This window comes from Cololabis saira, chromosome 3, assembly GCF_033807715.1.
Source record: "Cololabis saira isolate AMF1-May2022 chromosome 3, fColSai1.1, whole genome shotgun sequence".
Lineage (NCBI taxonomy): Eukaryota > Metazoa > Chordata > Actinopteri > Beloniformes > Belonidae > Cololabis > Cololabis saira.
This window is the reverse complement of record NC_084589.1, coordinates 45,218,678-45,290,766: the sequence shown is the minus strand read 5'-3', so window position 1 is coordinate 45,290,766 and position 72,089 is coordinate 45,218,678. Positions and strand designations below refer to the sequence as shown.

Genomic DNA, 72,089 nt, shown 5'->3' with positions numbered 1-72,089 from the left:
AAATGTGTGGAGGGTAATTGATGAATGCCAAACCAAACTTAACTCCTGGTTATTAAGAGACATCAGTTTATTAGGTCGTATCTTCTTAACCAAAATGGGAAGTCTCTCCAGATGTATTTATCCAGCAAACTCGTTGTCTATTCCCAATAACGTAATCAAAAAGATTAATCAGGTTAACTCTGATTTATATCTGGAGAAAGAAAAATAATTACATTAGGAAAACTGAACTGACCAAAGAATTCAAAGATGGAGGCCTGCAAGCTATAGATTATGATTTTATTAATGGAAACCTAAAATGAACTGGTTGAAATCTTTTCTACACAATAAGAGCTTTTGGTATCATATCCCCAGAGTCATTTTTAATAAACTGGGAGGCATTGAACTGTTACTAAGATGCGACTTTACCGTTCAAATTTCATGCTTTAGACTTAATCGTTTATTTTGTAGAAAAGATGCAGGTCACAGTGGCTCCGTGTAAGATGTGAGACGACTGGCAAAAAACACGATGGTTGAAGGATGCTCATATATGTGTTCATATGCAGGACTTGTAGTTAGATCATTATTTATGATGCGGAAGAAGCCTTTTCTAGAACAACAACTTTATTCTTCAACTGTCTCAAAACCAACGCAGTAACAAAAGAGTACAGTCACAGTGCCGCCTAATGGTCACACAGAGTAATGCACTTGTTTTCAAATATACTACATAGCTGAAGGGGAAGACCAAGGTTCAGGACAAACTTTAAACCTCACACATACAACCAAACAACCAACACTGGGAAGCACTTTTGACTTGTTAAAATCCTATCTTTTTGTCCCTTTTTGTAATTCCAGAACCCCCACAAGAAAATGTTTGTAAGGTGGAGGAGGACGGGGTTTTCAGTGACCAGCACCTGGATAACCTGGAGAGGAGCTGCAGCCCGGACCAGGAGGAACCAGGGCATCCACAGACTACAGAACTGAAGGAAGACTCCAGCGGTCAGGAGATGAAGCACAAGGACGTAGAGGTGGATGTCTCATTGGTCAATGTTGCTGATGTGAAAATTGAAAACGGTGAACCAGGACCAAACTGTGACCAGCTGCTGTTGCACACTTCTCCTGAAGCTCAAAACAAAGATGAGGAAGGAACTGAAAGTTTACGCTCAGACTCCAGTAAAACTGCAGATCCGGAGCCAATGAGACGACACGGTGACCACGAAGATGCTGCTGTCCCGTCAGACAGCAACTGTAAATCAAAGCTGACCAGGACCCACACAGGGAAGAAGGCGTTTTCTTGCAGCACTTGCAGGAAAGAGTTCAGTAAAAGTAGTAATTTAATGGATCACATGAAGATCCACACTGGCGAAAGGCCGTACCTGTGCAACACCTGCAACAAAACCTTTACTAGATCATCACATCTTAAAAGCCACATATACACGCACACGGGCGAGAAGCCCTACATCTGCAAAACATGTGGAAAAAGTTACACACAACGTTCCACCCTGGTGGTTCACTTGAGGATCCACACCGGTGAAAGGCCGTACCTGTGCAACACCTGCAGCAAAACCTTTGCTGATTTATCAAATCTTAAACGGCACATAACCACGCACACGGGCGAGAAGCCATATTTGTGCAAGACGTGCAACAAAGGTTTTAGCTGCAGAATTGATTTGCTGAGTCACATGAAAAATCACCCGGAGGAGAAGTCTGGTAACTCGTGACAAATGAAGCTCATGTTGTCGTCCTCCGGGGGCAGCTGTCCACTCCTGTCTGACCAACAGAAGAAGAACCCACAGAAATCCAACCACCACCTCCTGTGGCTTATGAGCCTAATCCCCTCCCCGCAAGGGTTGCAGGTTCAACCCGGATTTATGCTTCTCCGTCAACTTGACGCAGAGGGAACGATGTGGTTGTGTACTTTTTTTTTTTAAAGTTCTGCATTGAGTTTGTTTGAATCCCTGTTCCTTCTTAAAATTGTTATTTGTTGCTGTTGGTAACTTGCCGTCTCCACGGTGCAAATAAAGAGCTGTTAGTATTTGCTGAAGTTTCTTTAAACGTGACAGTTTATTTCGTTCATCTACAAAGCCTATCTCACACGCCCTTTTTCCCGTCTGTTTATTCTTCACTCACATTCTCTTTGTAAAGTTAATCTGCAGCTCTATGTTGTTAAACTCTCTCCATCTGCTCCGTTCAGAGGTTAGTCCAAGTTTGATATTTTTACGTGTTGAGTTTTTACAACGTTCCTTTGAAAAACATGAAGAAACGAGGACAAAAAAAGAAACGCAACCATCAACACGTCAGAAACAGAACAGCCAACCATCTGTCACCATTTTATAAACTTTAATATCTGCAGCATTAAACAAAAAACCTTGAAGATTTCAGAAGTCAGTGCAGTCAGATACGGTTTGCTTTTATTTCCCTTTTAAAATGTTTTTATTGATTTAGAAAACAAGAACATTTGGTTTAAAGATGAATGAGGAAATGAATGTGATGTGAGATACACATCACGATACTTGAGTCACGATACAATACGATATTGCAGTATTCAAATGTTGGGATATATTGTGATGTTATACATAGTTCGCTGAAAACTGTAAAAGGCTTTAAGCATTTTAAATCTGAGCTGCACGTACATCAGATTATCGTGATAATTCATGGGACAAACTAAGTAAAAACAATGTAATTCAAATGATCCATGCTGTGTTATTGTAACTATATAAGCTAAAGTTACAACATATTTGTGTATACGTTTTTCATATTTAAATAATATGAAATTACCTATTATTGAATCACATGTATACAATCAAGTTGTACTAGATTTACAACTCGTCTGACACATGATTTCTTCTAAAGCTGATGTTGAGATCCGTGTTGAAGCTGCAGATCTGCAGGTTGGAGAGCAGGAAGAAGAGGGAGGATCATCGGGATCAGATTCCAGGAAGAGGACAGACTTTGGATTTAACCCTTTTATATCAGACATCCGTTTAGGAGTAAATGTCTTTTTACCTCAACACATATTTAGTCAGAAATAATCATGAAAAATGTAATTAAATTTTCATTTTAGATGGATGAATTATTTTATTGTTTATAATTCTGGAATATTACACTCTCCATATGTAGAAAGAGCAGCAGTGCCCCCTGGTGGTGAGTTATAAAAGCTCAACATAAACCCAAGAGTGAACAATCTATCGTAATAATAATAAAAACACAAATAAAAAAAGACTTCAGTACATCAACAAGAGGAAAGTTGTCAGTGACGCAGATTATTGGTACAGCGTGATCAGTACAACCGGCATTTAGCTCAGAAAACAATGTGGAAAGAGAAATGTCGTCAAATGAAGTTGAAAAGTGGAGATGCACTTTTGTCCTTTATCCTCAACTTCCTCAATCACGTCATTTTGATCCAGTTTGTTATTTCACTGGTCTTGGCTTCATCAAATGACACATCCAGGGACAGAAGCCGTGCATAGGTGTTCATCCTGTCCAGGTGTTGGAAGGTGAAGTGAAGCCGAAGCCATCGCTTCATCCACTGATCTGTTGGCACGGTAGGAAAACTGATAGGAATCCACTGTGTCAGGAACCATGGAGTTGATGTGGGTTAAAAAAAGATGATCTGCTCTGTTGGTCTCTGGAGAAGGTTTCATGAAAATGTTTCTCCATGAACAAGGACTAAAAATAACGTAAAAGTTCAAGACAGACTAATTATCCACAATGCGCTGAACTAAACTAAGTTGGATATTTAAATGTTTTAATGTCTCAAAGACTTACCATGTGTATTATTTTGAAGCCCATTGCAATAAAGGTTTTTTAACAACATAAATGTTTTATGACAAGTAATAAAGTACACATGAATTCAAAAACATTTTTATTTTATATATTGATATTAACAATCAGAACTCTGAACTAAACTAAGTTGGATATTTAAAGGTTTTGATCTCTCAAATACTTACCATATGTATTATTTCGAGTCCCATTGCAATAAAGGTTTCTTAACAACATAAATGTTTTGTGACAAATAATAAAATACACAAGAATTAAAAAATATTTTTCCATTATTTATTGATATTAACAATCCTATAAATTGCTTCAGGACTCATTGTGTCGGAAAAAATAAAACTCTTTCTAAACCTTCTTGCTTGTGTTGTTTTCTCAGATGTAAATCACTTTGGATAAAAGCGTCTGCTAAATGACAGAAGTCGTAGTAAACCAGTGATGAAAAGAATGTTGTATGCATTTTGTTCTAATTACTTTCGTTGGTAAATGAAATACTTACTGTAACTGTGAGAAGGAACTATGTAGGTGTGGAGGGTAATGACGTGACAGATGAATTAGCAAAAAAGGCAGTACAGGAGGAAAGTATAGAAATCACTTTACAATAAGATTGTCAGAATACACTGAAATCATAAATAAGTCAACAAAAGAAATGTGTCAGAGGGCATGGGGAACTGAAAAGAAAGGGAGGTCTTATTTTGCTATACAGAGCTCAGTGGAAAAAGGAAAATGCACTTTTTACTGTAAAAGGAAAGACTGAGTTGTTATTTCCAGGTTGAGGCTTGGGCATTGTGGGCTGAGGAGTGGGCTGGCTCTGATTGGGAAACACCCGGATGGTAAATGTGAGTGTGGAGGCAGAGAAACAGTGAGACACATCCCCATCCAGTGCAAGAATGACTCTCTACAAAGGAGGAAGCTGTTCAGAGACCTGGGAGCAGCTGGAGAAACTATTTAATCTGCGTAATCTACTCAACCTGGATAACTGGACTAAAATGAAGAAACTGTTGGATTATCTGCACAGTATTGGACTATATAGGAAAATATAATACACTGACAGAGACTTGAATAATGGTCGGTAGAGGGCAGCAATACGACGTTGATGCGTCTAGTCTGCTTAACCCAAAGAAGAAGAAGAAGAAGAGAGGACGGTTCTGTTGTTTCCTTTCTTTTTCCTCTTCAACAATGTCTAAGGTGAATCATCTGAGAGAGTTTATCGGTCAGCGACTAACAGCAGCTGCTGTAGAAATATTGTCAGTGTTTGAAAAAAGCATCTTGGAGTATGAAGAAGAGCTCGACCGTCAGCGCAGACTGTTGGACCTCGCCTGGAAACCTGAAATCAGACTCCACAGAGTCGGTACGTAACCCTGGAAAGTTGAATGAATGAACACATGAGTATGACTCCTACAAGATCCCTTTGTTTCCAGTTAAAAGCCGTGGTGATGAAGCAAACCAACTAAATGGGAAACTCCCCAGCTCAAGCAGCTGCTGATGTGGGATTCGGAAACATCCCGAACTAACTTGTTGTTCTGTTTACTTGGTGCTGCCTTTCATGCTCCATTCACACTCTGGACCAGACTGATATTTCACACTTTATGAATGAATGAATGAATTAATTTTTATTTCGAACATGTATATAAAAAATAAACATTAACATCTTCATATTCACATATGTTGGAAAAAAGGAGTAGGAAGAAGTCTACACTTTTTCCTAGTTCCTACCCCTTTATAACTATGAATTTACATTATTGCTATTATTATATCTACACAATATCCATATAAATATAGTCTCTATAAATAAAATGTAAAACATGCCTATTACTATAAAATCTGTTGTCAAATATCTTGTCATTTCCATCTCTAAAGTTTCAGCAGAACGTGAAAATAAAAATGTCTGGAGGGTAATTAATGAATGCCAAACCAAACTTAACTCCTGGTTATTAAGAGACATCAGTTTATTAGGTTGTATCTTCTTAACCAAAATGGAAAGTCTCTCCAGATGTATTTATCCAGCAAACTCGTTGTCTATTCCCAATAACGTAATCAAAAAGATTAATCAGGTTAACTTTGATTATATCTGGAGAAAGAAAATTAATTGCATTAGGAAAACTGAACTGACCAAAGAATTCAAAGATGGAGGCCTGCAAGTTATAGATTTAGATTTTATTAATGGAAACCTAAAAAAGGAACTGGTCGAAATCTTTTCTACACAATAAGAGCTTTTGGTATCATATCCCCAGAGTAATTTTTTTTGTATAGATATCTTTATTGAGGGCATTAAAAAAAAGAAAAAAAGAAGATTTACAATAACAATATAATTATCAATATTTTCCCCCCTTTTTTTTTACTTTTCATAACATTAATTAAACCAAAATAAATAAATAATAAGATAAAAAAGAAAAAGAAGAAAAAGAAAAATAAATTAAAAAAAGGAATAAATAAATGAGTAAATAAAAATAAAAACAACAGCACACCCTCTCCCCTTCCCTCCGTCACATGGTCAATAAATTACATCATTCAAAATCATTTAACATATGTCTATTAATACTAGAACAAAAATGAATAATAAATATAATCAAGTCCTGTGTAAACACATTCATTAATACAGTATATGATTCAGATCATTTCAGTTCAGAGTCATTTTTAATAAACTGGGAGGCATTGAACTGTTACTAAGATGCAACTTTACCGTTCAAATTTCATGCTTTAGACTTAATCGTTTATTTTGTAGAAAAGATGCAGGTCACAGTGTGAGATGTGAGATGACACTGGCAAAAAACGTGATTGTTGGAGGATGTTCATATATGTGTTCATATGCTGTACTTGTAGTTAGATCATTATATATGACACGGAAGAAGCCATTTCTGGAACAACAACTTTATTCTACAACTGTCTCGATACCAACGCAGTAACAAGAGTACAGTCACAGTGCCGCCTAATGTTCACACAGAGTAATGCACTTGTTTTCAAATATACTACCGTATTTTCACGACCATTCGGCGCACCGTGTGAAAAGGCGCAGCCTCATTTTTGTGTCTCATTTTTAGATTTAAAACACACATACGGCGCAACGACCCAAAAGGCGGAGTCTACAGACACGGAGCTGCACACACGCGCGCCGCAAAACACACACGCCCGCTGCAAAACACACACACCCGCTGCAGAACACACACACAAGCACACAAGTGTGCTTATTTAAAAATAGAGCGGGAGCAAAACTTAGTTTGATTGTATTTTATTTCAGTTTTTACATTAATCAAACCCTTCAAAGTCCCATCTTTCCCCGGCGCGGATCCCGTCTTTCCCCGGCGCGGACCCCGTCTTTCCCCGGCGCGGATCCCGTCTTTCCCCGGCGCGGACCCCGTCTTTCCCCGGCGCGGACCCCGTCTTTCCCCGGCGCGGACCCCGTCTTTCCCCGGCGCGGATCCCGTCTTTCCCCGGGTGGCACGATTTCATGAAGCAAAAGCACCAAGACGGACCTCCATGAAGATGTTCAATTTTAATTTCTTCCGCCAGCGCTTCTGCTTTCAGTTTGAGGATGGTCTCATTCACGTCCGCAACTCACAGGTGCTTCACACGCCCCCTTCTCCCTTTACCGTTCTCATGGTGGCCGTCCGCCTTGCATTACCGTAATACAGGTAATAGATACGGCGCACCGTTTCATTGGGTGCGCAGCACATTTATAAAAGGAAAAAAGAATTTTATGTGCGCCTTATGGTCGGGAAAATACGGTACATAGATGAAGGGGAAGACCGAAGATTCAGGACAAAGTTTAAACCTCACAAAAGAAAGTCATACGGGCCCTGTCTTGGTCAGAGAAATTCCCCCACCCACCCTCTATTTCACCGCTTTGAGTTACTAAGACTGGCTGAGTTAAACAATTATCATAATGCTTGTCTTATGTTTCAAATTGTCAACAGGCTCAACCCTAGACTTAGTAGTCTTGTGCCAATCTCCAGTCCTCAGCACACGTACCAAACAAGAATCAAACCATTAGGGAAATGTCACCGATATGTGCGTGCCAGTATGAGTGTTGTTTGCAGGGGGCCGCAGATTTGGAATAGGATTGATGATGGCCTCAAGGTGTTGCGTTCTATCTCCAAGTTTAAAAGACAACTAAAAAAATAATCTTTTACTAACCTATATATAATTTAAAATGCTTCTTCATGGACTGCTGAGATGTATGTGTGTGACTGTATGTGTATGTAATGTTAAGTATGTATGTTAAGTGTTTTTTTTTTGTGTACTTGTATGCATTTGTCCATCACCATCTCTTTACGGATGGTAACTGCTTATACCATTGACTGTACCCTCACCCTTATATGAACTATGGGCCCCCACCTATAAGCTTTCCTAGCTTCCTTGGGGGACCCATTCACTCTACCCGTTTGATTCAATTGTATTATTATAATTATTATTCTGGTATTGTGAATAAACTCAAACTCAAACAAACTCAAATACAATAAACAATGGGAAGCACTTTTGACTTGTTAAAATCCAATCGTTTTGTCCCTTTTTGTAATTCCAGACCCCCCACAAGAAAATGTTTGTAAGGTGGAGGAGGACGGGGTTTTCAGTGACCAGCACCTGGATAACCTGGAGAGGAGCTGCAGCCCGGACCAGGAGGAACCAGGGCATGCACAGACTACAGAACTGGAGGAAGACTCCAGCGGTCAGGAGATGAAGCACGAGGACGTAGAGGTGGATGTCTCATTGGTCAATCTCGCTGATGTGAGAATTGAAAATGGTGAGCCAGGACCAAACTGTGGCCAGCTGGTGTTGCACACTTCTCCTGAAGCTCAAAACAAAGATGAGGAAGGGACTGAAAGTTTACGCTCAGACTCCAGTAAAACTGCAGATCAGGAGCCAATGAGACGACACGGTGACCACGAAGATGCTGCTGTCCCGTTAGACAGCAACTGTAAATCAAAGCTGACCAGGACCCACACGGGGAAGAAGGTGTTTTCTTGCAGCACTTGCAGGAAAGAGTTCAGTAAAAGTAGTATTTTAATGGATCACATGAAGATCCACACTGGCGAAAGGCCGTACTTGTGCAACACCTGCGGAAAATCGTTTAGAAAATTATCAACAATCGAAAAGCATAAAATGATCCACATGGGCGAGAAGCTCTATGTCTGCAAAACATGTGGAAAAAGTTACAGGCAAAATTCCAGCCTGGTGATTCACTCGAGGACCCACACCGGCGAAAGGCCATACCTGTGCAACACCTGCGGCAAAACTTTTACTTCATTATCACATCTTAAACGCCACATAACCACGCACACGAGCCAGAAGCCTTACATCTGCAAAACATGTGGAAAAAGTTACACAGAACGTTCCGGCCTGCTGGTTCACTCGAGGATCCACACTGGCGAAAAGCCGTACCTGTGCAACACCTGCGGCAACGCCTTTACTCAATCATCACTTCTTAAACGCCACATAACCACGCACACGGGCGAGAAGCCCTACATCTGCAAAACATGTGGAAAAAGTTACAGACTACGTTCCACCCTGGTGGTTCACTCGAGGACCCACACCGGCGAAAAGCCGTACCTGTGCAACACCTGCGGAAAAACCTTTACTGAATCATCAACTCTTAAACGGCACATAACCACGCACATGGGCGAGAAGCTATATTTGTGCAAGACGTGCAACAAAGGTTTTAGCCGCAGAATTCATTTGCTGAGTCACATGAAAAATCACCCGGAGGAGAAGTCTGGTGACTGGTGACAAATGAAGTTCATGTTGTCGTCCTCCCGGGGCAGCTGTCCACTCCTGTCTGACCCACAGAAGAAGAACCCGCAGAAGTCCAACCACCCCCTCCTGTGGCTGATGAGCCTAATCCCCTCCCCACAAGAGTTGCAGGTTCAACCTGGATTTATGCTTCTCCGTCAACTTGACACAGAGGGAACGATGTGGTTGTGTACTTTTTTTAAAGTTCTGCATTGAGGTTGTTTGAATCCCTGTTCCTTCTTAAAATCGTTATTTGTTGCTGTTGGTAACTTGCCGTCTCCACGGTGTAAATAAAAAGCTGTTAGTATTTGCTGAAGTTTCTTTAAATGTGACCGTTTATTTCGTTCATCTACAAAGCCTCTCTCACACGTCAATACACACAATATCGATATTGCGGTATCCAAATTTTACGACATATTGTGATGTTATACATAGTTTGCTGAAAACTGTAAAAGGCTTTATGCATTTTAAAATCTGAGCTGCGTGTACATCAGATTATCATGATAATTCATGGGACAAACTAAATCAAAACAATGTAATTCACATGATCCATGCTGTGTTATTGTAACTATACAAGCTACAGTTACAAAATATTTGTGTACGTTTTTCACATTATTTACATAATATGAAATTAACAATATTATTTAGTCACATGTATAAAATCAAGTTGTACTAGATTTACAACTCGTCTGACTCATTATTTATTATAAAGCTGATGTTGAGATCCGTGTTGAAGCTGCAGATCTGCAGGTTGGAGAGCAGGAAGAAGAGGGAGGATCATCGGGATCAGATTCCAGGAAGAGGACACACTTTGGATTTAACCCTTTTATATCAGACATCCGTTTAGAAGTAAATGTCTTTTTACCTCAACTCATATTTAGTCAGAAATAATCATGAAAATCTAATTACGTTTTCATTTTAGATGGATGAATCATTTTATTGTTTATAATTCTGGAATATTACACTCTCCATATGTAGAAAGAGCAGCAGTGCCCCCTGGTGGTGAGTTATAAAAGCTCAACATAAACCCAAGAGTGAACAATCTATCATAATAATAATTATTATTATTGTAGGAGCCGAATTCATTAGTATTGAGCACTGGATTGGGTGATGGGTTTAATGAATGAAGGCACCTCAGTGGCTCCTTGTCGTAGGAGTGTCTCTGTGGGTGGTCTTTGGGCGTCTACAAATAAGGCTTCTCTTCCGCTCGCACCTGCAGGCTGGCTGGCTTATGGAGGTGGGGTGAGCTGGGAGAGAGCATACTTTGTTGACCGCACAACGCACTACGCACAACGCACTACGCATTTTGTATCTTAATATCAACTCACACTAATTGATTGCTCATTCTTCAAGCTATTTTGCACATATTTATTACAAGTATTTGATTGTATTGTGATAATTGATGCACCGAAATAGTAAACCCCTTTTTTAAACTTGAGCTTATTGTTTGGACAGTGATTATTATATTAATGTGCGCGTCGGACAGTTTTAGTATCTCCCATGCTTAGCCTGCCGGTTGATTGATCAATTGGGGTCATTATCAGCCACTATATAGTCAACAAAGTATACTTGAAGCGTTGATCCACGGAAAGTTCGAGTTGGCGTCCTATTCCTGTGTTTGCAGCGCTTCAAACCAAGAAACGAACGCGCGCGGGCGCGCGCGTCAGCAGCATTAAGGTTTCATTCATTCATTCACAGTCATTCACACGTCCTCTCCTTTTTGATTCATTCATTCACTGTCGCATTCACATGTCCTCTCCTTTGATTCATTCATAACCTGTCTGTGTGGCTGCGGCAGAGCGCACATAGCCGAAACACAGCTGTGGCACGCAAGCCATTCATACAAATACGCACATTGATTATGCGCGCGGGCGCATACACACATTCATTACGCATAAAGGCGCATGTACGCTATTGTTCCCCGTTAGGACAAGCTGCTTTAGCCTATGGCGCCGGTTATAGGCTATTGGTTTGTTATTTTCTGTGCATGTACGGGTTCGGCCCGCATTTAAAAGGCTCTGGTTGGGTCGGCCCGGGAGTGCCGTCTCACACATGAGATATATAGGCACATAAATACCCATCGTTTCATGTTGAAGACATAGGGTTGCATTGATAGTCTAGATTTTGGTTAGGCAGTTTAGGTGGGAACAATAGCTTTGAGATACGCACGCACACACACACACGCACACACACGCACACACACGCACACTTACTCTGGCTGTGTATGCTGTTTTTTGACTTGGGTGTGAATGTTTTTTGTTGGTCTCCAGAATTTTCTCCTCATGGCTATTCTGCCCCATTTGGCTTTGTTTGGATTTTGAATTTGACTTTAAACATTTTAATGCAAAATGAGTTCAAGTTCAAGGCCTGCTTCTAATGTTGATACAAATGAGCAGAAAAGACAATCGATGCTCACTGCCAAAGCATTGGCAAACAAAATTGAATATCTTCAAAAAGAGAGAAAATCTAAGGTTAACAAGATTGAAGCACTTTTAAAAGAACTTAATGGGCTTATGAATAATGTTGATAATGCTCAGTCTGTTACACTCCATCTTCACACTGTGTCTGCACTGTATGATGAAGCAAGAGAACTTCATGATTCTGTCATTTCATTGCTCCATACAGAGGAACGTGAAAGACAAAATGCTTGGTTTGCAAAAGTGCACAAAAACAAAGTTGCTCTCATTGAAAATGCAAACACATGGCTCTCAGAAGTAAATAGCCAAATGCAAGGTGCACTGCAGTTACATGAGGATGTTATCTCTGCCTCATCTCAGTCACATATACCTCTGGTTGAAATACTTGCAGTGAATAATGATATTGATGTTTGTGTTTCAGAACAGAGTCCTGAGGTGGGAACCTCTGTTGCTTTTGACGACGTTAACCCCGATGACAGTATTTCTAATGTTGCAGTTGAGTCATCAAAGAAAAGGAGCACTGCAGGAAGTAGGTGTAGGTCCATTACCTCATCTACTGCATCTGCACGTGTTATTGCAGAAGCAGAAATGGCAGCATTACTAGCTCGTCAGCATCTTCTAAAGGAGAAACATGCTCTTGAAGAAGAAGAAGTGCAGCTTAAGAAGAAGAAAGAGAAGTTGGACCTGGATATGGAGATAGCAGCATCAGCAGCTAAAATAAGCTACTTGAAAGTCTCGAGCACCTCGCAAGTGTCTGTATCTAGCGGGGCAGATGGGATGAATTCCTACCTTGAAAAGAGGACACAAAAGGTTCCTCGTGCGCTGGATGCTGATGCTGAGACCTTTTTCCCTGTGTCAGTGAGGCAGTCATCTCAGCCTGCCTCAACAGGTTTACCACAGTCACGTTCACATCTTGTGGATGCTCGGCCTAAGCAGCCACGTCCATCTTTCCTTGACCCTCAGTCTAAGAAGAATGTGGGGCTGCTGTCTCAATCTGCTTTAGACCATCTGCACCAGAGGCCCAGACTTGAGGTGCTACAAAGTGTAGCCTATGAAGATCATCCTCAGTCGCAGCAGCTGCAGTCAGCTCAGTCAGACCAGCATGCTCCTGTAGAGCAGGGAGGTTCTGATCATGGTCAGCTGATTTCTGTCTTGGAGAGGCAAAACCAGATCACCTCTTTGCTGGCTGAACAACAGTCATTATTCTTTCTTCCTAGGCGCGACATTCAGGTCTTTCATGGTGATCCCTTGGAGTATCAAACCTTCATTAGAGCTTTTGAACACAGCATCGAAGAGAAGACTCACAGTGCCAAAGATTGTCTCTATTATCTTGAGCAGTATACTAAGGGGCAGCCCAGAGACATGGTTCGAAGCTGTCAGCACATGTCCGCAGAAAGTGGCTATGCTAAAGCTAAGTCCTTACTGCAACAGCACTTTGGCGACCCACTGAAGATCACGTCTGCGTATATGGACAAGGTCTTCTTGTGGCCAGCGATTAAGTCGGAGGACGTCGCTGCTCTTCAGTCTTACAGCTTCTTGTTGCGATTCTGCTGCAACACTCTTGAAGAGTTTGAGTCCACACACGAGCTGGATGTCCCCGCTAATATGCAGGCTGTCATTAAGAAGCTGCCATATAAGCTCAGGGACAAGTGGAGAGATGCTGCCTGCAGTTTGCAGGAGAAGAACCACCGTAGAGCCACCTTTCGTGACATAGTTACGTTTATTGAAAGGCAGGTGAAGATCGCCAGCGATCCACTCTTTGGGGACTTACAGGATTCTTCCCCTGCAGTATCGAGAAAGGAAGCGAGGCCCACTAAACCTCAGTCCTTTTCTAGGCCCCAGGGAAGTAGCTTTGCGACCACTGTTGCTTCAGTCAACAGTAGTAATGACACCATAAAGAAGGAGAACAGTCCACCTGTTGGAGTTTGCTTGCTTTGTGGAGCTGGACATACCCTGGACATGTGCTCTCTATTGGCAAAGAGGTCACACAGTGATAAGATGTCCTTCTTAAAAGAGAAAGGGGTGTGCTTTGGCTGTATGTGCATTGGGCACAGAAGCAAAGATTGCTGCAAGCGCCTGGTGTGCAGGGTGTGCAGCTTGAAACATCCTACTTTGTTGCACATTTACTCCAAAGACAGGGAAGGGTCTGCCAAAGGGCAAACGGGAACAGCAGATGGAAGTGCGTTGGTCAAGGTGCAGTCCAGTGGTCTTACTGGGGCCGGAGAGAGTGACTGCACTCTTGCCATACTTCCCGTTCGGGTGAAGTCCAAAAAGGGTCATGCTACAGTGGTCACATATGCTTTCCTTGATCCTGGGAGCTCGGCTTCATTTTGCACAGAAGGGCTTATGAACCAACTGAACCTCTCAGGAAGAAGGTCTGACATTCTCCTAAGGACAATGGGTCAGGAGAAGGTCGTGAGCAGTCACATTGTGAGGGACTTGGAGGTAGCTGGGCTGGACACAGATTGTTTCTGTGAGCTACCTGAACTGTTCACGCAGAATTGCATGCCTGTCCACCAAGGCAACATCCCTAGGCAGGAAGATCTGCGGAATTGGCCGCACCTTGAACACATTGACATAACAGCGATCAACTCAGGGGTAGATCTTCTTATTGGAACCAATGTTCCAAGGGCTCTAGAGCCATGGGAGGTGGTCAGGAGTGTGGGTTGTGGTCCTTATGCCATTCGAACCATGTTGGGTTGGACGGTGAATGGTCCTCTTCGAGGTGACTGCACTAACAACACCGCTTGCATCAGTCATGATGTAACAGTCAATCGGATTTCAGTTGCAAGACTTGAACTGCTGTGGGAGCAGCAGACGAAGGCAGACTTTCCTGAATGCATTCAGGATGAGCATCTCGGGCTGTCGAGGGAAGATCTTGAAGTTAAAACGGTGTCTGTGAACGTGATTCAGGCCAATAAGCGGACAGATGTGGTCATGCAGTTCATTAGTCACTTCTCGTCTCGGTTCCGTCTGAGAAAGATGGTTGGTTGGTTGCTCAGGATTAAGAGGCTGTTGTTGGAGATGGCTCAGAAGCGGAGGCTTCTTGTCTTGTCTGGTCTGGAGGAAGAGAAGCTGCAAGAGGAGATGCAGACTGTCAGAGCTCAAGCTGCGAAGGGTTACCTTTCGGTTGAAGAGCTTGACAACGCAGAAACTGCCATCATTGGCTTTTGCCAAGAGAAGAGGTTTCCTGAACAAATGACTGGCTTGCGGAAAGGAGAAGGCGTGAAGAAAACCAGTCATTTGTACCGGCTCAATCCTATTCTTGAGGGTGGTATTCTAAGGGTTGGTGGCAGGCTTGGGAGAGCAGCCATGCCAGAGGAGGCAAAACATCCAGCTATCTTGGCCAGGGACTTTCACGTTTCCGACCTCCTTCTGCGTCATATTCATCAGGTGACAGGGCATGGTGGACGTAACCACATGCTGTCGGTACTACGTCAGAGATATTGGATCCCAGGCGCCAGCGTTGCTATTAGGAAGGCTCTGTCTAAGTGTGTTATCTGTCGTACTTGCATGCAGTACCAGGACATCAACGGATGGCAGATCTCCCTCTTGACAGGGTTTCACCTGACAAGCCTCCGTTCACTCGAGCTGGAGTCGATTGCTTTGGGCCTTTTGAGGTCTCGCTTGGAGAGCTCATGCTCTATGATCCCTTTTTGCTTGGAGCTCTGGAGCTCTTTAAACCCCCTCTCTTTATTTAGATTTTTTGCAGATGGAGAGGAGAGGATGAAGAATGAAGAGTCCATTGATTATTATTAATTTGTATTGATTTTTTGAATGATTGTAACTTTAAGGTTAATCGAGCTCCTACATAGTTATGCATGTGTAATTAATGCCCAGGCTTAATTAGGGGCCGGAATGTAGGAGCCGAATTCATTAGTATTGAGCACTGGATTGGGTGATGGGTTTAATGAATGAAGGCACCTCAGTGGCTCCTTGTCGTAGGAGTGTCTCTGTGGGTGGTCTTTGGGCGTCTACAAATAAGGCTTCTCTTCCGCTCGCACCTGCAGGCTGGCTGGCTTATGGAGGTGGGGTGAGCTGGGAGAGAGCATACTTTGTTGACCGCACAACGCACTACGCACAACGCACTACGCATTTTGTATCTTAATATCAACTCACACTAATTGATTGCTCATTCTTCAAGCTATTTTGCACATATTTATTACAAGTATTTGATTGTATTGTGATAATTGATGATTAATGTGCGCGTCGGACAGTTTTAGTATCTCCCATGCTTAGCCTGCCGGTTGATTGATCAATTGGGGTCATTATCAGCCACTATAATTATAATAATGATAATAAAAACACAAATAAAAAAAGACTTTAGTGCATCAACAAGAGGAAAGTTGTCAGTGATGCATTTATTGGTACAGCGTGATCAGTACAGCATTTAGCTCAGAAAACAATGTGGAAAGAGAAATGTCATCAAATGAAGTTGAAAAGTGGAGATGCACTTTTGTCCTTTATCCTCAACTTCCTCAAACACGTCATTTTGATCCAGTTTGTTATTTCACTGGTCTTGGCTTCATCAAATGACACATCCAGGGACAGAAGCCGTGCATAGGTGTTCATCCTGTCCAGGTGTTGGAAGGTGAAGTGAAGCCGAAGCCATCGCTTCATCCACTGATCTGTTGGCACGGTAGGAAAACTGATAGGAATCCACTGTGTCAGGAACCATGGAGTTGATGTGGGTTAAAAAAAGATGATCTGCTCTGTTGGTCTCTGGAGAAGGTTTAATGAAAATGTCTCTCCATGAATAAGGACTAAAAATAACGTAAAAGTTCAAGACAGACCTGAGCCCAGTGCAGGGCCCTCCCTGGGTTGGCAGAGGGGAGCAATGTCCAGGACTGTCTAGGTAGGAGCACTGGGTGATGAAATGGGTAAAAAATCGGGGATAAAAAAAAATATATATATAATAAAAAACACAGACTAATTATCCACAATATTTAACCAGTAACAATGAAGTCATTAATGATATGAATGAGGTGGTTAATCATTTTAACAGGTATTTTGTGAGTTTTGGACCAAAGCTGGCAGAAAAATGTGTGATCCTGGATCAGCTGATGGATGGAAGGAAACATTAATAAGTAGAAATCCAGATTTAATGTTTCTCACAGCTGTGGAGGAGAGAGAAATCATAGATATTGTAAGTAAATGTAAAAACAAGGTGTCAACTGACTGTGGTGATATGACAATAGTCAAAAAGGTTATTGATGGATTGTTAACTGACATACAGCTGTAATCAGTCGCTCAGAACTGGGACATTTCCAAAAAAAAATGAAAACTGCAAAAGTCATCCCACTGTACAGAACTGGAGACAGACACCAATTCACTAATTACAGGCCTGATTCTTTACTCCCAACATTTTCTAAGATCTTAGAAAAAGTATTTATTTACAGGTTGGACAAATTAATGCCAATCAAAAGGCCACGCCCCTAATTACGCATTAAACTTCTTGCTTTATATAATTCCAACCTGCCACAATACGAGGAAAAAGAGGCTTCAAACCCCTGCAGAAAACCTGTGGGTGATTCATGCAGGAATGAACCGTCATTCTGAGTTTGGGGGTTAGTTTGGGATCTTTATTCCCTCTAGTGGTTAAATGTTGGAAACTGCAGCTTTAAATGTGTCTTGTATATCTATATATTTCACACCAAAATCAGTTTGATAGTTTGATCAGTTTGATATTTAAATGTTTTAATGTCTCAAAGACTTACCATGTGTATTATTTTGAAGCCCATTGCAATAAAAGTTTCTTAACAACATAAATGTTTTATGACAAATAAAGAACACATGAATTTAAAAATATTTTTCTTTTATTCATTGATATTAACAATCAGAAGCTTATCATATAAATTGCGTCAGCTCTCATTGTGTTGGAAAAAATAAAACTCTGTCTAAACCTTCTTGCTTGTGTTGTTTTCTCAGATGTAAATCACTTTGGATAAAAGCGTCTGCTAAATGACAGAAGTCGTAGTAAACCAGTGATGAAAAGAATGTTGTATGCATTTTGTTCTAAATACTTTTGTTGGTAAATGAAATACTTACTGTAACTGCGAGAAGGAACTATGTCATTTGTTCAGACTCCACTGCAGCCCTTCAGAGTTTGACTTCAAAGAAAACAATAAGAGAAGATCTAGTGTTGGAAATATTAATGGTATTGTGGAGGTTATGCAGAACTGGAATTACTGTGCAGTTTTGTTGGGTTCCTGCCCACATGGGTGTTGATGGCAATGAGAAAGCAGACAATATTGCTAAAAGAGCATTGAAATTGAGTAGTGAGGTAATTATGGAAATTCCTTTTGGTAAAGGTGAAGCAAAATCGTGAATTAGAAAGGCAGTGAGGGATTCATGGCAGAAGGTGTGGGACAACGGTGTAAAAGGGAGACATTTTTATAACATACAGAAGTCAATTAACGTGAAGGTTTTCAAAGGAAAGTGTAGGAGAGAGGAAGTCATCATTTCTAGATTAAGATTAGGTCATACTAGTTTAAAATCAACTCTGTATTTAATGTCAAAGTCCGTGTGTGATAAATGTGATGAGTGTGATGTCACAGAGAATGTAGAGCATGTGATTCTTAAATGTGGCAAGTATGAGGTAGAAAGGAACGCTTTAAGAGACAGGATGTACGAGCTGGGACGGGAATGGAGTTTAGTAGGTTATTAGGGAGGAGTGAGGTGATGAGGGATTGTTATAAGGAAATCCTTGTCTTTCTTAAAGATGCAGGGATAGATAATAAGATTTAAATGTGGTTATCTTATTTTATTTAGGTATTTCCTTTTCCCCCCCTTTAAATTAGACTGTAACATGGTGTAATAATGATCCTGATGTTACACACTCCGGTACAGCAGGTGGCGGTAGAACCTAATAACGTTGGTTGTGATCCGCCATTAAACCTAGAGAAGAAGAAGGAGAGGACGGTTCTGTTGTTTCCTTTCTTTTCCTCTTCAACAATGTCTAAGGTGAATCATCTGACAGAGTTTATCGGTCAGCGACTAACAGCAGCTGCTGTAGAAATATTGTCAGTGTTTGAAAAAAGCATCTTGGAGTATGAAGAAGAGCTCGACCGTCAGCGCAGACTGTTGGACCTCGCCTGGAAACCTGAAATCAGACTCCACAGAGTCGGTACGTAACCCTGGAAAGTTGAATGAATGAACACATGACTCCTACAAGATCCCTTTGTTTCCAGTTAAAAGCCGTGGTGATGAAGCAAACCAACTAAATGGGAAACTCCCCAGCTCAAGCAGCTGCTGATGTGGGATTCGGAAACATCCCGAACTAACTTGTTGTTCTGTTTACTTGGTGCTGCCTTTCATGCTCCATTCACACTCTGGACCAGACTCATATTTCACACTTTACACTCAATCCTTTATTTAGTAGAAAAAAATATAGATCACCGTTTTTTTAGATTCATTAATTCAGCACAGTATAAAAACAGAACAAGTAACATACAAATGTAAAAGAGAGATTGGTAATGTGCTAGGCTGAGGCAAAAAGCCCAAGGGGCTTATACGAGGCCTCTACCTGTAAAATACAGCAAAATATTGTACAAAGATTTAAAATATGCAGAATACATGATTGCAGTCTAAAAACAAAGACAAAGCAAATAAACAGCAGCATGAATAGAATACATGGTATCTACATGATTAAAGAAAAAAATAACAAATCTAGAAATATCATGAGGTAATCTGATCAATTAAATGTGTCCTGAGGTTAAGTTTAAAATGATTGAATGAAGTAGAGGTAGACGAGATTGCTGTAGGTGTTCCATAACTGTATCTGATGGAGAACTGACACAAACCAGTACGGAACTTCAGGAGATTTAAATGATTAGCCTGTCTTGTATTAAAATGGTGCATATCACTGTTGAACTGAAAACAATCTTTACATGGCAAAGAAAATGAAACTGGCAGGAACAATACTTTGAAAATAAAATTGCAGTTTTGATATGTATTTAATCCATCGTAGGAACAAAGGGTACTGGAAATGTAACGCAAGTTTATTGAAATGCCAGGCCTTTCATGATGGAATAGAAATCTTAATCTCAGATGTAAAGTGTGATGAATCGATAATATCTTATATTGCTAAATGGGAATTCTTAAAATTTAAAATTCGAGAATTTGCTATTAGTTTTGGAAAATCATGTAACAGAAGTAACAAATTATCAGAAATTATTAAAGAAGTAAACTACTACTGCAATAAAACTTCACAGACTGATGAGGATAAACAAAAATTACAAATTTAGCAAATTAAGCTTGATGAAATCTATCTCAGGAGAGCCGAAGGTTCTTATATAAGATCAAGAGCAAAATGGATAGAGGAAGGAGAAAAAAGCACAAAGAAGACGGGAAAGAAATTCAATCAAATCACTGGTGATTAAAGATCAAACTGTCCCAGATCCAGCTGTGATTGCCAGAGAAATAATTTCCTTCTACAGTAAGTTTTATTCCTCATCTTTCTCTAGAGATGATGCTGACAACTTTTTTAACTATATCAAAGATCTTATTCCAACTATAGAAATAGAGTTTGCAGATTTACGTGATGCTGATATTTCTTCTGTTGAACTTGACCAGTTAACAGTTTGTCTTTGGACAAATCCCCAGGGAGTGATGGTTTTACTGCACATCTTTATAAACATTTCTGGGATTTATTAAAGAACCATTCTCTCTTATGTTAAAAGAAGCAACTAATAATATCACATTTCCCTCTAGTATGAAACAAGGAATAATAACTGTGATTCCAAAACTGGGTAAAAACCCAAAAGTGTTAGAAAATCTTAGACCGATCACCTTATTGAACAATGATTACAAAATTGTAACCCTCATTTATGATAACAGATTAAAAAAGCATTTGCACAAAATCACAAGTGACTCCCAATCTGGCTTCATGAGGGGTAGATCCATTCACAACAATATTCGCTTAATCCTCGATCTTCTACACTATAATAATTTAATAGAAGATGATGATTTTATTTTGATTTCTATAAAGCGTTTGATTCGATTGAGCACCCATTCATTTTTCAGTGTTTAAAATGAATTGGATTTGGTGATAAATTCCTAAATATCTTTGAATCCCTTCATCAAAATTCAAATAGCTGTATATCTTTACCAGAAGACACATCACCTCGATTTACAATTAAACGAGGAGTAAAACAAGGCTGTCCTATTTCTCCATTTTTCTTCATAATAGCTACAGAAATGCTCTCTATCCTTATCAAACATTCCAATATTGCACCTTTAGAGGTACTTGGAATACATGTAATCATTAGCCAGTTAGCAGATGACACTACTATCTTCACGAAACAATTATCTGAAGTCCCAAAAATATTGCATAATATTGATATTTTCTCCAAAGCCTCAGGGCTGAAATTTAATTTGAACAAATGTGAGTTAATGCCAATTCACCATAGTTACTTATCAGAGGCATACAACATCCCTATAAAATCTGTTGTCAAATATCTTGGCATTTCCATCTCTAAAGATTCAGCAGAACGTGAAAATAAAAATGTCTGGAGGGTATTTAATGAATGACAGAACAAACTTAACTCCTGGTTATTAAGAGACATCAGTTTATTAGGTCGTATCTTCTTAACCAAAATGGAAAGTCTCTCCAGATGTATTTATCCAGCAAACTCGTTGTCTATTCCCAATAACGTAATCAAAAAGATTAATCAGGTTAACTTTGATTATATCTAGAGAAAGAAAATTAATCACATTAGGAAAACTGAACTGACCAAAGAATTCAAAGATGGAGGCCTGCAAGCTATAGATTTAGATTTTATTAATGGAAACCTAAAATGAACTGGTTGAAATCTTTTCTACACAATAAGAGCTTTTGGTATCATATCCCCAGAGTCATTTTTAATAAACTGGGAGGCATTGAACTGTTAATAAGATGCGACTTTACCGTTCAATTTTCATGCTTTAGACTTAATCGTTTATTTTGTAGAAAAGATGCAGGTCACAGTGGCTCCGTGTAAGATGTGAGAGGACTCTGGCAAAAAACACGGTGGTTGGAGGATGTTCATGTAGGAGTTCATATGCAGGACTCGTAGTTAGATCATTATTTATGACGCGGAAGAAACCATTTTCTAGAACAACAACTTTATTCTTCAACTGTCTCGATACCAACGCAGTAACACAAGAGTACAGTCACAGTGCCGCCTAATGGTCACACAGAGTAATGCACTTGTTTTCAAATATACTACATAGATGAAGGGGAAGACCGAATGTTCAGGACAAAGTTTAAACCTCACAAATACAACCAAACAATCAACACTGGGAAGGACTTTTGACTTGTTATAATCCTATCTTTTTGTCCCTTTTTGTAATTCCAGAACTCCCACAAGAAAATGTTTGTAAGGTGGAGGAGGACGGGGTTTTCAGTGACCAGCACCTGGATAACCTGGAGAGGAGCTGCAGCCCGGACCAGGAGGAACCAGGGCATCCACAGACTACAGAACTGGAGGAAGACTCCAGCGGTCAGGAGATGAAGCACGAGGACGTAGAGGTGGATGTCTCATTGGTCAATGTCGCTGATGTGAAAGTTGAAAATGATGAACCAGGACAAAACTGTGGCCAGCTGCTGTTGCACACTTCTCCTGAAGCTCAAAACAAAGATTAGGAAGGGACTGAAAGTTTACGCTCAGACTCCAGTAAAACTGCAGATCCGGAGCCAATGAGACGACACGGTGACCACGAAGATGCTGCTGTCCCGTCAGACAGCAACTGTAAATCAAAGCTGACCAGGACCCACACGGGGAAGAAGGTATTTTCTTGCAGCACTTGCAGGAAAGAGTTCAGTAAAAGTAGTAATTTAATGGATCACATGAAGATCCACACTGGCGAAAGGCCGTACCTGTGCAACATCTGCGGCAACACCTTTATTAATTTATCACATCTTAAAAGCCACATAACCACGCACACGGGCGAGAAGCCCTACATCTGCAAAACATGTGGAAAAGGTTACAGGCAACATTCCCACCTGGTGGTTCACTCGAGGACCCACACGGGCGAGAAGCCCTACATCTGCAAAACATGTGGAAAGAGTTACAAGCAACGTTCCCACCTGGTGATTCACTCCAGGACCCACACTGGCGAAAGGCCGTACCTGTGCAACACGTGCGGAAAAACCTTTACTAATTTACCGGTTCTTAACCGCCACATAACCACGCACACGGGCGAGAAGCCCTACATCTGCAAAACATGTGGAAAGAGTTACAGGCAACGTACCAGCCTGGTGGTTCACTCGAGGACCCACACTGGTGAAAGGCCGTTCGTGTGCAACACCTGCAGCAAAACCTTTACTAAATTATCAGATCTTAAGCGCCACATAACCACACACACGGGCAAGAAGCGGTATTTGTGCAAGACGTGCAACAAAGGTTTTAGCTGCAGAATTTATTTGCTGAGTCACATGAAAAATCACCCGGAGGAGAAGTCTGGTGACTCGTGACAAATGAAGCTCATGTTGTCGTCCTCCGGGGGCAGCTGTCCACTCCTGTCTGACCCACAGAAGAAGAACCCGCAGAAGTCCAACCACCACCTCCTGTGGCTGATGAGCCTAATCCCCTCCCCACAAGGGTTGCAGGTTCAACCCGGATTTATGCTTCTCCGTCAACTTGACGCAGAGGGAACGATGTGGTCGTGTACTTTTTTTTAAAGTTCTGCATTGAGTTTGTTTGAATCCCTGTTCATTCTTAAAATTGTATTATTTGTTGCTGTTGGTAACTTGTCGTCTCCACGGTGCAAATAAAGAGCTGCTAGTATTTGCTGAAGTTTCTTTAAACGTGACAGTTTATTTCGTTCATATACAAAGCCTCTCTCACACGTCCTTTTTCCCGTCTGTTTCTTCTTCACTCACATTCTCTTTGTAAAGTTAATCTGCAGCTCCATGTTGTTAAACTCTCTCCATCTACTCCGTTCAGAGGTTATATATTGTGATGTTATACATAGTTCGGTGAAAATTGTAAAAGGCTTTATACATTTTAAAATCTGAGCTGCACGTACATCAGATTATCGTGATAATTCATGGGACAAACTAAGTCAAAACAATGTAATTCAAATGATCCATGCTGTTATTGTAACTATAAGTTACAACATATTTTTGTACGTTTTTTCATATTATTTAAATAATATGAAATTAACAATATTATTTAATCACATGTATAAAATCAAGGTGTACTATATTTACAACTCGTCTGACACGTGATTTATTATAAAGCTGATGTTGAGATCCGTGTTGAAGCTGCAGATCTGCAGGTTGGAGAGCAGGAAGAAGAGGGAGGATCATCGGGATCAGATTCCAGGAAGAGGACAGACTTTGGATTTAACCCTTTTATATCAGACATCCGTTTAGGAGTAAATGTCTTTTTACCTCAACTCATATTTAGTCAGAAATAATCATGAAAATGTAATTAAGTTTTCATTTTAGATTGATGACTTATATTGTTTATAATTCTGGAATATTACACTCCATATGTAGAAAGAGCAGCAGCGCCCCCTGGTGGTGAGTTATAAAAGCTCAACATAAACCCAAGAGTGAACAATCTGTCTTAATAATAATAAAAACACAAATAAAAAAAGACTTCAGTGCATCAACAAGAGGAAAGTTGTCAATGAGGCAGATTATTGGTACAGCGTGATCAGTACAACCAGCATTTAGTTCAGAAAACAATGTGGAAAGAGAAATGTCATCAAATGAAGTTGAAAAATGGAGATGCACTTTTGTCCTTTATCCTCAACTTCCTCAATCACGTCATTTTGATCCAGTTTGTTATTTCACTGGTCTTGGCTTCATCCTGTCCAGGTGTTGGAAGGTGAAGTGAAGCCGAAGCCATCGCTTCATCCACTGATCTGTTGGCACGGTAGGAAAACTGATAGGAATCCACTGTGTCAGGAACCATGGAGTTGATGTGGGTTAAAAAAAGATGATCTGCTCTGTTGGTCTCTGGAGAAGGTTTAATGAAAATGTTTCTCCATGAATAAGGACTAAAAATAACGTAAAAGTTCAAGACAGACTAATTATCCACAATATTTAACCAATAACGATGAAGTCATTAATGACATGAATGAGGTGGTTAATAATTTTAACAGGTATTTTGTGAGTGTTGGACCAAAGCTGGCAGAAAAATGTGTGATCCTGGATCAGCTGATGGATGGAAGGAAACATTAATAAGTAGAAATCCAGATTCAATGTTTCTTACAGCTGTGGAGGAGAGAGAAATCATAGATATTGTAAGTAAATGTAAAAACAAGGTGTCAACTGACTGTGGTGATATGACAATAGTCAAAAAGGTTATTGATGGATTGTTAACTGACATACAGCTGTAATCAGTCGCTCAGAACTGGGACATTTAAAAAAAAAAAGAAAACTACAAATGTCATCCCACTGTACAGAACTGGAGACAGACACCAATTCACTAATTACAGGCCTGATTCTTTACTCCCAACATTTTCTAAGATCCTAGAAAAAGTATTTATTTACAGGTTGGACAAATTAATGCCAATCAAAAGGCCACGCCCCTAATTACGCATTAAACTTCTTGCTTTATATAATTCCAACCTGCCACAATACGAGGAAAAAGAGGCTTCAAACCCCGGCAGAAAACCTGTGGGTGATTCATGCATGAATGAACCGTCATTCTGAGTTTGGGGGTTAGTTTGGGATCTTTATTCCCTCTAGTGGTAAAATGTTGGAAACTGCAGCTTTAAATGTGTCTTGTATATCTATATATTTCACACCAAAATCAGTTTGATTGTTTGATATTTAAATATTTTAATGTCTCAAAGACTTACCATGTGTATTATTTTGAAGCCCATTGCAATAAAAGTTTCTTAACAACATAAATGTTTTATGACAAATAATAAAGAACACATGAATTAAAAAATATTTTTATTTTATATATTGATATTAACAATCAGAAGCTTATCATATAAATTGTGTCAGCTCTCATTGTGTCGGAAAAAATAAAACTCTTTCTAAACCTTCTTGCTTGTGTTGTTTTCTCAGATGTAAATCACTTTGGATAAAAGCGTCTGCTAAATGACAGAAGTCGTAGTAAACCAGTGATGAAAAGAATGTTGTATGCATTTTGTTCTAATTACTTTCGTTGGTAAATGAAATACTTACTGTAACTGCGAGAAGGAACTATGTCATTTGTTCAGACTCCACTGCAGCCCTTCAGAGTTTGACTTCAAATAAAACAACAAGAGAAGATCTAGTGTTGGAAATATTAATGGTATTGTGGAGGTTATGCAGAACTGGAATTACTGTGCAGTTTTGTTGGGTTCCTGCCCACATGGGTGTTGATCGCAATGAGAAAGCAGACAATATTGCTAAAAGAGCATTGAAATTGAGTAGTGAGGTAATTATGGAAATTCCTTTTGGTAAAGGTGAAGCAAAATCATGAATTAGAAAGGCAGTGAGGGATTCATGGCAGAAGGTGTGGGACAACGGTGTAAAAGGGAGACATTTTTATAACATACAGAAGTCAATTAACGTGAAGGTTTTCAAAGGAAAGTGTAGGAGAGAGGAAGTCATCATTTCTAGATTAAGATTAGGTCATACTAGTTTAAAATCAACTCTGTATTTAATGTCAAAGTCCGTGTCTGATAAATGTGATGAGTGTGATGTCACAGAGAATGTAGAGCATGTGATTCTTAAATGTGGCAAGTATGAGGTAGAAAGGAACGCTTTAAGAGACAGGATGTACGAGCTGGGACGGGAATGGAGTTTAGTAGGTTATTAGGGAGGAGTGAGGTGATGAGGGATTGTTATAAGGAAATCCTTGTCTTTCTTAAAGATGCAGGGATAGATAATAAGATTTAAATGTGGTTATCTTATTTTATTTAGGTATTTCCTTTTTTCCCCCTTTAAATTAGACTGTAACCTGGTGTAATAATGATCCTGATGTTACACACTCCGGTACAGCAGGTGGCGGTAGAACCTAATAACGTTGGTTGTGATCCGCCATTAAACCTAGAGAAGAAGAAGGAGAGGACGGTTCTGTTGTTTCCTTTCTTTTTCCTCTTCAACAATGTCTAAGGTGAATCATCTGAGAGAGTTTATCGGTCAGCGACTAACAGCAGCTGCTGTAGAAATATTGTCAGTGTTTGAAAAAAGCATCTTGGAGTATGAAGAAGAGCTCGACCGTCAGCGCAGACTGTTGGACCTCGCCTGGAAACCTGAAATCAGACTCCACAGAGTCGGTACGTAACCCTGGAAAGTTGAATGAATGAACACATGAGTATGACTCCTACAAGATCCCTTTGTTTCCAGTTAAAAGCCGTGGTGATGAAGCAAACCAACTAAATGGGAAACTCCCCAGCTCAAGCAGCTGCTGATGTGGGATTCGGAAACATCCCGAACTAACTTGTTGTTCTGTTTACTTGGTGCTGCCTTTCATGCTCCATTCAGACTCTGGACCAGACTCATATTTCACACTTTACACTTAATCCTTTATTCTGTAGAAAAGATGCAGATCACACTGGCTCCGTGTAGATTTCTTTTTTTTAGAGCAAATCCACATTGGAAGAAGTATATCAAAATTAACTGTGTCAAAAGCTTTGGATAAATCAAGAAAGATTCCCAAAGTGTATTCATTATTATTGATTGCAGTGTGAATTTTATCAACTAATTGAAGTAAAGCCATTTCTGTAGAAGGATTTTTCCTAAATCCATATTGGTGTTTATACAGTACAAATGTTTCATCATTCTGTTATAGACCCATTTCTCCAGGATCTTTGAGAAACATGTGAGAACAGAAATGGGCCGGTAGTTTCTAAATACACTATGGTCTCCAGATTTGTAAACAGGGACTACTTTGGTGATTTTGAGGTCATTGGGTATTATTCCAGTTTCTAGAGATTTGGTGAAAATATGGCGCCTAATGGTCACACAGAGTAATGCACTTGTTTTCAAATATACTACATAGATGAAGGGGAAGACCGAAGGTTCAGGACAAAGTTTAAACCTCACAAATACAACCAAACAATCAACACTGGGAAGCACTTTTGACTTGTTAAAATCCTATCTTTTTGTCCCTTTTTGTAATTCCAGACCCCCCACAAGAAAATGTTTGTAAGGTGGAGGAGGACGGGGTTTTCAGTGACCAGCACCTGGATAACCTGGAGAGGAGCTGCAGCCCGGACCAGGAGGAACCAGGGCATCCACAGACTACAGAACTGGAGGAAGACTCCAGCGGTCAGGAGATGAAGCACGAGGACGTAGAGGTGGATGTCTCATTGGTCAATGTCGCTGATGTGAAAGTTGAAAATGGTGAACCAGGACCAAACTGTGGCCAGCTGCTGTTGCACACTTCTCCTGAAGCTCAAAACAAAGATGAGGAAGGGACTGAAAGTTTACGCTCAGACTCCAGTAAAACTGCAGATCCGGAGCCAATGAGACGACACGGTGACCACGAAGATGCTGCTGTCCCGTCAGACAGCAACTGTAAATCAAAGCTGACCAGGACCCACACGGGGAAGAAGGTATTTTCTTGCAGCACTTGCAGGAAAGAGTTCAGTAAAAGTAGTATTTTAATGGATCACATGAAGATCCACACTGGTGAAAGGCCGTACCCGTGCAACACCTGCGGAAAAACCTTTACTGAATCATCAGCTCTTAAACGGCACATAACCACACACACAAACATTATTTTTGGAAGATTCTAGGTTTCAAAGTCGATAGACTGTAATAATTTACCTTGTTGACTAATTAAGAAACATTTTGAGTGGATTTCTTTCCCTCAAAACACTCAGAAACACAGCCATGAAACCTTTTACATAATGTTACACAGAGAACAACCTGCCATCAAGACATTTATGAAAATATCTATATTTTTCCGTTTTGCAGGTTTCTACTGAGGAAATGCCTCCAGAAGATTCTGGTGTTACAAAGTCTTCCTCCACAATTGAAGATTTGGAACAGGTATATATTGATACTTTTAATAAACATTGTACATTATCTGACTATGAAATACTATTTTCTGAATGAATAGCAGCGGGGTGCTAAAAAGATTACAGTAGGTTTTAATCTTAACTCGCACACTGTGCTCGTAAATTATTTCTTCCAGTTTGCACATTTCCATTTTTAGTGGCAAGTGAAATACTCGCTCTGTAGAGCCCTGCAGTAACGTCACATTGGACTACCAAAACAGCCAAATCACTGATCATTCAAAAAGGTGTATTTGAAAACAGGGTTTTGTTTCTGTAAATCATATTTGTTTGTATCTGTAACCGTAGTTTTGTAAACTTGTACATAGTAGTAGCTATTAAATATTTAGCTGTATGAAAGTGAGCTTGCAAGTGTCTGAATGCACAGACTTGTAAAACGGAGTTTCCACACATGTAGAAGTTTACGAAACTAAGCTTACAGATAAATGCTTGTACTTAAATGTACAAGTTTGCAAAACTATAGTTACATGTACAAACATAAATGCACAGCTTTACAAAACTATGGTTACAGATACAAAACCCTGTTTTCAAGCACTCCTTTCTGAATGATACAATATTCCATAAAAAAGGTGCAACCAAATCATGTGCTGGTGCAACCAACTTTCTCAGTTGTCGCACCAGTGGACAAGTTAGTCTGGAGCCTGTGCAAGACATTTTTCACCTTCTAAAGCTGTATTTCCACACTTATTTTTATCCTGTCACTTAATGGAAATGAACAAATGAACACAGGCAGACCACAGTGTTAATTTTGAACACATCTGCTCTTGTTCTCTATCTTAGATGGACACGGAGAATCAGTTCTGCAGTCCAACTGAAATGGAGACAGTTGTCAACAGTGAGAGGGTAAGTTGAATGTAATGTAGACATTTGATGGACATTTGTTTGTTTTTTTTAATACTTTTAAGATAAATACATATGATTCTGAAATGTCTTGCTGCTCAAACTGTCTGGTAACAATAAATGTTACAATAAAAACATTCCAACAGTGTCAGAAACATAGCCTGGTGTGTGCAACTGTCTCCCCCTTGGACAAGTGTCTCCAGTGTGTGGGACCTGTGTCCTCCCTCAAGTGGCTTGGCTATAAATGCAGAGGTGAGATATTAAATTAATTAGCACTGTCTGGTGAAAGGTAGTAGGTGTATGTGCTGTGTTCTGTGGTACGATTAACCCCTCTATTAACACCTATGGAGAATGATCCTGGTACAGCATAGGCTACTGTACCTACTATTGTTTCAGTTTAACTATGGTGTCTTTATCAAATTGAAGACAGCTACCTTACTTTATTAGAGTGAGATTGGTTGCAGTCTGTGTCATATATGTCATCTAATTCAGATTACATAAAGATGTTTCATTCTGCCTTATTGGCACTGACCAGTTCTGCGAGGGTCGTACTGTAGGTTTTCCTCAATCCACCTTGTTCTCCACTTGGATGTGCGAACATTTACATCAATAAGTGTCAGTGAGTCGGTGAAGTGCTCAAACTCAGTCTTTCACTTTGTTTTTTAAATCAGTCACATATGCATCAAAAGTCTCTGATATTCCTTTCACTTGAATAAAGAACAGGTGCCTCAAATACCTCACATTTTTCCTTGGCTCACAATGTTGGCGGAAAAGTTCTTTCAATTGGCTCTTTTCACTGAATCAGACTTTTCGTCGATTCCGCTGGCGACAAGAAACCGCTCAAATCTCTGGATCCAGACTCTCCAATATTCTGCTAGATTTCCTACAGTCACAGTGCCGCCTAATGGTCACACAGAGTAATGCACTTGTTTTCAAATATACTACATAGATGAAGGGGAAGACCAAAGGTTCAGGACAAACTTTAAACCTCACAAATACAACCAAACAATCAACACTGGGAAGCACTTTTGACTTGTTAAAATCCTATCCTTTTGTCCCTTTTTTTAATTCCAGAACTCCCACAACAAAATGTTTGTAAGGTGGAGGAGGACAGGGTTTCCAGTGACCAGCACCTGGATAACCTGGAGAGGAGCTGCAGCCTGGACCAGGAGGAACCAGGGCATCCACAGACTACAGAACTGGAGGAAGACTCCAGCGGTCAGGAGATGAAGCACGAGGACGTAGAGGTGGATGTCTCATTGGTCAATGTTGCTGATGTGAAAGTTGAAAATGGTGAACCAGGACCAAACTGTGACCAGCTGCTGTTGCACACTTCTCCTGAAGCTCAAAACAAAGATGAGGAAGGAACTGAAAGTTTACGCTCAGACTCCAGTAAAACTGCAGATCCAGAGCCAATGAGACGACACGGTGACCACGAAGATGCTGCTGTCCCGTCAGACAGCAACTGTAAATCAAAGCTGACCAGGACCCACACGGGGAAGAAGGTATTTTCTTGCAGCACTTGCAGGAAAGAGTTCAGTAAAAATAGTACTTTAGTGGATCACATGAAGATCCACACTGGCGAAAGGCCGTACCTGTGCAACACCTGCGGAAAAACCTTTACTAAATCATCAGCTCTTAAACGGCACATAATCACGCACACGGGCGAGAAGCCCTACATCTGCAAAACATGTGGAAAAAGTTACACAGAACGTTCCAACCTGGTGATTCACTCGAGGAACCACACCGGCGAAAAGCCGTACCTGTGCAACACCTGCGGAAAAACCTTTACTAAATCATCAGCTCTTAAACGGCACATAACCATGCACACGGGCGAGAAGCCCGCGTGCGTGTACATCTGCAAAACGTGTGGAAAAAGTTACAGAGAACGTTCCAGACTGGTGATTCACTCAAGGATCCACACGGGCGAGAAGCCCTAGATTTGCAAAACCTGTGGAAAAAGTTACACAGAACGTTCCAGCCTGGCGATTCACTCAAGGACCCACACCGGCGAAAGGCCGTACCTGTGCAACACCTGCAACAAAACCTTTACTAAATCATCAGCTCTTAAAAGCCACAAAATCACGCACACGGGCGAGAAGCCCTACATCTGCAAAACATGTGGAAAAAGTTACAGAGAACGTTCCAAACTGGGGATTCACTCAAGGATCCACACGGGCGAGAAGCCCTACATTTGCAAAACATGTGGAAAGAGTTACAGGCTACGTTCCACCCTGGTGGTTCACTCGAGGACCCACACCGGCGAAAGGCCGTACCTGTGCAACACCTGCGGAAAAACCTTTACTAAATCATCACATCTTAACCGCCACATAACCACGCACACGGCTGAGAAGCTATATTTGTGCAAGACGTGCAACAAAGGTTTTAGCCGCAAAATTGATTTCCTGAGTCACATGAAAAATCACCCGGAGGAGAAGTCTGGTGACTCGTGACAAATGAAGCTCATGTCGTCGTCCTCCGGGGGCAGCTGTCCACTCCTGTCTGACCCACAGAAGAAGAACCCGCAGAAGTCCAACTACCAACTCCTGTGGCTGATGAGCCTAATCCCCTCCCCACAAGGTTTGCAGGTTCAATACAGATTTATGCTTCTCCGTCAACTTGACGCAGAGGGAACGATGTGGTTGTGTACTTTTTTTTAAAGTTCTGCATTGAGTTTGTTTGAATCCCTGTTCCTCCTTAAAATCGTATTATTTGTTGCTGTTGGTAACTTGCCGTCTCCACGGTGCAAATAAAGAGCTGTTAGTACTTGCTGAAGTTTCTTTAAATGTTTATTTCGTTCATCTACAATGCTTCTCTCACACGTCCTTTTTCCCATCTGTTTATTCTTCATTCACATTCTCTTTGTAAAGTTAATCTGCACTAACCTCTGAGCGGAGTAGATGGAGAGAGTTTAACAACATGGAGCATGTAGTTAAACTCTCTCCAGCTACTCCGTTCACAGGTTAGTCCAAGTTTGATATTTTTACGTGTTGAGTTTTTACAACGTTCCTCTGAAAAACAGGAAGAATCTTCAGAGAAACGAGGACAAAAGAAGAAACGCAACCATCGACACGTCAGAAACAGAACAGCCAACCATCTGTCACCATTTTATAAACTTTAATGTCTGCAGCATTAAACAAAAAACCTTGAAGATTTCAGAAGTCAGTGCAGTCAGATACGGTTTGCTTTTATTTCCCTTTTAAAATGTTTTTATTGATTTAGAAAACAAGAACATTTGGTATAAAGGTAAATGAGGAAATGAGTGTGATGTGAGATAAACATCGCGATACTTCAGTCACGATACAATACGATATTGCAGTATCCAAATTTTGCGATATATATATATATATATATATATATATATATATATATATATATATATATATATTGTGATGTTATACACAGTTCGCTGAAAACTGTAAAAGGGTTTAAGCATTTTAAATCTGAGCTGCGCGTACATCAGATTACCGTGATAATTCATGGGACAAACTAAGTCAAAACAATGTAATTCAAATGATCCATGCTGTTATTGTAACTATATAAGCTAAAGTTACAACATATCTGTGTACGTTTTTCATATTATTTAAATAATATGAAATTAACAATATTATTTAGTCACATGTATAAAATCAAGTTGTACTAGATTTACAACTCGTCTGAGACATGATTTATTCTAAAGCTGATGTTGAGAGCCGTGTTGAAGCTGCAGATCTGCAGGTTGGAGAGCAGGAAGAAGAGGGAGGATCATCGGGATCAGATTCCAGGAAGAGGACACACTTTGGATTTAACCCTTTTATATCAGACATCCGTTTAGGAGTAAATGTCTTTTTACCTCAACTCATATTTAGTCAGAAATAATCATGAAAATGTAATTAAGTTTTCATTTTTGATGGATGACTTATTATATTGTTTATAATTCTGGAATATTACACTCTCCATATGTGGAAAGAGCAGCAGTGCCCCCTGGTGATGAGTTATAAAAGCTCAACATAAACCCAAGAGTGAACAATCTAATAATAATAAAAACACAATTAAAAAAAGACTTCAGTGCATCAACAAGAGGAAAGTTGTCAGTGACGCAGATTATTGGTACAGCGTGATCAGTACAACCAGCATTTAGCTCAGAAAACAATGTGGAAAGAGAAATGTCATCAAATGAAGTTGAAAAGTGGAGATGCACTTTTGTCCTTTATCCTCAACTTCCTCAATCACGTCATTTTGATCCAGTTTGTTATTTCACTGGTCTTGGCTTCATCAAATGACACATCCAGGGACAGAAGCCGTGCGTAGGTGTTCATCCTGTCCAGGTGTTGGAAGGTGAAGTGAAGCCGAAGCCATCGCTTCATCCACTGATCTGTTGGCACGGTAGGAAAACTGATAGGAATCCACTGTGTCAGGAACCATGGAGTTGATGTGGGTTAAAAAAAGATGATCTGCTCTGTTGGTCTTTGGAGAAGGTTTAATGAAAATGTTTCTGGAGACAGACACCAATTCACTAATTACAGGCCTGATTCTTTACTCCCAACATTTTCTAAGATCTTAAAAAAAGTATTTATTTACAGGTTGGACAAATTAATGCCAATCAAAAGACCACGCCCCTAATTACGCTTTAAACTTCTTGCTTTATATAATTCCAACCTGCCACAATACGAGGAAAAAGAGGCTTCAAACCCCTGCAGAAAACCTGTGGGTGATTCATGCATGAATGAACCGTCATTCTGAGTTTGGGGGTTAGTTTGGGATCTTTATTCCCTCTAGTGGTTAAAAGTTGGAAACTGCAGCTTTAAATGAGTCTTGTATATCTATATATTTCACACCAAAATCAGTTTGATAATTTGATAGTTTGATCAGTTTGATATTTAAATGTTTTGATGTCTCAAAGACTTGCCATGTGTATTATTTTGAAGCCCATTGCAATAAAAGTTTCCTAAAAGCATAAACGCTTTATGACAAAAAAATATTTTTCTTTTATATATTGATATTAACAATCAGAAGCTTATCATATAAATTGTGTCAGCTCTCGTTGTGTCGGAAAAAATAAAACTCTTTCTAAACCTTCTTGCTTGTGTTGTTTTCTCAGATGTAAATCACTTTGGATAAAAGCGTCTGCTAAATGACAGAAGTCGTAGTAAACCTGTGATGAAAAAAATGTATGTATTTTGTTCTAATTACTTTTGTTGGTAAATGAAATACTGACTGTAACTGCGAGACGGAACTATATAGGTGTGGAGGGTAATGAGGTGGCAGATGAATTAGCAAAAAAGGCAGTACAGGAGGAAAGTATAGAAATCACTTTACAATAAGATTGTCAGAATACACTGAAATCATAAATAAGTCAACAAAAGAAGTGTGGCAGAGGGCATGGGGAACTGAAAAGAAAGGGAGGTCTTATTTTGCTATACAGAGCTCAGTGGAAAAAGGAAAATGCACTTTTAACTGTAAAAGGAAAGACTGAGTTGTTATTTCCAGGTTGAGGCTTGGGCATTGTGGGCTGAGGAGTGGGCTGGCTCTGATTGGGAAACACCCGGATGGTAAATGTGAGGGTGGAGGCAGAGAAACAGTGAGACACATCCTCATCCAGTGAGAATGACTCTCTACAAAGGAGGAAGCTGTTCAGAGACCTGGGAGCAGCTGGAGAAACTGTATTTAATCTGCGTAATCTACTCAACCTGGATAACTGGACTAACATGAAGAAACTGTTGGATTATCTGCACAGTATTGGTCTATATAGGAAAATATAATACACTGACAGAGACTTGAATAATGGTCGGTAGAGGGCAGTAATACGCCGTTGATGCGTCTAGTCTGCTTAACCCAAAGAAGAAGAACCGTGAGCTCTACCGGAACTCCAGATTGTAACACCCGGCGGAAGGTCGGAAGTTTGGAGCGAACGGAACACGTGAGCAGTGATTCCTTTGAGGAGGACGGTTCTGTTGTTTCCTTTCTTTTTCCTCTTCAACAATGTCTAAGGTGAATCATCTGAGAGAGTTTATCGGTCAGCGACTAACAGCAGCTGCTGTAGAAATATTGTCAGTGTTTGAAAAAAGCATCTTGGAGTATGAAGAAGAGCTCGACCGTCAGCGCAGACTGTTGGACCTCGCCTGGAAACCTGAAATCAGACTCCACAGAGTCGGTACGTAACCCTGGAAAGTTGAATGAATGAACACATGAGTGTGACTCCTACAAGATCCCTTTGTTTCCAGTTAAAAGCCGTGGTGATGAAGCAAACCAACTAAATGGGAAACTCCCCAGCTCAAGCAGCTGCTGATGTGGGATTCGGAAACATCCCGAACTAATTTGTTGTTCTGTTTACTTGGTGCTGCCTTTCATGCTCCATTCAGACTCTGGACCAGACTGATATTTCACACTTTACACTTAATCCTTTATTCTGTAGAAAAGATGCAGATCACCATTTTTTTTATTCATTTATTCAGCACAGTTTAAAAAACAGAACAAGTAACATACAAATGTAAAGAGAGATTGGTAATGTGCTAGGCTGAGGCAAAAAGCCCAAGGGGCTTATACGAGGCCTCTACCTGTAAAATACAGCAAAAGATTGTACAAAGATTTAAAATATGCAGAATACATGATTGCAGTCTAAAAACAAAGACAAAGCAAATAAACAGCAGCATGAATAGAATACATGGTATCTACATGATTAAAGAAAAAAATAACAAATCTAGAAATATCATTAGGTAATCTGATCAATTAAATGTGTCCTGAGTTTACGTTTAAAATGATTGAATGAAGTAGAGGTAGACGAGATTGCTGTAGGTGTTCCATAACTGTATCTGATGGAGAACTGACACAAACCAGTACGGAACTTCAGGAGATTTAAATGATTAGCCTGTCTTGTATTAAAATGGTGCATATCACTGTTGAACTGAAAACAATCTTTACATGACAAAGAAAATGAAAGTGGAAGGAACAATATTTTGAAAATAAAATTGCAGGTTTGATATGTATTTAATCCATCGTAGGAACAAAGGTTACTGGAAATTTAACGCAAGTTTATTGAAATGCCAGGCCTTTCATGATGGAATCTAAATCATAATCTCAGATGTAAAGTGTGATGAATCAATAATATCTTATGTTGCTAAATGGAAATTCTTAAAATTTTAAATTCGAGAATTTGCTATTAGTTTTGGAAAATCACGTAACAGAAGTAACAAATTATCAGAAATTATTAAAGAAATAAACTCATATTGCAATACAATTTTACAGACTGATGAGGATAAACAAAAATTACAAATTTTGAAAATTAAGCTTGATGAAATCTATCTCAGGAGAGCCGAAGGTTCTTATATAAGATCAAGAGCAAAATGGATAGAGGAAGGAGAAAAAAGCACATCATACTTTTGTCGATTAGAAAAAAGAAAACAGGAAAGAAATTCAATCAAATCACTGGTGATTAAAGATCAAACTGTCACAGATCCAGCTGTGATTGCCAGAGAAATAGTTTCCTTCTACAGTAAGTTTTATTCCTCATCTTTCTCTAGAGATGATGCTGACAACTTTTTTAACTATATCAAAGATCTTATTCCAACTATAGAAAAAGAGTTTGCAGATTTATGTGATGCTGATATTTCTTCTGTTGAACTTGACCAGTTAACAGTTTGTCTTTGGACAAATCCCCAGGGAGTGATGGTCTTACTGCAACTTTTTATAAACATTTCTGGGATTTATTAAAGAACCATTCTCTCCTCTCTTCCTCCCACCAGAAAATGTTTGTAAGGTGGAGGAGGACGGGGTTTTCAGTGACCAGCACCTGGATAACCTGGAGAGGAGCTGCAGCCCGGACCAGGAGGAACCAGGGCATCCACAGACTCCAGAACTGGAGGAAGACTCCAGCGGTCAGGAGATGAAGCACGAGGACGTAGAGGTGGATGTCTCATTGGTCAATGTCGCTGATGTAAAAGTTGAAAATGATGAACCAGGACCAAACTGTGGCCAGCTGCTGTTGCACACTTCTCCTGAAGCTCAAAACAAAGATGAGGAAGGAACTGAAAGTTTACGCTCAGACTCCAGTAAAACTGCAGATCCGGAGCCAATGAGACGACACGGTGACCACGAAGATGCTGCTGTCCCGTCAGACAGCAACTGTAAATCAAAGATGACCAGGACCCACACGAGGAAGAAGGTATTTTCTTGCAGCACTTGCAGGAAAGAGTTCAGTAAAAGTAGTAATTTAGTGGATCACATGAAGATCCACACTGGTGAAAGGCCGTACCTGTGCAGCACCTGCGGAAAAAGCTTTACTGAATCATCAGCTCTTAAACGGCACATAACCACGCACACACACATTATTTTGGGAAGATTCTAGGTTTCAAAGTCGATAGACTGTAATAATTTTCCTTGTTGACCAGTTAAGAAACTTTTTGATTGGATTTCTTTCCCTCAAAACACTCAGAAACACAGCCATGAAACCTTTTGCATAATGTTACAAAGGGAACAACCTGCCATCAAGACATTTATGAAAATATCTATATTTTTCCGTTTTGCAGGTTTCTACTGAGGAAATGCCTCCAGAAGATTCTCGTGTTACAAAGTCTTCCTCCACAATTGAAGATTTGGAACAGGTATATATTGATAATTTTAATAAACATTGTACATTATCTGAGTATGAAATACTATTTTCTGAATGAATAGCAGCGGGGTGCAAAAAACATTACTGTAGGTTTTAATCTTAACTCGCACACTGTGCTCGTAAATTATTTCTTCCAGTTTGCACATTTCCATTTTTAGGAGCAAGTGAAATACTCGCTCTGTAGAGCCCTGCAGTAACGTCACATTGGACGACCAAAACAGCCAAATCACTGACCAAGTGCAACACTATTAAAATATGCTCCGTTATCTCCATAGTAAAGCAATACCAGAATAATATGGAATATATCATATATATATATATATATATATATATATATATATCTCATCCAAAAAGGTGTACTTGAAAACAGGGTTTTGTTTCTGCAAATCAGGGGTATTCAACTAGATTCGGCCGGGGGCCACATCTGCAAAAGGACTGTATGGAGAGGGCCGCACAATTTGAAAATGTGGGGGTTTTCAAAATGTATTTTGCACTCAAAGACGAAGACTTATGTATACATTTGTATTATACATTTGAATATATCTAGTTTACATATGAATTATGTATTAATTGTCTCCAGATTTAGTCATTGTGAATGTTAAATATAATATTCAGATAAAGAAATATTATTTTAAATGCAAGTTCATTTTGAAACCATGCATTGTGCAAACGTAATGAAATTGATATTGACCTACTTTTAATAAAACACGCCGTAATGAAAAAGCACCACTTTCCACCAAGATTTCCTTATTTGAATATTATATTAAGCATTGAGCACAACCATTTTAGTCCATAGTAGCCAGTTATAAAAATATTATTTAAAAAAAATATATATATATATATTTTTTTTCTTCAACAAACACCCCCTTTTTTGGAAATATGACCAGGGGCCACATAAAAGCTCCTGGCGGGCCGCATGTGGCCCGCGGGCCGCCAATTGAATATCCCTGCTGTAAATCATATTTGTTTGTATCTGTAACCATAGTTTTGTAAACTTGTACATAGTAGTAGCTATTAAATATTTAGCTGTATGAAAGTGAGCTTGCAAGTGTCTGAATGCACAGACTTGTAAAACGGAGTTTGCACACATGTAGAAGTTTACGAAACTAAGCTTACAGATAAATGCTTGTACTTAAATGTATAAGTTTGCAAAACTATAGTTACAGGTACAAACATAAATGCACAGCTTTACAAAACTATGGTTACAGATACAAAACCCTGTTTTCAAGCACTCCTTTCTGAATGATACAATATTACATAAAAAGGCTGCAACCAAATCATGTGCTGGTGCAACCAACTTTCCCAGTCGGTCGCACCAGTGGACAAGTTAGTCTGGAGCCTGTGCAAGATATTTTAAACAGACCTTCTAAAGCTGTATTTCCACACTTATTTTTATCCTGTCACTTAAAGCGATACTATGTAACTTTTCCACCTTAATATCATATTTCCAGAGTCATTGTGATGGTACATCAACTTCCAACAGGTTTAATGAACCTCTGTCATGGTCTGAGGGGTCTGTATCGCCTTCACTGGCACTATGTAACTTTGAGGAGCATGGTAGGAACCATGCCACACTAAAAAACTACAAATCTTTACGGCTTTGACTGCTTTACGGCATACGTCACTTCGCCCTCCTTCCCGATTGGCAGTCGAGACGAAAATGGGCGGGGCGTGGAGCGCAGAGCTCAGCAGAAGCTGGTAAGCCGTTGCTGTGTTGTGGCTGCAGCAGCTCCACACAACAGACGTGGGGAAAAGATCCTAATGGTTTAACTTTTCACCGCTTTCCTGCTCGGAGGCAGAACCATGGACGCGAAGTATCTGAGATAACAGAGTGAAAGAGTCGTCGGCTCGCTTGGATCGCGGCTGTAATGACCAAACACCTTCCACACAGTAAACCACAAACACTCACACAGACCGGGTCGGATCAAAACACGGGTTTTATTCCCCACTTCTCCAGCTAAACGTTGTTGCTGGCCAGCTCTCTGCGGTGCAATTAACCCCAATCTTCAGATAAAACTAGTTTGTTGAGGAAAAAATATTAACTCTTATTTGTAGCTGCAGAGGAAAAAAAAAATCTCACGAGGAAAACAAAAATGTTGCTCACGCCTCGGAGCCTCTTCAACATAATATAGCAGTCAAAAGAAAAGAGAAGAGGGATACATAACTTGTACTGTATGTTGTACTATTTCAAATTTATTGAAACACATGGCGAGTCAAACATTTACCAAAGCAGCTGCCAAACACTCCTAAACAAGGTAGCCGGAGACGTGGGTTCTGCAGAACTGCGGCAGTAAATCCTTTTAAAGAGTGGCGCTCCGACGAGGAGCTCCATTCTTCAGTAGGGATTTCATATGGATCTAAACCGTTAATAATCATTATTTTCTCCATATACTGCTCCCTGGCTTCCTTGTTTAAGGTATCCCGGTAAATTCCAGTTCCTTTCCAGCAGTTTAACATCTTTTTTTTGCGTTCCATCTGTTCACTTGGTGAAACAGAAAAGTCCGTCCCGTCTTCATTTACTATCAAAACAAATGCACGTGACGGGACAGGATCTTTCCGGCAGTACGCGCTGGCGCTCATGGGAAACGTAGTGTTCTTTCTGGTAAAGCATTTTGTCCAAAAGATGGCGCCAAACTCAACAAAAGCTGAAAGTTCCGTTGTGCTGCTTTAATGGAAATGAACACAGGCAGTCCACGGTGTTAATTTTGAACACATCTGCTCTTGTTCCTACGACGGAGTATTAGGGCCAAACAAAAAAACAAAAAAAGGAAATTACGAGAATAAAGTCATAATGTAATGAGAATAAAGTCGTAAAATTATGAGCATAAAGTCATAATATTACGAGAATAAAGTCGTAATATTACGAGAATAAAGTTGTAATAAATTATAAATATATAAATATAGCTTCACAAGATGCTCAATATTCCTTCCTGTTAGAGTTCTCATAAATTACCACTTTATTTTCATAATATTATGACTTTATTCTCATAAATTACCACTTTATTCATTACGACTTTATTCTCGTAATGTCCCAACTTTATTCTCGGAATTTTACAACTTTATTCTCGGAATTTTACAACTTTATTCTCGTAATATTACGACTTTATTCTCATAATATTACGACTTTATTCTCATAATATTACGACTTTATTCTATTACGACTTTATTCTCGCAACATTACGACTTTATTCTCGTAATGTTACGACTTTATTCTCGTAATTTTACGACTTTATTCTCGTAATTTTACGACTTTATTCTCGTAATTTTACGACTTTATTCTCGTAATATTACGACTTTATTCTCGTAATATTACGACTTTATTCTCGTAATATTACGACTTTATTCTCGTAATATTATGACTTTATTCTATTACGACTTTATTCTCATTATATTACGACTTTATTCTTGTAATTTCCAAATTTTTTTTGTCTTAGTTTGGCCCTAATACTCCGTCGTATGTTCCCTATCTTAGATGGACACGGAGAATCAGTTCTGCAGTCCAACTGAAATGGAGACAGTTGTCAACAGTGAGAGGGTAAGTTGAATGTAATGTAGACATTTGATGGAAATTCGTTTTTTTTTTTTTTTTATACTTTTAAGATAAATACATATGATTCTGAAATGTCTTGCTGCTCAAACTGTCTGGTAACAATAAATGTTACAATAAAACAATTCCAACAGTGTCAGAAACATAGCCTGGTGTGTGCAACTGTCTCCCCCTTGGACAAGTGTCTCCAGTGTGTGGGACCTGTGTCCTCCCTCAAGTAGCTTGGCTATAAATGCAGAGGTGAGATATTAAATGAATTGGCACTGTCTGGTGAAAGGTAGTAGGTGTATGTGCTGTGTTCTGTGGTACGATTAACCCCTCTATTAACACCTATGGAGAATGATCCTGGTACAGCATAGGCTACTGTACCTACTATTGTTTCAGTTTAACTATGGTGTCATTATGAAATTGAAGACAGCTACCTTACTTTATTAGAGTGAGATTGATTGCAGTGCGTGTCATATATGTCATCTAATTCAGATTACATAAAGATGTTTCATTCTGCCTTATTGGTACTGACCAGTTCTGCGAGGGTCATACTGTAGGTTTTCCTCAATCCACCTTGTTCTCCACTTGGATGTGCGAACATTTACATCAATAAGTGTCAGTGAGTCGGTGAGGTGCTCAAACTCAGTCTTTCACTTTGTTTTTTAAATCAGTCACATATGCAGGGGTGATAGCGCTCCGGCGTCACGCCGGATTTCCGGCATACCGAGGTGTTTGCGAGAAAAAAATAAATAAAATCAGGTTTGCCGTTCGCGTAGTGCTGGGCGGTATACCGGTTCATACCGAATACGGGTGTTTATTTTTTTTTTATGATATGAATTTTTCATATACCATAATACCGGTGAGTAGCGTACACAACGTTGGGAGCGCCGCGCGGCGGAACGTAGCGCCGCTGGACACTGTTTGTGAGGGGACTGTTTAGCGAGTGAGCAGTGAGCAGAGCCGGCAGGGAAAAGTCAACAGTGCTGCGTGTCCGCGTGTAACCTAAATCTACCATGGCCTCTTGTTAGCGCTCGGCCAAGTGAGGCTTTATAAATATATGGGCTTTATAAATGTATTAAATATATGAGCGCGGAGTTGGCGAGGAGCTGCGCGCGGCGAGGAGTACGAGCCGGGCGCTGTGAAGTCTGATTTATGGTTCCGCGTTAAATCGACGCAGAACTTTCGCCGTAGGGTGCGCCGTATTTCGCGTAACCCACGGCGTAGGGCCTGCGTTGGTGTAACGCGGAACCATAAATCAGCTTTAAACCACACCTGCAGCCCATCAGCTCATCAGGAGGTTAAAACAGCGGGGATACTAGTTGTTCATTGCTGGTTCGTTTTGTTAACTCTGAGAGTTTTATTGGTTTGTTTGTTAGCTTGCTGGTGTTTTTTTTCTCTCTGGGATTCTTGAGTTATTTATGCAGAAGTTCTGATTTCCCTGTGAGCAGTACTCGAGTTGAGGGGGGATGAGGGGTGATGTGATGGCACCCCCCCCCCCGAAATAAAAACGGTCCAAATCATCCCCCCTGTAAAACTGCCATCCCTCCTTTCCATCCCTTATGTCATTTCATCAATGAATGTGGTTTTACTGCTATTTCAACATTTCAACAAAGACGTGACGCTTACTTTTTTTGTCCGATGGAACTTTTTACCTAATAATAAACATAAAAATGAATAAAAAATATAACATGTATGTCTGATACGTTCCTTCTACATGTGCCCACTCTTATTTTATTTAAGCATGTTGGTTATTGGTCATTTTCTACCATCTGAAGTGTGAAAACATCATGTGGGGTGACCGTCCGGCCTTGACTTCTGTTTGGACAACTGGTTTTAAATCACATTAAAACAATTTAAAAATAATGCTTGCCCTATTGGGCATACTTTCAAACTTGTTTTAGATTTATTGACAAAGTTATGGAACATTTGTACACACATTTCAATCATAATACACAAACTAATCTTGTCCGAATATGTTCATTGTCTGAATTATCATCTGGGGTGACCATGAAAAAAATACAATTGAGGGACTTTTATATTGACAATCATCTCAAAGAGGATGTTGCATCAGTCAGTTACTCCATGAGGGTCCCAGAGAGACAACCTGCAGGTCAGTAGTCTCTCTCTCCTTTACAAATAAATCCTCTTTCTAACTGCTGCAGTGTATACGTCACATTTTGATATCATGTGGGGTGACCACCCTAAAACTGTAAATAATTCGTTTTATTTGCAAATCTATATTTTGAAGGTAAATTTGTTAGTGATATGTGGTGAGAAGTAGCTAGCTTAGATCATATAGCTAACTGTTAGCCTGTTATATTAGATTAAACTTGAAAGCATCATGTGGGGTGACCACCTGTCATGTGGGGTAACCAACAAATGGCAATTCTGTATCAAATTCAAAATTGAATGTCTATCAGTTTTGGTTCAAATATAAATTATTGGTATAGCATGCATAAGTGGATACACCTTGTACACATTTTAAATCAGTTTTATGAATTTTAGAGTAAGTAAGAGGGTGACACTGCCATTATAGATAGAATGTATTTAAAAATGGTTTTCAAAAAATGAAAGGAAACATGTGTCTATCTTTCTTGAACAGTTAATTTAATTACTGATACTTATTAAAATATACATTTTGTTATGGAAATCTATTAAATTTGAGATAAATTACGGTCGCCCCAAATGACTTTTTTAAGGTCGTTGCCCTATGTAGGTTTAAAAACACTAAATGTGTAAAATGTAGATGTAGGTTTAAAAACACTAAAATACCTTTTTGAAGTTTTCACATACATGTATGTGTACACTACATTTCAAATGTTTGGAAAATGGCCAAAAATATCTTTATTTTAAGTATTTTAAAAATGGGCTACTCGAAGGCCTTATACGTCATTGACCCACAAGCAAAAAAATCTTGTTCCACTGGCAGATTTTTCTACTTATTTCAAGTGAAAATCTACTTGAAACAGACTGATTTATTGCTTGTGGAGTTGAAAAATGCATGAGAACAGGACCTTGAAAAAAATCACATATTAAATCACAATCGTAATATTGAGGAAAAAAATCGCAATTAGATTATTTTCAAAAATCGTTCAGCCCTACATTAGAATCATAAGTGCCGCCACCTCATTGTAAACGGCATCATTTTGTGAGGCCATGCAAACCTGTATTTATACTAGTGTGGACATTAATGTTTTTCTACAATATTTCCTCCTCATGACAGTAAAATAGGCCATTCTAAGCCAATTTACTGCAGCAATTCCTTTCCAAATCATTAGAAAATGTGGTTAACACCCAGTTGTGCATGAAAAAAAAAAAAACGTGATATACCGTGAAACCGATATAATTTTGAAAAATACCGTGATATACATTTTTGGTCATACCGCCCAGCACTACGTTCGCGTAGATCCGAGAGACGCTTTCACTCAAAACCACACCAGTAGCCATACTTAAGCCAATCGGTAATAGTGTAGGGGGTGGTCCTGGGTTTTGGCCAATCGGATTGATTCTAGCCTCGCGTCACCAGGCTCCAGGCTGTTAACCGAAATACCAAAATCACCAAAATAAGGCATATCTACAAAAATATGGAAAATCTACAAAAGTCATCAGAATATTCAATTTAATGAACTATTTATCAAAATGTTGTCCCAGGGAATCACACCCTTGGCCTATGTTGTTCAATTGTCTCATTCTGTTTTCTATGGGCTGCATGTGGTGAGCTTGAACAACAGGACCATGGGTCAATTTACACCAGACTTACACTTTATGGGCCTGATTTACTAAAGGTTTGCATGCGTAAAAACGTGTGCAAACTTGACAGCACCCGCAAACCAATGCGCAAGCTGATCTACTAACAGCGTGCAAAGAGGACTGCGCCTCTCAAATGCACAAAATAGCACACGATATTCATTTAGTACTTTTGCCCTGATGAATAATCAATATGGGGCGTAACCGCCAGAAAGCGCTAAATACTGGGAGGGGAAAATGCAAATAGGTCCATTTACCACACGCAATGAGATTTACCAAGCCTGAAAGTTTTTGCGGGGATTGTGATGCGTCTGTATTTAATACGTTCGAAAGGAAGGTGCTAATCTGCCCAGCATCTCCACATGCAAAAGGAGAAATATTTTATTTGAATGTTAAATCGAGTATTATTCAGCAAAAGGTTGCCACAGGAGGCACATTCATTTTTTTATTTGTGATAATAAATAAATCACGTGTTTTCATGGAGAAAAAAGTGTTTCTTATTGTGCGCCTATACTTGTTCTGCAGTTGTCATACCCTGGTGTTGTGCTGTATTCAGCACCCCTGCCGTGAAAAAAAAACCCCTCGTCTGACAAAAATTATATTCTCATTCTGTGTCAAGTTCTGTTTAGCGTCCAGTTTTGTGTTAATGATTCATGTTTAAATGCGCTCATGGATTCCACAATAGTCATACTTTCCCACAATCCCAGTCACAGATAACAAAAATCGGGTAAATGGTTATTGATGTCATTAATTAATAGCCTGCTTACTGTTGCCTTCCATAATATTTGTCAATATATATATTATAAACTCCTTAGTATGTGTTTGTGTGAGTGTGTATATATAAATATATTGAAGTGTCAGTGTGTAGTTTTTTTTCTTGGTCTACTTATCATTGAATATACGAGGGGGTGCTTTTCACGGCAGGGGTGCTGAATACGGCACAACAATTTGCCTCTTCCACTAATATCTCTAACTCCAACTCGTCAAATTTTATTTTGCGCTTGCGACTTTATCCTGCTTTCCATCCAGACTCTCCATGGTGCAAAGTTTGCGCTCGCAAACCGTAAGACACGCAACACCTCATTTAAATACTGAGGTTTGCACCTGTTATCAATTGCTTAGCAAATCTTAGTTGATCACCCACAAAACACACAACAACAGCATGTGCAAACTTTTTCAGTGCACACGCAATTTAGTACTCTTTATTTAGGATCTTAGTAAATCGGGCCCTAAGAGGACAAAAAATGACAATTGTGTTGATCGGGGCATATATCTTGGCTTAGGGGCTCGCTTACCTCCCAGGGAAAAAAAGTTCAGGCTCAGGATTTTTTTTTACTATCACCCCTACATATACAACAGTCTCTGATTTTCCTTGCACTTGAATAAAGAACAGGTGCCTCAAATACGTCACATTTTTCCTTGGCTCACAATGTTGGCAGAAATGTTCTTTCAATGTATCTGTCATCTACGTCTTCATCAAAGTCAAAAGTGTTGTATACCTTTAATTGCTTCATCCCCGGCCACATGTAGGAACGTGGCTCTTTTCACTGAATCAGACTTTTCGTCGATTCCACTGGCGACAAGAAACAGTTCAGATCTCTGGATCCAGACTCCAATTTTTCTGCTAGATTTCCTACAGTCACAGTGCCGCCTAATGGTCACACAGAGTAATGCATTTGTTTTCAAATATACTACATAGCTGAAGGGGAAGACAGAAGGTTCAGGACAAACTTTAAACCTCACAAATACAACTAAACAATCAACACTGGGAAACACTTTTGACTTGTTAAAAATCCTATCTTTTTGTCCCTTTTTGTAATTCCAGACCTCCCACAAGAAAATGTTTGTAAGGTGGAGGAGGATGGGGTTTTCAGTGACCAGCACCTGGATAACCTGGAGAGGAGCTGCAGCCCGGACCAGGAGGAACCAGGGCATCCACAGACTACAGAACTGGAGGAAGACTCCAGCAGTCAGGAGATGAAGCACGAGGACGTAGAGGTGGATGTTCCATTGGTCAATGTCGCTGATGTGAAAGTTGAAAATGATGAACCAGGACCAAACTGTGGCAAGCTGCTGTTGCACACTTCTCCTGAAGCTCAAAACAAAGATGAGGAAGGGACTGAAAGTTTACACTCAGACTCCAGTAAAACTGCAGATCCGGAGCCAATGAGACGACACGGTGACCACGAAGATGCTGCTTTCCCGTCAGACAGCAACTGTAAATCAAAGCTGATCAGGACCCACACGAGGAAGAAGGTGTTTTCTTGCAGAACTTGCAGGAAAGAGTTTAGTAAACGTAGTATTTTAATGGATCACAAGAAGATCCACACTGGCGAAAGGCCGTACCTGTGCAACACCTGCAACAACGCCTTTACTTATTTATCACATCTTAAACGCCACATAACCACACACACAGGCGAGAAGCCCTACATCTGCAAAACATGTGGAAAAGGTTTCACGCAACGTTCCAACCTGGTGATTCACTCGAGGACCCACACTGGCGAAAGGCCGTACCCGTGCAACACCTGCAGCAAAACCTTTACTAAATTATCAGATCTTAAACGCCACATAACCACGCACACGAGCGAGAAGCCCTACATCTGCAAAACATGTGGAAAGAATTACAGGCAAGTTTCCCACCTGGTGGTTCACTCGAGGAGCCACACGGGCGAGAAGCCCTACATCTGCAAAACATGTGGAAAGAGTTACACGCAAAATTGCAACCTGGTGATTCACTCGAGGATCCACACCGGTGAAAGGCCGTACCTGTGCAACACCTGCAGCAGAACCTTTACGAGATTATCAGATCTTAAAAGCCACATAACCACGCACACGGGCGAGAAGCGATATTTGTGCAAGACGTGCAACAAAGGTTTTAGCCGCAGAATTGGTTTGCTGAGTCACATGAAAAATCACCCGGAGGAGAAGTCTGGTGACTCGTGACAAATGAAGCTCATGTTGTGGTCCTCCGGGGGCAGCTGTCCACTCCTGTCTGACCCACAGAAGAAGAACCTGCAGAAGTCCAACCACCACCTCCTGTGGCTGATGAGCCTAATCCCCTCCCCACAAGGGTTGCAGGTTCAACCTGGATTTATGCTTCTCCGTCAACTTGACGCAGAGGGAACGATGTGGTTGTGTACTTTTTTTAAAGTTCTGCATTGAGTTTGTTTGAATCCCTGTTCCTTCTTAAAATTGTATTATTTGTTGCTGTTTGTAACTTGCCGTCTCCACGGTGCAAATAAAGAGCTGTTAGTATGTGCTGAAGTTTCTTTAAACGTGACAGTTTATTTCGTTCATCTACAAAGCCTCTCTCACACGTTCTTTTTCCCGTCTGTTTCTTCTTCACTCACATTCTCTTTGTAAAGTTAATCTGCAGCTCCATGTTGTTAAACTCTCTCCATCTACTCCGTTCAGAGTTTAGTCCAAGTTTGATATATTTACATGTTCAGTTTTTACAACATTCCTCTGAAAAACATGAAGAAACTTCAGAGAAACAAGGACAAAAGAAGAAACGCAACCATCAACACGTCAGAAACAGAACAGCCAACCATCTATCACCATTTTATAAACTTTGATGTCTGCAGCATTAAACAAAAAATCTTGAAGATTTCAGAAGTCAGTGCAGTCAGATACGGTTTGCTTTTATTTCCCCTTTAAAATGTTTTTATTGATTTAGAAAACAAGAACATTTGGTTTAAAGATGAATGAGGAGATGAGTGTGATGTGGGAAACGCATTACGACACTTGAGTCCCGATACAATACGATATTGCAGTATTCAAATTTTGCGATATATTGTGATGTTATACATAGTTCGCTGAAAACTGTAAAAGGCTTTAAGCATTTTAAATCTGAGCTGCACGTACATCAGATTATCGTGATAATTCATGGGACAAACTAAGTAAAAACAATGTAATTCAAATGATCCATGCTGTTATATTGTAACTATATAAGCTAAAGTTACAACATATTTGTGTACGTTTTTCATATTTAAATAATATGAAATTAACAATATTATTTAATCACATGTATAAAATCAAGTTGTACTAATTTTACAACTCGTCTGACACATGGTTTATTCTAAAGCTGATGTTGAGATCCGTCTTGAAGCTGCAGATCTGCAGGTTGGAGAGCAGAGGGGTATTCCAGGAAGCGGGTTTAGTGAAAAGTCTGAGTTTGTTAAGCCTGAGATGAGGGAAATCCAGAGTTTCCAGTTCCAGAAAGCGATTTAACTCAAACTCTGAGTCAGTTACTATGGCAACTGAGCCTCTGAACCTAACCTGCTCACTAGCAGGTTTACTTCAATAAAGCCTGAGTTTCTCTCCGTCTCCTCCCTCAGTGGCGTCAATTCAGCCAATGGGCCTTTACAATACACATCCGTTTTCTGCACCACGGACAGCAAGCAGCAGAGTTAGAGAGCAGAAAAAGCGTTGGGAAAGATAATACCTAGTGAAATCCATCATGTTGTTCTGATATGCATTTGTAGTTATTTTATATGTATTAAGTAATGGAATAAATCAATACAAATAGACACAGAGTAATTCCATTAATGTATAAAAAAAATTTAAAACACATTTACATTTTCCCCTGAAGCCGGGTGTGGCGGCTGCCCCTGATCTAAATGACAATAAAATTTCATTCAATACCATTCCACCACTGGTTTCATCTGTAATATTATAAGACAGTGTGCTTAAATGTTAAATGAATACTGCATTCAAACTTACACATTTACTGCAGCAACTTTCTCCCACGCCAATTCTCTCCTTTGCTCCTGCAGCTCTGTTTTTTTTTTTTTCCGAAATATGCTCTCATACTCGCCATACGCACGTATTAACACTTCTAGCTCCAGTGGCGTGAAGTATGTGGATCTTCAGATGCAAACTAATGTTTCCTCAAAGGGATTTTGTAAATTGAAATGTTAAATAAAGTTAAAAAAAAAAGAAAACCTATGTGGATCTTTTTTGTTGCCGGTTGCCATGGTGAATCGTTGAATCAGGGCTCTACTGATGAGGGCTTTTTAACTCGAGCTTAACAAACTCAGAGTTGATTGAACTAACTCATATCCGCTGTTCTGGAACCGAAAACTCAGAGTTTCCTATCTCAGGTTAAGTCAACTCGGAGTTCAGGTTTAAACTCGGACTTTGTTGAACCTGCTTCCTGGAATACCCCTCAGGTGTTGGAAGGTGAAGTGAAGCCGAAGCCATCGCTTCATCCACTGATCTGTTGGCACGGTAGGAAAACTGATAGGAATCCACTGTGTCAGGAACCATGGAGTTGATGTGGGTTAAAAAAAGATGATCTGCTCTGTTGGTCTCTGGAGAAGGTTTCATGAAAATGTCTCCACATTTCTAGTCCATGAAAGAAGGCAGATTTTATGTCCATCAAATGCAGTGTCCATTGTTTTTGATAACTTCCTGCCACAAGGAGCCTCAGAGACTGAAGCACAGGTTGGAGATTCCTTCTGTAGCAGAAACTTGCACTTCCTCAAAACCTCGTGCAACAAGCCTGGCTTTTGGTACCAGTCCATTTTCCATCTCTTTCAAAGTGCAAACTCAACGAGTGGAGATGCACTTTTGTAATAATAATTATAATAATAAGGGCACGGTGGCGCAGCTGGTAGTGCAGCCGTCTCACAGCAAGAAGGTCCTGGGTTCGATTCCCGCCGGGGACGCTGTGGGCGCTGAAGTGCGTGTTAGTTCCCCCATGACTTCAGCACCCACACCATGGGTGGGGTTGGCGAAAGGGCCTTTCTGTGTGGAGTTTGCATGTTCTCCCCGTGTTCCCCTGGGTAGCTAATGGGAGCTACCCTCACAAAAACATGCACACAGTCCTGAGCTATACATGCCCCCTCTGGCCAACCGGGGCGCCAGATGGGGTGGGGAGGATCCAGCCGGAATAACGTGATCCTTCCACGCGCTACGTCCGGCCGGAGAAACCCCACCCTGTCTGGTGAAAAGCTGAAGAGCTCAGTGCAGGGCCCTCCCGGGGTTGGTAGAGGATGGCAATGCCCAGGACTGTCACTTAGGTAGGAGCACGTGGTGGTAAAAATGGGAAAAAACCGGGATAAAAATATTAAAAAAAAAAAAAATAATAATTATAATAATAATATGATAATGGAGGGAGGACTTTGCTGTTTCAGGGCTGAGACCACTTGCCTTCATGGAGAGGGACATGAATTCCTTCATGAATAAGGACTAAAAATAACGTAAAAGTTCAAGACAGACTAATTATCCACAATATTTAACCAATAACGATGAAGTCATTAATGATATGAATGAGGTGGTTAATCATTTTAACAGGTATTTTGTGAGTGTTGGACCAAAGCTGGCAGAAAAATGTGTGATCCTGGATCAGCTGATGGATGGAAGGAAACATTAATAAGTAGAAATCCAGATTCAATGTTTCTCACAGCTGTGGAGGAGAGAGAAATCATAGATATTGGCCGGGTTTCCCAGATCCAACCTCTCTTAAGGATTTAAGAGAGGTTCAAAGAAGGTTTGAACTAAGAGAGAATCCTAAGATATGGGTGTTTCCCAGATGACTTCTTAACACCGTCCTTCAGTTTCTCTCTTTCAGAAGCTCTTTGGAGGAGCTGTCCGGTTCTGAAACCAAATCAATCGATGCCAGGCAAATCGATCACCGATCACTATCAGCGCATTTTCACACGCAGCACTGCTACCTAACGCACTAATTCCCTGCTGCCTGTGCGTTATAATGAAAAATTAAGATGATAAATATAATTCAATGACCCTTTTTCATCCAAACGGTGTGTTACTCCGTTATTTCTGGCTACAGCGAGGCTTTTTTTCCCCACACGCAGAGACCGGGAGGAAACGTGGTGGGCGTGTGTGTGCGTTCAAAAACATGACGGTCATGAGCCAAGAGAAGGCGAGTTTCGCAAATCGCAACGTGGAATTACAGCAATCCCTGGTTTTTCGCAGAGGTTATGTTCCAAAAAGAACCCGTGATAAGTGAAATTCTTTTTACAATTATAGAGGGTTTCTAATTGCGGAGATCCGCACCGCCTCGCACGTATTCCACTGCTCTTCTGAGCCGCTGCATCCCGACTCGCTCTGTAGCGTCTTTTTATCCTAAACCCCGCCGTGCAGGTGGGTTTTTTCAAGAGAAGAAAATAGTTATGGGTCGTTGTCTTCGCTCTTTTTTCTTCTGGGCAAAAAGATTCTTTAATATAAACCGACACCATTGATTATATTTGAGACTGTAATGAACGATTCATCAAAGGATCCCGTTGATCAGCTGCTGCTTCCCTGTCATCACACATGTAGGTGCTCGGGCTCGGGCTCGGGCAGGAGGATCGGTGTCCCGGCTGCCTGGACAGCCCGGTCCGACAGCACGTCCAGGGGACTGAAGTGCTGACGCACGAATGCGTTCATAAAAACAGTTCTGCTTCGCGCACGGCGACGCGGTTGATTTGCAGCGAGAACATGCTGTATAGCAGCCAAATTATCAAATAAATGATATTCATGATTATCGTTTTATTTGTGCGTAATGCATAAAGCATATACAGGAACACACTTGTTATTCCTTATTTTTCTTTTTTCCCCCCCTTTGCTGTCACCAATGAATGCTAAACAATATAAATCTAAAGTATAAAATAGATCAAAATTTGTGCGGGGTACATTGTTTTAATATCTCATTGCTTGGTGTGATATTGATTTGCCTGACGCGGCTGGATCTGTGAGTCTTTGTTCACTAAGATGGTTGTAAAGACTGGGTCAGCAGCATCTTTCATTTCCTTCTTAATGAAAGAGATTCTTAAGCTAAGAGCGACTCTGGGAAACGCGATTTTCTTTCACAGGCTCCTTAAGAAGGTTTGAAAGAAGTCTTTCGCTGTTAAGAGCTACTTAACTGATCTGGGAAACCCGGCCATTGTAAGTAAATGTAAAAACAAGGTGTCAACTGACTGTGGTGATATGACAATAGTCAAAAAGGTTATTGATGGATTGTTAACTGACATACAGCTGTAATCAGTCACTCAGAACTGAGACATTTCCAAAAACAAATGAAAACTGCAAAAGTCATCCCACTGTACAGAACTGGAGACAGACACCAATTCACTAATTACAGGCCTGATTCTTTACTCCCAACATTTTCTAAGATCTTAGAAAAAGTATTTATTTACAGGTTGGACAAATTAATGCCAATCAAAAGGCCACGCCCCTAATTACGCATTAAACTTCTTGCTTTATATAATTCCAACCTGCCACAATACGAGGAAAAAGAGGCTTCAAACCCCTGCAGAAAACCTGTGGGTGATTCATGCATGAATGAACCGTCATTGGCCGGGTTTCCCAGATCAGTTAAGTAGTTCTTAACAGCGAAAGACTTCTTTCAAACCTTCTTAAGGAGCCTGTGAAAGAAAATCGCGTTTCCCAGAGTTGCTCTTAGCTTAAGTATCTCTTTCATTAAGAAGGAAATGAAAGATGCTGCTGACCCAGTCTTTACAACCATCTTAGTGAACAAAGACTCACAGATCCAGCCGCGTCAGGCAAATCAATATCACACCAAGCAATGAGATATTAAAACAATGTACCCCGCACAAATTTTGATCTATTTTATACTTTAGATTTATATTGTTTAGCATTTATTGGTGACAGCAAAGGGGGAAAAAAAAGAAAAATAAGGAATAACAAGTGTGTTCCTGTATATGCTTTATGCTTTACGCACAAATAAAACGATCATCATGAATATCATTTATTTGATAATTTGGCTGCTATACAGCATGTTCTCGCTGCAAATCAACCGCGTCGCCGTGCGCGAAGCAGAACTGTTTTTATGAACGCATTGGTGCGTCAGCACTTCAGTCCCCTGGACGTGTGTCGGACCGGGCTGTCAGGCAGCCGTGACACCTGCGCCGAGCCCGAGCCCGAGCCCGAGCCCGAGCCCGAGCCCGAGCCCGAGCCCGAGCCCGAGCCCGAGCCCGAGCACCTACATGTGTGATGACAGGGAAGCAGCAGCTGAAAGAACGGGATCCTTTGATGAATCGTTCATTACAGTCTCAAATATAATCAATGGTGTCGGTTTATATTAAAGAATCTTTTTGCCCAGAAGAAAAAAGAGCGAAGACAACGACACATAACTATTTTCTTCTCTTGAAAAAACCCACCTGTCGGCATGCAGCATCATTCAGAAGAGGAGGAATACGTGCGAGGCGGGGATGATCTCTGCAATCTGAAGCCCTCTATAATTGTAAAAAGAATTTCACTTATCACGGGTTCTTTTTGGAACATAACCCCTGCGAAAAACCAGGGTTTGCTGTAATTCCACGTTGCGATTTGCGAAACTCGCCTTCTCTTGGCTCATGTTTTTGAACGCACACACACGCCCACCCCGTTTACTCCCGGTCTCCGTGTGTGGGGAAAAAAAGCCTCACTGTAGCCAGAAATAACGGAGTAACGCACCGTTTGGATGAAAAAGGGTCATTGAATTATATTTATCATCTTAATTTTTTATTATAACGCACAGGCAGCAGTGAATTAGTGCGTTAGGCAGCAGTGCTGCGTGTGAAAATGCGCTGATAGTGATCGGTGATCGATTTGCCTGGCATCGATTCATTTGGTTTCAGAACCGGACAGCTGCTCCAAAGAGCGTCTGAAAGAGCGAAACTAAAGGACGGTGTTAAGAAGTCATCTGGGAAACACCCGTATCTTAGGGTTCTCTCTTAGTTCAAACCTTCTTTGAACCTCTCTTAAATCCTTAAGAGAGGTTGGATCTGGGAAACCCGGCCATTCTGAGTTTGGGGGTTAGTTTGGGATCTTTATTCCCTCTAGTGGTTAAATGTTGGAAACTGCAGCTTTAAATGAGTCTTGTATATCTATATATTTCACACCAAAATCATGTTAATTGATCCTCATTTCCTTCCCTGTGTTCCCTCTGGTCGTACCATCCGAAGTTTACCTTCCCTCTGACTTAACTTACTTTTTTATTTTAATGCCAAACGGTGACTCATTAGTCCTGCATGTGCACGTCAATAATAAATCCACCGACTGGAAGCGCTGAACTAAACTAAGTTGGATATTTAAATGTTTTAATGTCTCAAAGACTTACCATGTGTATTATTTTGAAGCCCATTGCAATAAAAGTTTCTTAACAACATAAATGTTTTATGAAAAATAATAAAGTACACATGAATTAAAAAAATATTTTCTTTTACATATTGATATTAACAATCAGAAGCTTATCATATAAATTGCGTCAGCTCTCATTGTGTCAGAAAAAATAAAACTCTGTCTAAACCTTCTTGCTTGTGTTGTTTTCTCAGATGTAAATCACTTTGGATAAAAGCGTCTGCTAAATGACAGAAGTCGTAGTAAACCAGTGATGAAAAGAATGTTGTATGCATTTTGTTCTAATTACTTTCGTTGGTAAATGAAATACTTACTGTAACTGCGAGAAGGAACTATGTCATTTGTTCAGACTCCACTGCAGCCCTTCAGAGTTTGACTTCAAATAAAACAATAAGAGAAGATCTAGTGTTGGAAATATTAATGGTGTTGTGGAGGTTATGCAGAACTGGAATTACTGTGCAGTTTTGTTGGGTTCCTGCCCACATGGGTGTTGATGGCAATGAGAAAGCAGACAATATTGCTAAAAGAGCATTGAAATTGAGTAGTGAGGTAATTATGGAAATTCCTTTTGGTAAAGGTGAAGCAAAATCCTGAATTAGAAAGGCAGTGAGGGATTCATGGCAGAAGGTGTGGGACAACGGTGTAAAAGGGAGACATTTTTATAACATACAGAAGTCAATTAACGTGAAGGTTTTCAAAGGAAAGTGTAGGAGAGAGGAAGTCATCATTTCTAGATTAAGATTAGGTCATACTAGTTTAAAATCAACTCTGTATTTAATGTCAAAGTCCGTGTGTGATAAATGTGATGAGTGTGATGTCACAGAGAATGTAGAGCATGTGATTCTTAAATGTGGCAAGTATGAGGTAGAAAGGAACGCTTTAAGAGACAGGATGTACGAGCTGGGACGGGAATGGAGTTTAGTAGGTTATTAGGGAGGAGTGAGGTGATGAGGGATTGTTATAAGGAAATCCTTGTCTTTCTTAAAGATGCAGGGATAGATAATAAGATTTAAATGTGGTTATCTTATTTTATTTAGGTATTTCCTTTTTCCCCCCTTTAAGTTAGACTGTAAGCTGGTGTAATAATGATCCTGATGTTACACACTCCGGTACAGCAGGTGGCGGTAGAACCTAATAACGTTGGTTGTGATCCGCCATTAAACCTAGAGAAGAAGAAGGAGAGGACGGTTCTGTTGTTTCCTTTCTTTTTCCTCTTCAACAATGTCTAAGGTGAATCATCTGAGAGAGTTTATCGGTCAGCGACTAACAGCAGCTGCTGTAGAAATATTGTCAGTGTTTGAAAAAAGCATCTTGGAGTATGAAGAAGAGCTCGACCGTCAGCGCAGACTGTTGGACCTCGCCTGGAAACCTGAAATCAGACTCCACAGAGTCGGTACGTAACCCTGGAAAGTTGAATGAATGAACACATGAGTATGACTCCTACAAGATCCCTTTGTTTCCAGTTAAAAGCCGTGGTGATGAAGCAAACCAACTAAATGGGAAACTCCCCAGCTCAAGCAGCTGCTGATGTGGGATTCGGAAACATCCCGAACTAACTTGTTGTTCTGTTTACTTGGTGCTGCCTTTCATGGTCCATTCACACTCTGGACCAGACTGATATTTCACACTTTATCAATGAATGAATTTTTATTTCGAACATTTAAAAAATAAAAATTAGAAATAAACATTAACATCTTCATATTCACATATGTTGGAAAAAAGGAGTAGGAAGAAGTCTACACTTTTCCTAGTTCCTACCCCTTTATAACTCTATGAATTTACATTATTGCTATTATTATATCTACACAATATCCATATAGATATAGTCTATATAAATACTATGTAAAACATGCCTATTACCACATAATTATCCATATAAGTATATAGCTAAAAATTAATATTACATGAATATCATATCAATATATAGAAAATACAAATATTTTATAAATCTATATAAATATACACTATATAACTACATAAATATCCCTATAAATATATATATGCTACATACCTAATAAATATATAACATATATTACATAATTATAACTATCCCTCTCAACATATAATATATATTACATAAATATCCACATAAATATCTAAACATATCTTAAGCAAGTATAATATACCATTTTTCCCTATTTTATTTGTTTATCACACTCGTTACCCCATTTCCTCTTCCATATACCTGTTTATAAATAATTTTTTTTTATCTCTTTTTAAATAGATTTATGTTAGTACCTTTTCATTTCCAGCTCCAAACTGTTCCACAGTCTCCACAGTTCCATATGCACATGCTGCACGTTGTTGTTCCTACTTTGTTTTTTCTAAAATTAGATGGTAGTAGATTATTCCTTGCTTTGAACATTATTTGCGCTGTTTTGTATTTAACCAGATCCATACATTTCTTTAGACTTAATCGTTTATTTTGTAGAAAAGATGCAGATCACAGTGGCTCCGTGTAAGATGTGAGATGACACTGGCAAAAAACCAGATCGTTGGAGGATGTTCATGTAGGAGTTCATATGCAGGACTTGTAGTTAGATCTTTATTTTTTTTTTTTTTTTTTCAAAAACTTTATTTCACAAAAACCTAAAGTTTACAAATTATATATCTTCAACAGAACATAGAAATCACATTTCATGCCAGGGGGGATAAGAGTTTACAAGAAAACATTAAAATTAGCAAAAATGAGATATTAATAGTTTTGATCACCTTTTGATTAAGAGAAGATTGAATGGAGTCGATGTTTGAGCTCATTGTAATAAGCAACAAACGAGGGTTTTCTATGTGTAAATTTACATTTGTGAATGTGAAATTTTGCCAACAGTATGACGAGGTTAATAATGAATGTTTCATTGGGTTTTGCCTTAATCCTGTCAAAGTCAAAGAGTCCAAACAGCACATCCCTCCAAAACAACTTAAATTCTTCTTCAATATTGTTAACAATAAAATTACATATATCCATCCAGAAGTTTTGGACAATGGGACAGAACCAAAATAAATGAGTAATTGTTTCAATATTTACAGAACAGAAAGCACATTTCACATCAATGTCTATTTTAAACCTTTTAACAATATGATCATTAGAAGGATAAAATCTATGAATTATTTTAAACAATATTTCTCTAACTTTGTTGGTCAACATGTATCGGTTGGGTAAGAGCCAGACCTTTTTCCAGCCAATATGATCCATGTACCTATTCCAGTGTGAGACCACTAGGGCTGTTCGATTTTGCCCAAAAATTAAATCTCGATTTTTTTTCTCTAAAAATCCGATTTTCGATTACGATTATTTTGTGAATTGACAAAAGGCAAAGAAATGATTTCAAATATGCTGTTTTTTTATTGAACATTTGCCCCATTGGGCTTTAAGTGGGCAGCACGGTGGTGGGCAGCACGGTGGCTTAGTGGTTAGCACTGTTGCCTCACAGCAAGAAGGTCCCCGGTTCGACTCCCAGGCCCGGCAGGGGCCTTTCTGTGTGGAGTTTGCATGTTCTCCCCGTGCTTGCGTGGGTTTTCTCCGGGTACTCCGGCTTCCTCCCACAGTCCAAAAACATGCATATTAGGTTAATTGATGATTCTAAAATTGCCCGTAGGTGTGAGCGTGAGTGTGATTGTGAGCATGGTTTGTGTGTTTATGTGTGGCCCTGTGATGGACTGGTGACCTGTCCAGGGTGTAACCCCTGCCTCTCACCTAAAATGAGCTGGGATAGGCTCCAGCAGACCCCCGTGACCCCGCAAGGGATAAAGCGGGTAAGATAATGGATGGATGGATGGGCTTTAAGTGCAAACTTTGCTCTTATTAAACCAAAAATGAATGAATAAAGTGCAAAACTCTGTAAAATAAGTTGAAAAAAAGTTTTAAAAAATATAATAAAATATAAAGTTTTATCTCTGGGAAAAAAAATAAGCAAATCAGCACTTGCAAACATACAGTAAGTTATATTTCCAATTAAATAAAACAAGACATTTTCTAATTAAACTAAACTGGTTCTTTGCATGCTAAATAATAATGCAACCCATGAAGGAGGTAGAGGTGTGTAATGTCAGTCATTCACATTTGCAAGTTTTTTGCAAGAAACACGAGCCGGTCTACCGCATCTGGCTTGAGGGATGCCCGGTGGCATGTTAGTATATCACCATGGTTCCAACGCCCCCTCCTACACTAAAGAGCCTCTCCGATGGGGCACTTGTCGCAGGTATTGAGAGGTATTTCCATCAATCATAAATATGTGTGCAGACAAGGTAAATTTTTTTTTAAAAGATTTTACGATTTTCACGTTTTAACATCGTTCTAATTACATAATCGCGATTACGATTTAAAATCGATTAATCGAACAGCCCTAGAGACCACATAAGGAACTGTGGTGACATCCTGTCTAAACAAGAATCTAATCAACTTATTGTTCTTACCACGGTTACAGGACAAACAGATTTGGCCAATTGGAGTATCAGTCAATGATAACAGGGATAATTGTTGGGTTTCCACTCTTGGTTGAGATCTAAAAAACATGCAAACACCAGAAGGGATTGCTCCAAATACTTTTGCAAAGTCGCCAGGTGACACAGGAATATTGTATTCTGCTAGAAACTCATTATAGGAGTAGAGAAGACCGTCCCTGTTAAACAACTGAGCTACATATACAATGTTGTTATTAAACCAGTATTCAATAAATAGGGATTTATGTTTAAGGGTCAATGACGAATAAGGATTTTCAACAGGTCAATTTTAAAATAATGATAAAAAAAAATATCTATTGCAGTAGTTCAAACATTAAGAATGTTGTGTACACATACATTCATATAAAAATTTTAAATTAAGTGAGTTTTTTGTCAAGATGAATTGGCACTAGCTTTAAAAAAGGTCATGTGGTGCAACCATGATTCATATTAAATTAATTTCCTTAACATCTTGACATCTTTTTATTACAAGTTTTCAGTATAATACAAAAATGGTTGTTTTTTTTAATGGTCGCGCCACATGATATTTCATAAAATGGACCGTCAAACTTTGTTTGAAGATTATGATGGAAATATAAATACAAACGTGTTACAATCTTACACACTACAAGACATTTCGGAAATCATGCCAGATTGGGCAGAAGATTGATTTAAATACATTTAGTGATTTCAAAAATAGTTTTCAAAACAAGAGTCATTGTTGGACGGTCGCTCCACATGACATTTTGATGCTTAAAATGACAACCAAATCCCAAATAACTAGTATTTCTTGTAAAATTCAAGTGAGTCCATATGTGGGACAGGTAGTTCATATCAGTGTTTCCGCTAGAAAAAATTGGCACCAGACAATGTGACCGGCAGGGTTTCAATTTACCGGACAAATGTTTGAAATTCCGGTCACATAGGCTATATGAATTTATTGAGGTTAAAAATAAATCATATGCAGTAGTACGATATCAATGCAAGTCATTTAATAGTATTTTTATTGAAAAACAGGGTATTTAAAATAAAATAAGTCCCAACTTCAAAAAATAAATAAATATTGCAGAAGCTTGCGCGTAACCTACGGCGTAAGGTACGTGGCGACGCGTACTCTACGCCGTAGGCTCTGCGTCGGTGCCACGCGGAACCATAAATCAACGCACACGTGGAGGTCGCCGCCGCAACTCCGCTTCCTCCCGGCTCCCGGTGTCGTGCCAAAAAGTTATTGCCTGCCAGAATCTGATTTCTCCCCTGAAAATGGGTCTTTTTACCTGCCAGAAATTAATTGAAGGCCAAATACAGTTAATGAAAGGTTGTTTCTAACTAAATATGACTTGATCTCATTCTCGAGCTTCATAATCTGAAAATCTGACGTTTCAGCGCTGTCGCTCAACAGGGCTGCTGTGCGCGCTCCCGCGGCCACAAATCAGAAGAAATCAGATTCTGGATGGCAATCACTTTTTGCCACAACACCGGCACCGAGGCTCGGCGTGTCCCTCCGCGGTACTCCCGGGGACTCTAGTCCTGCAGCACCATTGAGTATTTTCACCAGACAGATTTTGACCGGAGAGATTATAAAATACCGGACTTCGGCATATTTTACCGGACAAAGTCCGGCAATTACCGGAAAACGGAAACTCTGGTTCATATATTTCATATTTTTTTATCCATACCTGCGACAAGTGCCCCACCTTTTTTGAATTGAAAAAAAAATCTGTTTTTCAGAAAATATAGGCGTCACGTCATTGACCCGTAAAGAGCATATTGCAGGTTGGAGACCCCTGTGAATCAATGTGTAGGAAAATAAAGTAGGAACTGAATTTTCATTGAAATACGCATAAATATATACTACAGTGACCTCCGGAGTTGTTTTTGTGAGAGTATTTTACTTCCGCATCTGAAAAAGTTGAACCGGAAGTGACGTAACATCAGGGAGCGCGGTGAATTCAACAATAGGAAAAATAATGGATCTTAATGTTAGTTGTGACACTGAAGAGGTTGTGAATGTGTATTCACATCAATATGACGGGCCACAGCCTTATAATTACGAACCCGTTAGGCCCCCCACGTTCCTTTGATTGACAGCTGAAACTCGCTTTTTAAAAGACTGATTTATGGGTCTGCGTTACACCAACGCAGACCCTACGGCGTAGGTTACGCGGCGAGGCACAGAACGCTGCGTGCGCCGCGTACCCTACACCGTAGGCTACGCCGTCGATTTTACGCGGAACCATAAATCCGCCTTTATTCACTACAGCACCCGCCCGTGCGCTCCAGAAAGAAACTGGGAAACTCCTTAAAAATGGGTGAGTACTTGTAAACTGTCTAAGTTTGTACTTTCTAAACAGAAAACTGGCTTATTATCTTCTCTTTTTTCTGATTAAATGCATCCAAAATAGCCAGGTATTTTTAAAACCGAATTTAATATTTTGTATCCACATTACATGGGATTTTACAAAAAAAAAACTTCCACACAGAACCGAAGATCAGCGTTTTTTTAACGCAGTAAACGGCTGTCCAGAGCAGAGACCATTTATTTAATAAGTAGCTTGGAGGACAGATGGTGGATCATCTGTAGTTCTGGGTCGCACGTTAAGCCGGGCATACACTGTGCGATTATCGGCTCGTTTTGAGCCGATTTTCCAGTCGTGCGACTTTTTTTTGATCGGGCCCGATTTTTACCCAATCGTTGCTCGTGCCTCGTGCAGTGTACGTGGGGTAACGACGAGAGATTAACACCTCACGACGAGCTCCCGATCAGGAATCGTGAGGTCGCAAGAAAATCAAGCATGTTTGAAATTCTCGTGAAGGAGTCGCACAGTTGAAGCAGCTGCGACCCGATTTGCCTCATCCTTTCACAGAGAGCATGCGCAATCTCTGATGTCACGTCAAAAACTATTATTTGTAGTTTAAGTGTTGCAAATTCACATTACAAATCATGTTTTAATAGCAAAAGAAAGACCGCATTTCCACGTACGGTGCGGGTCGCCGCGTACCCTGCGCCGTAGGCTCTGCGTTGCTGTAACGCGGTACCATAAATCAGCCTTACGGCGTACCCTACGCAGTAGGCTCTGCGTTGCTGTAACGCGGTACCATAAATCAGCCTTACGGCGTACCCTACGCAGTAGGCTCTGCGTTGGTGTAACGCAGAACCATAAATCAGCCTTCAGTGTGTGCGCTGTCTGCTGGTGGGAAAACCTCTTTTTTCTCTTCTCACTTTGCTGGGACGCCGGTTCCTCCGCTGAGACACAACTTTTGCGGTATGTGTTCTTTGTTGTGTCTAAAAATGATGCGCAGTGCACACACCCAATCAGAAACGGTACATATATTTTGGGATTTTTTTAATATAGGCTATATATAAAAAAATAAAATTATAAAAAAATAAAGGATCCCCATAACCTTTGATTTGGTGGACAGGACGCATGTTTGGGTGCGGACACAGCCCACCCCTGCCCCAAAACCGGCCTCCAGTTCCAGTACACAGAGGTCCGACGGGAGGATTATGATCGTATAGTGTGAGCAGACGGGTCGTACAGTGTGAGAACATAGATCCTGGGCTCTAAACTTTTGAACTCCGCGATCTAGTCGTGCAGTGTGAGATGGGGCAGTCTCATACGATTTAAAATATCGCACAGTGTATTCCCGGCTTTAGACGTCAGACTCAGAGCAGATTTGTTGTTGTTTTGGAGCATAATGTGACGTTCGAAAACGCAGAACTGCTCTCTGTCTCTGTCTACACGCATCTACATAAACGGAGTTTTCAAAAATCTTCATGTTTTTTTTAAACATTCGTTTATTTGCGTTTTCATGTGGATGACAGGTCCAAACGTAGGAAAATATCTTCGGTTTAGCAGATACCCGGCTACGTGTGTACGGGGTCTGCACAGTCATATGAAGCCGTGTTCGAAAAAAAAAAAGCGTTTGTAGGAGCTTGGCTAAAATCAGCCACTTTTTCCTCTGAATACGTGCTTTTGTTTTGTAAAACATATTAAATCCTACATTAACTTTTCACATAGTCATTTTCACATAAGGTCAGGTATAATTTTTGAAAAAATTCTAACGTGCAATATGCTCTTTAAACAATATGTCTTTGTTGTTCCATATGAGGTATTTGTGGGGTGAAAAGTTGTGTTTGAAAATAAGAGACCATGACAGGAAGGCCTGATGGTGAAAGGGAGACATTTTTATCAGGATTTTATCAATATTGTAGTTACAGGTAAAAAAAAAAAAGTTTAATCCACCCAGTTTTGACAGAATATGGAAGGGTATGACATTCCAGATAGAGAAGAATTGTTTCAACCAATTGTATCTTAAATGTGTTATTTAGGGTGCAGAAATTTAGAAAATGTAGTCCACCATTTTCATAGTCATTCATTAGAAAAGATTTTTTTCAGATGATGAGTTCTATTTTTCCACAAGAAGTTGAAAATCAGCCTGTCAATCTGAGTAATACGTTTGTTGTCCACGAACGGAGACAGAGATGCATATGTTAACGTGATATTCCTTCCGCCTTGGTGAGTAGAACTCTACCTCTAAGAAAGAGATCCCGTAATAGCCACTGGTTTATTGCAGACTCATTGCCTGAGCATGATATTACTAAAACCAAACATATCCGCCGTCTCTTTCTTCTAACTTTATGTGCGTGCGCAGCGCATTGTGTCGCATTAAATGTGGTCCGGGCGTAATACCAGCTGGTGAAATTAAACGAAATTGTCAATTAATTGTAATCGTTAATTTTAATCGGGTAATTTCATAACGGCAATTAATCAAAAATCGATTAATTGTTAACATCCCTAGTCTTAATGTGATATACTCCTGGTATGCAGCCTAATCCATTGAATAAATTCTCATATTCACTTGGAATGTCACTCTCTTTTGTAAGCGCATGGAATCTATTTTTCTCACATGACTCTCCTCCTAGAATAGGTGCATTGTTCTTTATGACTTCAAACTCCATGTCATACTTTTTATCTTTGTACTGACATGTCAACATGACTTTACCTTAAGCTGGAATGTGGTGTACTGAATAAGCAACAAGCTTGGAGTGAGATTTGCTCACCTTTTTATCCAGTCTCAGCTTTCTGAGGTCTTTCATAGAAATTACGTTGCAATCAGCCCCAGTGCCTGACTTTCAAAACTTTCTTGTTGCCAATCAGATCTTCACGCCACTTTTCTTTCTTTGCATCCACTGCATTGATTTGTGAGACTTGTTTTTCTGCTTGGATTGTGCCAATAAAGCAGTCCTGATCATCTGCCTCGGCCTTGTTTATATGATGCACTTTATGATTATTTGTGTGCTTGCGTGAGTTGCACATTTTGGCATAGTGATATTTTCCCGTGGCAGGCTTTGCACACTTGTCTGTAGGCAGGGCACTTCCTTGGCTCATGCCTGTAGCTGCATCTTGTGCAGTTTCCTTGAGTTCTCATCTTTACATTCTGTGCTGTGGCACGACTGTCTTTCTGTTTGTCATGTTGTTTTTGGTTAGTGACTTTGACCGAAATTTCCACTTCTTCATGTAGACTTTTTAGCTGACTCCGAGTCAACTCACTGGCTCTACAAATGTCTATTGCTTTATTTAGCGTGAGGTCCGGGTCTCTCGGTAGTCGTCCTCTCACTTGGTCATCTGTGATTCCACACACGATTCTATCTCGTATCAGTGAGTTGGTGAGGTGCTCAAACTCGCAGTCTTTCAATTTGTTTTTTTAAATCAGTCACATATGCATCAACAGTCTCTGATTTTCCTTGCACTCGAATAACAAACAGGTGTCTCAAATACGTCACATTTTTCCTTGGCTCACAATGTTTGCGGAAAAGTTCTTTCAGTGTATCATATTCATCTACGTCTTCATCAAAGTCAAAATTGTTATATACCGTTTAATTGCTTCGTCCCCGGCCACATGTAGGAACGTGGGTCTTTTCACTGAATTAGACTTTTCGTCGATTCCGCTGGTGAAGAGAAACAGTTCAAATCTCTGGATCCAGACTCTCCAACTTTCCACTAGATTTCCTTCTACACTTAATGAGATCGGAGATTTCATCTGCTCCATTTTGCCTTCCTATCTTTGTTTTACTTCAAGTTTTGACTCCACCATGTTATACATGACGCTGAAGAAGCCATTTCTAGAACAACAACTTTATTCTTCAACTGTCTCGTTACCAACGCAGTAACACGAGTACTGCCACAGTGCTGCCTAATGGTCACACAGAGTAATGCACTTGTTTTCAAATATACTACATAGATGAAGGGGAAGACCGAAGGTTCAGGACAAACTTTAAACCTCACACATACAACCAAACAATCAACACTGGGAAGAACTTTTGACTTGTACACTGAGACTGTACTCATCAAAGTCTTAAATGATATTCATCTGAATAATGATGCAGGAAAATCCTCTGTTCTGGTATTACTGGATCTCAGTGCTGCATTCGACACAGTTGATCATAACATTCTTCTCAGCAGATTGGAAAAGTGGGTGGGAATTACCGGCACTGTGCTTCAATGGTTTAAATATTACTTGCAAGATAGGGCCTTTATTAAAGAACTATATGTTGAAACTGATGTGCAGGGACCCTTCACCCGTGGACGTACTCCGGTTAAGGCATAAAGACACCGTTTTTCTGTTTTTGACTTTTCTTTATCTAAAGTTTTCTGCAGCCGGTCAGGAGTTACACACATTTTTCTTCTGAGCGCACACACCCGAGGTTCCGAGGACCCCAAAACCTAGACTTAGCTGCCCTGTAATTGCCTGACTCAAACAGACTGAACTAAACATACCTGAATATAATATTAACCTGTTTAAATCAAACATTAATATAAATTATATTTAGCAAATTAACAGCTTTATATCTAACAAATTAACAGCTTTATGTTTAACAAATTAACAGCTTATATTCTGGTATCAGCTTACTTATAAGGGAATTTATACCAGCCTTTTTTGTGTCAATTGGAAACCATGAGTCTACAGTAAGAGAACCAAGATCACATGTGGGGTTCCTCAAGGGTCCATTCTCCACTTATTCAACATCTATATGCTACCACCTGGGCACCATCTTTGATAACCTCCTGAAATTCTCCGCCAACACAGAGGAGATTCTCAGGAAGTGTCACCAACGGCTGTACCTCCTCAGGAAACTCAACTCCTTTAGAGTCAGCACTCACATCATGATGACTTTCTACTATGCCTTCCTGGAAAGCATCATGACCTTCTCCATGACCTGCTGGTTCCACTCCCTCAGCACCCAGAACAGGAACAGACTGCAGAGCACTGCATCATTATGCAGCAGGCCCTCAGCCAGGCAGCCAAAATCATCAACGACCCCTCCCACATACTTCACCCCGCATTTCAGTGGCTCCCCTCCAGGCGGCGCCTCCGCTGCATCGCCCCCCCCGGACTACTCCATACTCCTGTTGCATTGTTTACATCCACTGTCAACACTTTACACTGACACTTTATATTTAATTTATACCACTAAAGTCACTCTATTTTACATTTTTTGTGACATTCTTATATTTATATATTTTTTGTACATATGAGACATGCCTCATTTATCTGCTTTTATTATATTATTCTATCTGGTACTTTCAACGTCTTGCTGTTCAGTTGTTCTTGCAATTGCCACTCGGGGTTAAATAAAGTTTCTCTGAATCTTAATCTGAATCTGAATTTAACTGTATTCACCAAATCAATGAGTGGATGTGCCAGAATTTTCTCCAGCTAAATGCAGAAAAGACAGAGGTGATCATTTTTGCCTCTAAAAAAAACTCTGTCTAAACAAGACATGGAAAAACTTATTCATGCATTCATTTTCAGTAGGTTGAATTATTGCTATGGCATCTTTACAGGCCTTAACAAGAAATCAATCAGGCAGCTGGAGCTGATCCAGAACGCTGCCGCCAGAGTCCTTACAAACACCAGTAAACTGGACCATATTACACTGGTCATGAAATCACTACACTGACTTCCAGTGAGTCAAAGGATAGAGTTTAAAATCTTACTGCTGGTCTACAAAGCACTGAATGGTCTTGGACCAAAATACATGGTTGACCTGTTAGTTCCTTGTGAAGCTCCCAGACCCCTTAGGTCTTCTGGATCTGGCTTGTTGTGTGTCCCAAGAACCAGAACCAAGCAAGGTGAGGCAGCGTTCAGTTTTTCTGCTCCTCACCGGTGGAACAAACTTCCTGTAGACCAGGGGTCCGTTTCACAAAGCAGGTTTAGTGAAAACTCTGAGTCTGTTAACCCTGAAATGAGGGAAACTCTTGAGTTTTCCGTTTCACAAAGGGAGGTAACTCAAACCAGAGAAAGAGGAGTAACTCTAGCCTGTTTCACAAAGAGAGGTAATTTAAGCTCTCAGTCAGTTACCGTAGTAACAGACGCTCTGAACCTAAACTGGTCGGGACCAGGTTTATATCGTGAAACCTGGAGTTTCTCTCCGTCTCCTCCCTCTTTCAGAGACACACGCACATTTGATTTCCTCATTCATTCAGTCAGCAGGCGAGTTTTGGCGAAGTTCTGCCGTCTGTCATTAAAAACAGAGTCAGTATATATATTAGAAGTCCATTGTCACGAACACGGCATGTCCTTTTTGTGCAGAATTAATGCGCAGAGAATTAATTATTCGTCGGGAGATGATTATCAGACCACGTAATACATGTACATTATACATAGTCTCATTACAGGCAAAGCAATATATGTTAATCCTTTATTTGTTATAATTTTGATGATTGAATTGTTTAATGATTTCATAATGTATTCAAATTTTTTGAGATTTTTTATTTGGGGTTTTCCTAAACTGTGAGCCATAATCACCAAAATTATAACAAACAAAGGCTTGAAATATCTCACTTTGCATGTAGTGGGAAATAATATTTGTTTCACCTTAAGTTGAATTTACTACGAATTAAGTTTTGCAATATATTCACATTTTCTGACCTCCACCTGTATATTGTTACATAAATAAATAAGAGCATAATATGTGTCTGTATTGGTTCAATACGGAACGCAACTTTTAATTCCCAATTAAGGAACAATTCCGTATTTCAAGGGACGGGTGGCAAGCCTACATAAACCTGTCCAAGCCATCAAGGAGTTCCACAGGATTGCAGGTGAATGATGTGGAGATCTGTTAAATTAATTTTATATTATTCTGTGCTGCGGTGTTACTCTTTTTTCGAAAAACATGTTCAATTACGCCGTATGTGCGCATTAAAATCTCTAATTCCATTCAGGTGAAAAAGGACACGGCGTGAAGTATGTGGATCTGTGGATCTTCAGATGCAAACTACCGGTAATATTTCCTCAAAAGGAATTTTGTAAATTGAAATGTTAAATAAAGTTAAAAAAAAAAAAGAAGAAAAAGTATGTGGATCTTTTGTGTCACCGGTTGCCATGGTGAATCCTTGTATCAGGGCTCTATAGATACTGGCTTTTGATAGTTGTGGCGCACGTGCTTAACTCCAGGTGAAACTACTTAGAGTTGAGTAAATTACCTCTAAACCGCTGTTCTGGAACCGAAAACTCAGATTTTCTGATCTCAGAGTAGATCAACTAAGAGTTCAGGATTAGACTCAGAGTTTGTTGAACCTGCTTTGTGAAACGGACCCCTGAGGTCTGCTCCAACTGCTCTTTTAGCTCCTTTAAATCGGGGCTAAAAACTTTACTGTTTACTCAAGCGTACTCCTAAATTAAATACTTATCTAACAGCTTGTGCTTTTTATTATTTTACTTATTTCTTATCATCTTATTCATAATTTTATTCAATATTATTTGTTATTTACTTTCTAATTATGTCTTGCCGCTTTTAATGTTAATGTAAAGCACTTTGAATTACCTTGTGTTGAATTGTGCTATATAAATAAACTTGCATTGCCTTGCCTTGCCTTGTTCTAATCCTATCTTTTTGTCCCTTTTTGTAATTACAGAACTCCCACAAGAAAATGTTTGTAAGGTGGAGGAGGACGGGGATTTCAGTGACCAGCACCTCGATAGCCTGGAGAGGAGCTGTAGCCCGGACCAGGGGGAACCAAGGCATCCACAGACTACAGAACTGGAGGAAGACTCCAGCGGTCAGGAGATTAAGCACGAGGACGTAGAGGTGTCTGTTTCATTGGTCAATGTCGCTGATGTGAAAGTTGAAAATGGTGAACCAGGACCAAACTGTGACCAGCTGCTGTTGCACACTTCTCCTGAAGCTCAAAACAAAGATGAGGAAGGGACTGAAAGTTTACGCTCAGACTCCAGTAAAACTGCACATCCGGAACCATTGAGACGACACGGTGACCACGAAGATGCTGCTGTCCCGTCAGACAGCAACTGTAAATTAAAGCTGACCATGACCCACACGGGGAAGAAGGTATTTTCTTGCAGCACTTGCAGGAAAGAGTTCAGTAAAAGTAGTAGTTTAAAGAATCACATGATGATCCACACTGGTGAAAGGCCGTACCTGTGCAACACCTGCGGAAAATCGTTTACTAAATCATCAGATCTTAAACGCCACATAACCACGCACACGGATGAGAAGCCCTACATCTGCGAAACATGTGGAAAAAGTTACAGAGAACGTTACAAACTGGTGGTTCACTCGAGGATCCACGCGGGCAAGGAGCCCTACATCTGCAAAACATGTGGAAAAAGTTACAGAGAACGTTACAAACTGGTGGTTCACTCGAGGATCCACACCGGTGAAAGGCCGTACCTGTGCAACATCTGCAACAACGCCTTTACTAATTTATCACATCTTAAACGCCACAAAACCATGCACACAGGCGAGAAGCCCTACGTCTGCAAGACATGTGGAAAAAGTTACAAGAAAAATTCCTACCTGGTGAGGCACTCGAGGAACCACACCGGTGAAACGCCGTACCTGTGCAACACCTGTGGAAAAACCTTTACTAATTTATCGGATCTTAACCACCACATGGACACGCACACGGGCGAGAAGCCCTACATCTGCAAAACATCTGGAAAGAGTTGCAGGCTACTTTCCTTCCTGGTGATTCACCCGAAGATCCACACTGGTGAAACGCCATACCTGTGCAACACCTGCAGCAAAACCTTTACTAATTTATCGGATCTTAACCGGCACAAAACCACGCACACTGGTGAGAAGCCCTACGTTTGCAAAACATGTGGGAAAAGTTACAAGAAAAATTCCAACCTGGTGATTCACACGAGGATACACAACGGCGAAAGGCCGTACTTGTGCAACACGTGCGGAAAAACCTTTACTGATTCACGGTTTCTTAACCGCCACATAACCACGCACACGGGCGAGAAGCGATATTTGTGCAAGACGTGCAACAAAGGTTTTAGCCGCAAAATTGATTTGCTGAGTCACATGAAAAGTCACCCGGAGGAGAAGTCTGGTGACTCGTGACAAATGAAGCACATGTTGTCGTCCTCTGGGGGCAGCTGTCCACTCCTGTCTGACCCACAGAAGAAGAACCCGCAGAAGTCCAACCATCACCTCCTGTGGCTGATGAGCCTAATCCCCTCCCCACAAGGGTTGCAGGTTCAACCCGGATTCATGCTTCTCCGTTAACTTGACGTAGAGGGAACAATGTGGTTGTGTACTTTTTTTTAAAGTTCTGCATTGAGTTTGTTTGAATCTCTGTTCCTTCTTAAAATCGTATTACTTGTTGCTGTTGGTAACTTGCTGTCTCCACAGTGCAAATAAAGAGCGGTTAGTATTTGCTGAAGTTTCTTTAAACGTGACAGTTTATTTTGTTCATCTACAAAGCCTCTCTCACACGTCCTTTTTCCCGTCTGTTTCTTCTTCACTCACATTCTATTTGTAAAGTTAATCTGCAGCTCCATGTTGTTAAACTCTCTCCATCTACTCCGATCTGAGGTTATATATTGTGATGTTATACAAGTGAAAATTTACTTGAAACAGGTGAAAATTGTCAAATAAGTTATTTTTCTGATAATGACTCTTGTTTTAAGTGTAATGAGATTTTCTGACTAAAAATGAGACATTTTAACTAGTAAGATTTTGAGTTTT

The 72,089-nt window shown here is 40.0% G+C and overlaps 3 protein-coding genes and 1 pseudogene across 3 annotated transcripts; all 4 read left to right on the top strand.

Moving 5' to 3' along the window:
* Positions 1-836: 836 nt before the first annotated feature.
* LOC133440378 (gastrula zinc finger protein XlCGF49.1-like) lies at positions 837-2,010 on the top strand. The gene has a single exon (XM_061717624.1). It carries the CDS (start codon positions 984-986, stop codon positions 1,695-1,697), a length of 714 nt encoding a protein of 237 aa, XP_061573608.1. The 5' UTR covers positions 837-983; the 3' UTR covers positions 1,698-2,010.
* Positions 2,011-29,634: 27,624 nt separating this feature from the next.
* Positions 29,635-71,604, top strand: LOC133440375 (zinc finger protein 660-like). The gene is made up of 3 exons (XM_061717622.1): positions 29,635-29,693; positions 29,837-29,942; positions 70,009-71,604. Exons 1-3 carry the CDS (start codon positions 29,667-29,669, stop codon positions 71,460-71,462), a joined length of 1,587 nt encoding a protein of 528 aa, XP_061573606.1. The 5' UTR covers positions 29,635-29,666; the 3' UTR covers positions 71,463-71,604.
* Positions 30,791-32,444, top strand: LOC133440376 (zinc finger protein 432-like; annotated as a pseudogene).
* Positions 42,034-48,969, top strand: LOC133440377 (zinc finger protein 239-like). Its single transcript, XM_061717623.1, has 2 exons — positions 42,034-42,064; positions 47,385-48,969. The coding sequence occupies exon 2, from the start codon at positions 47,537-47,539 to the stop codon at positions 48,500-48,502; it is 966 nt and encodes a 321-aa protein (XP_061573607.1). The 5' UTR covers positions 42,034-42,064; positions 47,385-47,536; the 3' UTR covers positions 48,503-48,969.
* Positions 71,605-72,089: the final 485 nt, after the last annotated feature.

Bases quoted from the DNA above. Each gene is read 5' to 3' on its own strand.
- LOC133440378 (XM_061717624.1), top strand. From the start codon at position 984: ATGAAGCACAAGGACGTAGAGGTGGATGTCTCATTGGTCAATGTTGCT.
- LOC133440375 (XM_061717622.1), top strand. From the start codon at position 29,667: ATGGAGACAGTTGTCAACAGTGAGAGG. The intron at 29,694-29,836 runs GTAAGTTGAATG...ACATTCCAACAG, and splicing joins CAGTTGTCAACAGTGAGAGG to TGTCAGAAACATAGCCTGGT. The intron at 29,943-70,008 runs GTGAGATATTAA...TTGTAATTACAG, and splicing joins GCTTGGCTATAAATGCAGAG to AACTCCCACAAGAAAATGTT.
- LOC133440377 (XM_061717623.1), top strand. From the start codon at position 47,537: ATGAAGCACGAGGACGTAGAGGTGGATGTTCCATTGGTCAATGTCGCT.